Source organism: Giraffa tippelskirchi, chromosome 3, assembly GCF_054371585.1.
Source record: "Giraffa tippelskirchi isolate mGirTip1 chromosome 3, T2T-mGirTip1v1.2.pri, whole genome shotgun sequence".
In the NCBI taxonomy this organism is placed as follows: domain Eukaryota; kingdom Metazoa; phylum Chordata; class Mammalia; order Artiodactyla; family Giraffidae; genus Giraffa; species Giraffa tippelskirchi.
The window spans coordinates 20,920,510-20,988,548 of record NC_137277.1 but is presented as its reverse complement, the minus strand read 5'-3'; the positions used below and the strand labels follow the sequence as shown (position 1 = coordinate 20,988,548).

The window sequence follows — 68,039 nt, the reverse complement described above, 5'->3', positions numbered from 1 at the left end:
ATCTGAGGTGCCTCCTGGCTCTTCGATATCAGATGAGCTGTTGGTGGGCTGTCAGAAGCTTTTCATTATTTTTAAAAGAACGAAAGTCCTTTCAGTCATCAGATGGTTGGCCTCCTTAATGGTATGTCCACACTGAACACATGGCTATTCCTGTAGGTCATCAGAGCGGCAAGAGAGACAAACTTCTGTGACTACAGTGGCACTGACCTGGGCGAAGACTCAACCAGCTTTCCCTATCCAGGGAAGAAACTGGTTCTTGGCAGATGTTATGTGCTTATTGGTTATCGAGAATTTTTATATTTCTTCTTTCTTCAGTTTTTTGCATTTCTGCTCCACTCTAAGGGGCAATAAGACTTCTCTGATAAGTCCATTCATTCAGTGCACGTCTCCTGACACATCTTATGTGCCAGGCTCATACCTGACACACAGTTGGTTAGGCACGATACCATTTCTGTCCATCAAGAAGCACTATAACTTGGGTAGCCATGGGTGTTTTCAATAGTGTCTGAGAAACTCATTAGTATGAGAGTGACTCTGAAAACCTGATCTAGACCAAGAAAAGTGAGCATAAAAAACCAATAACAAAGATTATTGATAATAATAATAGTAATGTTTTTGAATCTCATATAATAGATTCAAATAATCTTCTTGAATTGCATATAAGAACTTGACCATGAAATGCAAGAGTCAAAGTTACTGATGTCTCTCTTCCAGTCTTACTTCCTTGATTCTAAAGTCTGTTATGAAGCACTTATCATGTGTCTTAGGGGATTTATCGATTATATTGTCTATATCCTTCCTACATTATGTGAGGTGGGTATTCTTATCTTAATTTTACAAAAATAAATAAATAAGGCTTTGGGGACCAGAGATGTGAAGTTGTTTTTCTCTGATCAGGCCAATTATAAAGTGTCAAAGCCTCTTCTCAGTATGTTTCTTTCCACTCCAGAGTCTGTTCTTATTCACCTTGATCCCCCACCCTAGGCCCCAATAAGAGAACAACTGTGTCATTGCTAGATGAAGATGGATTAAAAGGCTCAGAAACTGAGCAAGAAGTTGAAACTAAAAGAGAAAACAAGAATCTGATATTCTATATTGTTCTTTTTTGTTCTATATTGTTTCTCCCAGAAAATACAAAAGTTGGGCTACCAAAGCAGTAGGGGTTCTCTGAAAACTATGCAAGAAAATGCCCAGGGGAAAACTTCCATCTCTGAAATAGTTATACATATCAAACATGCCACTAGCTCTTAGTACCAGGGAACCAAAACAGCTGATGGCTAAGGTCTCAAATTTTCTCAAAATTTTTGAAAGTCTATAGGTCCCTAGTGCTGAGAAAGATCTAACATGGGTCCCCGAGGTGGTTGTAACTAGATCTTTGAGAAAATGAGTATCAGGCAGGGCTCTGAGCATTAAACAGGACCTGAACAGACATCTCTATAGGGACCAGATATATAGAGTACAGACTAGATATACAGAGACATCTATAAGGACTAGATAACACACTCTCTCCATATATATATATATATATAGAGAGAGAGAGAGAGAGAATATATATACATGAATATATATTATATATAATATATGAATATATATAACATATGAATATATATATGAATATATATGAATATATATCTGCTTTCCAGGTGCATATATATCTTATATAATATAATATATTATATATTTTATATTATATAATATATTATATCTAATATATAATATACTATATAATATAATACATTATATACAACATATATAATTATATATAATATATTATATATTAAATATATTATATATAACATATATATAATATATATAATATAATATAATATATCTATATATAATATTATATTATATATATTTCTATATAACATAATTATATATATTATATTATATATTATAATATATATTATATATTATATAATATATATTATATTTATATAATTTTTATATATTTATATATAAATTTATAATATTTGTATATTTATAATTTTATAATATTTATAATTATAATATTATAATAATTATAATTTATATATATATTTACATATTTATATATAAATTTATAAATATATATTTATATATTTATATTTATATATGTATATATTTATATAAATATATATATTTATATTTATATATGTATATATTTATATAAATATATATATTTATATTTATATATGTATATATTTATATAAATATATATATTTATATAATATATATAATATAATATATCTATATATTATATTATATATATTAAATATATCTGTATATATTATATATCTATATATTATATTATATATTAAATATTAAATATTAAATATTATATATTATACATAATATTATATATTATGTATAACATATATATAATTATATGTAATATATAATATATAATACAATATAATAAATATAGATATAGATATAGATATATTATATATAATATATATTATATATATTATATAATATATATTGTATATTTATATAATTTATATGTGTTTATATAAAAATTTATAATATTTATATATTTATAATTTTATAATATTTATAATTATAATGTTATAATAATTATAATTTATAATATATATAAATTTATATATAAATATATATATAAATATATATATTTTTATATATATTCATATATATATATTTATATATTATATATAATATATAAAATAGATATAGATATATCTATATATATTATATATATATTATATATATCTGTATCTATTATATATATTTATATATATTATATTATATATTATGTATTATATATTATATTATATATTATATATCTGCTTTCCAGGTGCATATATATATATTATATATAATATATTATATATAATATATAATATATATAACAAATATATAGTTATATATAATATATAATATAATATAATATATAGATATAGATATATATCTATATATTATATATATTTATATGTTATTATATAATTATATATATTATATATTTATAAAATTTAAATATATTTATATATAAATTTATAATATTTATATATTTATAATTTTTAATATTTATAAATTTATAATTTTTAATATTTATAATTATAATTTATAATATTTATTTATATATAAATTTATTTATAAGTATATTTATATATAAATTTATATGTATTTATGTAATATATAATATATATATTACAATAGATATAAATATATATCTATATATATTCTATATTATTATATATTATATATTATATATCTGCTTTCCAGGTGCATATATATATAATATATATTATATTATATTTATATAGAATATATATACAGAATATATATATGAATATATATCTGCTTTCCAGGTGTATGCGTGCATGCTAACTCACTTCAGGCATGTCCAACTCTTTGCACCTCCATGGACTATAGCCTGCCAGTCTCCTCTGCCCATGGGATTCTCCAGGCAAGAACGGGTTGCCATGACCTCTTCCAGGAGATCTTCCCATCCCAGATATAGAACCTGCATCTCTTTCGTCTCTTAGGTCTCCTGCATTGGCAGGCAGGTTCTTTACCACTAGCAAAAGAAACCGCCTACCCATGTAGGAAAATGAAGGTTTGATCCCTGGGTCGGGAAGATCCCCTGGAGTAGGAAATGGCAACCCACTCCAATGTTCTTGCCTGGAAAATTCCATGGACAGAGGAGCCTGGCAGCTTGCAGTCCATGGGGTCACAAAAGAGTCAGACACAACTTACTGACTAAACAACAACAACAAAGTGAATTTAAACCTATCTCCTGTAAGGTTTTTATCAATTAGACTCACAATGTCAGGTATTCACATGTCAGAGCTTCAGACTATTCTGAAATGTGTCTCAGTAGGTGAGAAAGAATTCACTTCTAAAAGTCCTTAACATCTTTTCAAGCAATTTACTAACTAAAGTGACTTGGAAGGAAATTCAGGAAAAAATAAATGAGAATGAAACCTCTTTACTACTTTGAGTTCTATCAAGAAGAAATATAGAATTCAAGAATTCCATCTACATTTCCCAGAAAGGTCAGCTCTGGCCTAAGAGTCACTCAGAGTTCATCAATGAATAGCCCTTTCCAGACACCATAATTAGGAGGCATCACCAGGCCAGGCCATCACATCCTTCAGAGGTCTCTAGATGCAATCTGCATAAGTTACATCTTCAAACACTCCTTTGTTACTCTCCTCTACTTCATCACATAGCAACTCGCTTCCCTATAAACCAGAGATCTAGACTTTTAAAGTCATTTCATTTGACTTGCTAAATAGAAGGTATCTTGACCTTATGCTCTGACAGGGTTCATTCCATTGGCTAAAATGCATAATATCTTTCATCTCAAAGCACACTTATTACTGAATTACATCACTTCTGAAGATTTGTATGTCTGGAGGATGCTCCTCCCTGCTAGAGTTTGATCATGGTCTTAACATGGGTTTCTACTGGATACACTATCTTGTATAATGACACTGATATTTCCTTGTAAAGTTGCTTGGTTCCACTGATCTGCATTTTTCTCAAAGGAAGTGAGTGTGGGTTAGGATCCTAGCTCTCATACCTAAGACTGCCTTCCTTCCCAGTCCTTTAAAAAGTCCCTGTGGCCCTTGGTGATCAAATATGAACCAGGTTCAGTGACAAGAAGTGATGAACACAGAGCATGAAAGAGGAGATTACGGCCCTCCTTCTTTCACCTATGGGCACAAAGTTCTCTGCACTGAGTCTAACTTGAGAAATATTGATATCCAGAGGCAGGAAGTCTACTGCAGACAGAAGTGAGGAGCTGTGTCTTTGGGGTGCTATCTCCAAACACAGTGTTGATACATGTGGATGTATCTGAACCAGTGGGAGAAAAGATGTGGAGTTGCCGGCTAGAACCTAGGAATGTGCCTCACCCATAAACCTACCTTTTCTATGCCTGCCCTTTGCTGCAGGAAGATGGGTGAGGGCATCTAGGGAATTGTTCCCTGAATAGGGACATCACTATCACACATTGTGATGGATGTAAAGATCAAAGACAGCTGTTATATGGAGAGCTTTGCATGCCATGTCTCCTAGGTATTAGGAAATGGTGCCAAAGGTAAATCGTAGGTCAAGAAAGCCATGAAGACTCAAGAGAAGAGGCTGAGCATATCAGTTTATTATTCTAGGTATATGACACTTGAGACTTTGATGATGGAAAAGGCACTTTTTTTTCCAATTAGATAAAACTTTGCCATCTGATGTCTTAGGTCCAAGCCCCATAATCCACAAAGTTTAGTCATTTATCAATGTTGTTTTTCCACCTACCATGAAATAGCCTAGACACTAGGAGTGTATCTACAAAAGACATGGTCCCTTAGTTGAGGGGGAGACATTAGGAGCAGGTCTCCACCCTGGATCCATGGGAGTGATTCCACACTTACTCTGAAGTCTTTAGACATGTCATTGTCTTTTTTCCCATTATTCTGTTGGTGGCTCAAGAGCAGATCAAGATTGAACCTAGCTTTCTTTGCAACTGTCTAGAGAAAATATGCCTGGTTTTTCTTTACTTGTCCACTCATAATATTTCTGGCTCCTGATGTATGAGTTTTCCACATGTTAAGCAATTCTCTGCAACATCAACTAGATGCCCTTATAATTCAATTCAATTCTGATACTATCTACCTGGAGTTAAGTGTCAGATCCTGAAAATTAAGGGCTCAATCCCACAAAACTTCTCCCACTCCAGACACTAATTCCAAGTCCCAGATTGTTACCTATGCTTCTAACCGAACAACTAGAAATCAGAGTTCCCACAGCCTCCTCTGTGTGTTTAATAAATTGCTCACATGGCTCACAGAGCTCAGGGAAACACTTCCCTTTACTAGCTTATTATAAAGGATATGATAAAGGATACAGATGAAAAGGTGCAGAGGGCAAGGTATGTAGGAAGGGGTACAAAGCCTCCATCCCTCTCTGGATCACCAGTCTCCTATCACCTCTGCATGTTCACCAACCTGAAAGTTCTCTAAACTTCACACTCGGGATTTTCATGGAGGGTTCATCATGTAGGCATGATCAATCTTTAACCGTCTCCAGTCCCTCTCCTTTTCCCAGAGCATGAGGATAAAGTGGAAAGTTCCAAGCATTTAATCATGGGTTGGTCCTGCTGATGACTAGCCACCATCCTAAGTTTTGCAGGAACCCAACAAGAGTCACATGATTATAACAAAGAACACTCCTATCACCCAGGAAATTCCAAGAGATTTAGGAGCTCTGCGTCAGTAACCGGAGTCAAAGATCAAATAGTAGAACAAAAGATGCTCCCAATGTTCTTATCACATGGAAAATCACAAGAGCTTTAGGAGCTCTCTGCCAGAAACCAGGGACAGAGATCAACGTATATATTTCCTGTTACTTTGCAGCAACAGAAATAGAAAATACCAAAACCTCCATTTCTGAGCTGCCTGACCTCAACCACATTACCTAACCTTTAAAAACATCCATTTTGTCCTACGTCGTTGTTCAGTCGCTAAGTCGTGTCTGACTCTTTGCAACCCCACGGACTGCAGCACGTCAGGCTTCCCTGTCCTTCACTATCTCCTGGAATTTGCTGAAACTCATGTCCATTGACTTGGTGATGCCATCCAACCACCTCATCCTCTGTCACCCACTTCTTCTCCTGCCCTCAGTCTTTCCCAGCATCAGGGTCTTTTCCAGTGAGTCAGCTCTTTGCATCAGGTGGCCAAAGTATCAGAGTTTCAGCTTCAGCATCAGTCCTTCCAATGAATATTCAGGGTTGATTTCCTTTAAGATTGACTGGTTTTATCTTCTTGCTGTCCAAGGGACTCTCAAGAGTCTTCTCTAGCACCACATTTCGAAAGCATCTATTCTTTGGCACTGAGCCTTCTTGTGGTTCAACTCTCACATCCATACATAACTACTGGAAAAACCATAGCTTTGGCCATATAGACTTTTGTAGGCAAAATAGTGTCTCTGGTTTTTAATATGCTGTCTAGGTTTGTCATAGCTTTTCTTCCAAGAAGCAAGCATCTTTTAATTTTGTAGCTGCACTCACTGTCCGAAGTGATTTTGGAGCCCAAGAAAATAAAAACCTGTCACTGTTTCCACTTTTTCCCCATCTATTTGCCATGAAGTGATGGGACCAGATGCTATGATCTTAGTTTTTTAAATGCTGCATTTTAAGCTAGCTTTTTCACTTTTGTCCTATGAACATTTACAGTAATATTTACACATAGTGCTACTGGTAGGAATAAAGGACACCAAGTGGTAGAACTCTAGCATAATATCTAGCACACAGTAAGCACTTAATAATGTCAGTTCCCTTCCTCTTCAAGATCTCCAATCATCACCATCACCCCCTTTAAAAGTTTCGTGTTTTCAGAAAAATAAAAATAAGAATGGCTTAATATATGAATGAATGTTCACTGATGATTAAGAAATAGAAACTAAAATAGTAAGGTAATACTACTTTCTCCTTATAGGATTAATTTAACTGGATAGTGCACAATATTGGTGAGAGTGTGGGGAAACAGGTTTTTTTTTTTAATTAGTTTATTTATCTATTTTTTAACTTTACAATATTGTATTTGTTTTGCCATACATTGACATGAATCCACCATGGGTGTACATGTGGGGAAACAGGTCTTATGGAATCCTGGAGATGGGGATGTTAACGGGTGCAATCATGAGCTTGCACCTCCGCTCACAGGTGCAGGGACCAGGGCCCACGTGGTGTTGCCTATGAGCCTCTGATTCCACCCTCTGCTCCTCCAGGTGGTCTATCCTCCTTGCCCTGGCCAAGATGATTGGGAAAAGAGCTCCAGAAGGTGGATTGGTAGAGTTGGGGTGTCCTCGATAATCAATGCTCTAGGGAGGGAGGAAACACAGAATTGTGTGTTAGACAAAAAATAGATTTTTGACATAGATCAAAGATTCCGATGGTGGGAAATAGAAAGGTACTGGAAATGGCTTTATTTTGCTTATTATAGATCCATTATTACTAAATAGCCTGAGTCCGAAACACCTAGGGGCAGTGACTATCACAAATGAATGAGCTCGTGGGCTCAACCACACTCCCTGTAAAGCCTTCCTGAGCCTCCCAGGCAGGTAGCAAACACCCTGCTGGCACACTCCTTCCATCCCTGAAAATTATGGGTGTACACCCCCCACTACTGAGTGGGGAACTCCTTGAGGTTAGGTAGTCTATCTTGTTGCATCTCTTCCTTCGTTTCTGTATCCCCAGAACCCAGCACACCCAATGGTTATAGTCTATAGAGAGACTAAGCACTTCATCGATGTGCATTTAAGTAAGTAGAGAATGAGAAACATCCTGTGACCACTCAAAGGTAGTTGTATGTTGAACCAGTGAAGTAAAATCAGAGATTCTTAAACAATGTGGAAAAACATATACACCAACCAGGGGTGCACCAGTAAATTAGCTTTCCAGGAAGGGTAGGAAGCCCCAATTTGTAGCGTATGCCAATTTCTATGCTGTAAATACTTCCATAATAGCCAACGTCAGGTACCATATTATATCCCTGAATGTGGAGCTGGGAAGAATCCATAGGAGTCAACTCCATATACCACTCAATGCCACTTGCCCAACCCAGATTGATGACAATATATTTCTTACATGTTCGCTTGTTTTCTAAACCTACATAGAAGTCAAAGGTAGATCACATTGAATGACACTTTCAACAGATCCGCCTTTAGAAAAACAGAAGGCAGTGTAGCCATGGGGCCGGCCACGACTGCTTCATCATCTCACCACCTACTGACATGCCATGCTTCCCTTAGAGTCCAAGGTCCCAGCTGGGCCTGGAAAGGGTAGAATCCACTGGTTGATTTGCATGTCTCAAGGAACAGCCTTGCTCTGATAGTACCATGTGCTCTATGCAAGGGTCGTCTTCTGCATTTCTCAGATTCTGACACTGACCCATGAAATGTACTAACCCAAATGAGCCTTTGACAAGGATAAGGTAGGGCTGCACCAGCACAGAGAGGTGCGTTTTCATAAGAAAAGCTCCAGAGTTATGTTGGTTTCCACACTGTGCTGAAAAATCCAGGGTCTGGACATTTTCTAACCTAGCTTTGTCAGCCTCCAGGGCAGTGGTTCTCAAAGTCTGGTTCTCTGGCCAGCAGCATTAAGGTCATCCAGGAACTTGTCAGGATACACATTTTCAGATCCAACTCCAGATACACAGAATTCAAAAACTCTGGGGTTGGAGCCAAGCAATTTGTGCTTCAAAAGCCCTCCAGGAGATTCCGAAGGATGCTCAAGTCTGAGAATCACTGCTCTAAGAAGGGGCAACTCTCCTGAATGTGGCAGTTACAAACATTTGGAGCAAATTCTCCCCCCTGAAAACCCCATCAAGAACAACTTCTAACCTTAACTGCGCAGTAGGAGGTTCTAGGAAACATAGAAATTCTGATTCCCAGACCACACCCAGACCAATAACTTCAGAATCCCTGGACATGATAACCAGACATCGGTATTTTTTAAAGCTCTCCAGGTGGTTCCAAAGTGCAGCCAAAGTTGAGAAGCAGTGACTTGGAAGAACAAGAAAAGAGACCATAGAAATGAGATATAATGAAAACCAGCACTTTGGAATCAAGTAGAAGTGTGGGTTCTGGCTTTAAGCCACAGAGCTTTCATTTTCTGTTGTAGGAAATGAAGATTATAAAATCTGTCCTGAGAGTTACTGGGGAAGAATCATATCCCAGAAAGCAGAATTCAGGGGAAGCAGCGAAAATAATGGTATAGTAGAGAGAGCGAATTTCTTATTTACCATAACAGGAAGGCTAGATAGCATCTAAACTTGAAGACTCTAAAGTTAACCATATTCACATATTACTCAGCATTATAGAAATGTATAGACACCAGAAGAAAGAGCTAAAGGCTGAAAACAGTTGCTTCTAGGAAGACAAATTGATGGGAGGGATGAACTGCTGTATTTTGACATATGCATTTTAGCATAATTTGAAGTCTTAAACTATTTGCAATGTATTAATTTGATAAAATAAAAATTAATTATCTTTAAAATAAAAAAACTACTTTTCTTAAAATAGTAGAAAGCCACAAAGAGCTTATCTGCAATTCTGAAATCTAAAAAATTCTGAAGACTGAATGTTTCCTCGTCACTTCCTTGTCTTCATATGGTGTTTATTTAACCCACTTTGTATCACTGGCCACACCCTTCATGGAGGAATTAGTCATGTTTTACAAGGTCTCCCCCGCCCCATCAAAGGTGAGGGAGAAAGAGCTCAGCATGGGAGCACAGACACTGGGACTCTGTGAGGAACTGACTCTCTCATTCCCCGGGGACTGGAGTGTTGAAGCCGATGTGTGGGTGAGTCTGCGACTATAGACCCACACCCTGTGGCACTTGGGGGCCCACATGACACATCCTCACCTACAGAGAAGGGTCATTCCCCGAAACAGAAGAAGCATTTTCTAGACACCCAGAAGTCTTGTTTCTGGAACGGAGCTCCTGGGAGCATCTTGGGCTGGATACTGTTTCCCGCCCGCAGAGGGAAATGGGACCTGGAAGAAGGTAGGTCTTAAGACAAGCTTGTTTTTCTGTAAGGACCAAGTGACTAGGACAAGACAGCAGCGAGCCAGCTTATCTAGACTTGGGATCCATAGATCCTCTTTTTTAATCCTCAGCGTGGACCTGAGTCTCCTCTCAACCACCACCCTCCACCAGCAACGGGGAATCTGGGTCCTTTGTCGAAGTCCTGGATGGGATGCTTAGTGACAGTCCCCCAGGCAGGCACGGCCAAATCACTTGGCCACTTCTCCCCACAGAGGAAAGTCTCCTTCGAGGGCTGACAGGGCGGGATTAGGGTTTTTTTCTCACTAAATATGAGGCATCTCTGTACAGGATCTGCTCCCAGCAAGGTCACTCACTAGCCAGATGGCCCAAAACTAGTCAGTTAGCTCTCTCTGGTCCCTGGTTTCTCATCTGAAAAGACAAGTTCTGGAACAGACCATGGACTTGAATTCCTGAGCACAAACCAAGGAAGAATTACACTGTATGTTTTGCAATCCAAGACTATGTACATATTCATAGAGATTCAATTTCCCATAAAAATGCTTCTTTTCTAATTTCTATGGTTTCATTTCAACCTGTGTGTACGTGTGTGTATATCTCAAGCTGATTAAAAACAAGTAAAATGACTTCATAGACCGTCAGTGACTCACAGCCATCATTAAAAAAACACTGGACCAGTGCCCACTGTAACTCAGGGAAACAACCCAACAACGGTAGATTCAGATTCAACATGCAACCTCACTAAATTATTCATTTTATTTATTAGCTAGGACCCAGAAGAGAGAGACGCAGTTCCCCATGTGCTGCAGAGAGAAAGTGGCCCCACTAAGAAAACTTGAAAATCAAGCCAAGCCACAGAGAATCCCCCCTGCCCCCTATCAGAGATGAGCCACTTGTGAAATCAACTTCAGTTGCTTCCCACCCTGCTCTCATCTGCAGTGACAGGAGATGACAGGAGAATCCCCACCAACCCCTGGGTGATCGTTAGAAGGACCAAGCAGGACTGGCCATAAACCATAGGCTCTGGGAAGATTCCTACTAGGTTCATTACTCTCTCATATAGGCCCCATGCGATGCTGGAGGCTGGGGATCTCCCTGGATCTTAGCCTCTCTGGGGCAGGCACCTGCCCCAGCCTCCCTGCAGTAAAGACAGCTTTTCATAGAGCCTGAAGAGCAGGGGTTCCTGCTGCACTAGAAGCCATGGTCCTAGAAAGCCCAGCTGCGGGTTAGTGACCAGGGCCAAGCAGGGCCAAGCAGACAGCTAATTTCTGCTGTCTAGCAAAGAGACCCAGTTATACATATGCATTATTTTTAATATTCTTTCTATTATGGTTTATCATAGGATGTTTTATTTTAATTCTACAGGAATTTTTTTAATATTTATTTATTTGGCTGTGTGGGGTCTTAGTTGCAGCACGCAGGATCCTCTTTGCATCATGCAGGATCTTTCATTGCAGCACACAGACTCTCCAGCTGTGGTGCCCAGGTGTAGTTGTTATGATGCACAGGCTTAGTTGCTCTTTGGCACGTGGGATCTAAGTTCCCCGATCAGGAATCGAACCTGCGTCCCCTGCATTGCAAGGCAGATTCTTAACCACTGGACCACCAGGGAAGGCCATATCATAGGATATTAAATATAGTTCTCTATGCTATACAGTAGGACCTTGTTGTTTATCCACTCTTTCTATAAAAGCAAAGCAGATTTTCTTTAAGCAACATTTACCGAGCACTTACCATGTGCCAGGCATCATGATAGGCATTTTCACATGCATTCTATCCCAACAACTCTGAGAAGGAGGTAGAATTATCCCCATTACCACATGGGAGAAGGAGACAGGGATGCACAGAGGTTAGGCTATCTGCCAAAATCACACAGCACATTAGTAATAGAATTCGAACTCTAGCCCAGGTTTTCTAAAGCCAGAGTCACTGATTGTTTCCATTATGGCAAGATGCTAGTTTGTGTGTCTGTCTGGCTACTTATTGATGGCTAAAGAAGAGGACTATTTGGAAATACACTTATCTCAACCAATTGTTCGAGACAATAGACATCAAATGATCTTAGGAACTTTCTGTTTTGCCAAACTGAGATCACTGCATTCATAGGCTAAAATTTATGAAACCCAAAAAGAGAAATGTTTTATTGTGAATGATTCTTCCAATTCTCACCTGGCATATCCTGTTTTGATCATATTGTGAAAGCTTTCTTAACAAAGTAGAGAGGGTACCATTAAGCATAATTCAGTCCACAAACCACCCGGCCTCTTCATCACTGTGTCTGACTCCTGGGCCTTTCTCTCTGCAAATATCACTTTCTGGCCAAGCTTCTTGAATGGCTCCTTTGCCCCAGTGGGCCCCCACTCTCACCCCATAAGGAGGCCTTGTTCTAGGACCATGAGTGGTAGCAGATGTGAGGCCCAGTCTCTTTAATATTCTCAGGTAAAGTTGCATCTTTGAAACGCAGGTCCTTTCTTTCCTAATCCCCACTCAGGGAGTATCCTGCTACCCGTGGGAGTTTCTCCCAAACATCAATTATGCCAGAGGCTTTATTACTTTGCTGTGGCCCTGCCAAGGTTTTCCTATAAACCTGAGTTAATTAAATCCAGAGGCTTTGATATGAGTTCCTCTGAGAATCCCCACATGTGAAGCACTGGGTCCAGTCTCCAGGAGGTCCTGGTGCTGGCAGGCAAAAAGCCTTTCCAGAGTTTATGTCTGAGGCTTCCTCATCCATCAGACAAGAGAGATGGGTTGGGTGGAAGGATCACTTGTGGTGTTTCTAACTTGGAAATTCAAAGTGTTAGTTGGTCAGTCATGTATTTGTGACTCCATAGACTGTAGCCTCTGTCCACAGGATTCTCCAGGCAAAAATACTGGAGTGGGCTGCCATGCCCTTCGCCAGGGAATCTTCCCAACCCAGTGATCAAACCCAGGTCTCCCACACTACGGGTAGATTTTTTTACCATCTGAGCCACCAGGCAAGCCCATTGGAAAAACCATCCAAACATGAAAGATGGTGGCCATCTGTGACCAGCAGGGGGTAGCACTCCCGGCCCTCGGCTGTGGGGCTTGGTTTCGTATTAAAAAGCTTGAATGAGCATTTGAGTGGTCAGACAGGTCTTGGCAAGTCAGAGTGACACACAAGTGTGGAAACAATGACCAGGTTGGATTAGACAACATGTGATGGGGAACAAGGAACCTACAGAGGCCCCCAAAATGTCTAGGAGCCTGGACTTCTGGTCCTCAACTCCCTGTGTGATTTGCTGCAACACTGGCTACAGCCTAAGGTCCAGGCACCTACTGAGTCAAATGTTAAAAGGATGAGGAGAGACAGAAAACAACAAAAGTCTGTAAAGCAATTATCCTTCAATAAAAAAATAAATTAATTAAAAAAAAGAATTTTATTTAATTAATTTATTTATTTAAATAAATTAATTTGAAAAAAGGATGAGGAGATTCTGGGTTTGGTGGTTTCTTTGTTTGTTTTTAATTTTTGGCTGCTCTTCACAGCTTGCAGAATCTTAATTCCCCTACCAGAGATCAAACCCATGCCCTCGTAAGTGAAAGCGTGGAGTCCTAACCGCTGGACAGCAAGAGAATTCTCAGGTAGTTGCTAGCTCTTTTTGAAAGGAGAACTATATTCCCAGGAAAGAGTTTCAGCATCTCAGGGGGAAAAGATGTCTCCATTCTTAGAGATGTGAAAGCAGGAGAAAGAGGAAAATATTTATTAACCTGAAAAAATAATAAAACTTAGCACTTGGAGAAAGCATACAGAGCTCAGAGAGACCTGCTAGGCTTGGGGGCAAAACCCTTGGCTCCAGTTTCCACCTGTTGGTTGTGTATCTGTGAGCACATCTTTCCATTCCCCTAGGCCTTAGACTCCCTGTCTGTACATAGGAGAGATTGCACCAGGTCATCTGTAAGGCTCTTTGTGATTCTGACCGTTCAGGACTGTAGCATCCAGTAGAACTTTCTACAATAGTGGAAATAGTATATTTTCTGCACTATGTGGTACCACCAGCCACATATAGGTATTGGGCACTTGAAATATGGCTAGTACAACTAAGGAATTGAATTTTTCCATTTCATTAAAACTTAAATAGCCACATGGAGGTAGTGGCTACAGTATTGGACAGCAAAGGCCCAGGATTCTAGAACTGAATGAAGATTTGGTTCTGTTCAGTCTGTTGTGTTTATCAAGCTAAGCACATTCTAGACAAATTTTGCACAGCAATAGAAAGTAAAAGGGCCTCCCAGGTGATGGCAGTGGTAAAGAACCCACTTGCCAAGGCAGGAGATGTAAGAGATGCGGGTTCAATCCCTGGGTCCGGAAGAGCCCCTGGAGGAGGGCATGGCAACCCACTCCAGTATTCTTGCCTGGAGAATCCCATGAACAGAGGAGACTGGTGGGCTATAGTTCATGGGGTAGCAAAGAGTTGGACATTACTGAAACGATTTATCATGCCACACGGAAAGTTAGAAGGAAGTCTTGTTTGCACTCAGTTATTGGAGCATCCAATAAGGTAGAAGCCCCTCTTCCTTGGCATTGCAGCTCATTGCAGCTCACCAGTAACCACAGCTGGCTATGCAGTGTGTTTGTGTCTCCTGCCAGGCTCATGACCCAGTCTGCCAGACATGCATGTAGGATCATGTCCAGAGAGTCCCAGGCAGCTTCAGGATCCAATCCACTTTTCATCACTTCTTGGCAAGTCTCGAGGGCAGATCCTTAATAGAAATATCACCTCAGCTCATTAAAGAAGGACTATGTATTTGGAGGATGAGGTTCAGAAAGGTATTCAAGATTCCAGCTCTCTCCTCTTCATCTGCCATGGCCAATCTGTTGCCTACTTGGCTCCTTCACCGAGTTGCTCAGATTGACCCTTCGTTTTTCCATTCCCACTCTCATTTCCTTAGTCAAGACCCTGTTGGTTTCTTCCACTCACTTTCTTCCTGCCTCTCAGCCACCTTCTTTATACTCCTTGGTGGAACTTTCTAAAATACCACTCCAGTCACATCATCCTGGGGCTCAAATCCTGCAGCCCTCCCACTGCCTTCAGAATACAGTCTGGGCTCTTCATAGGATACATGAGGCCTCCCGAGGGCTGATGCCTTCCTACCATTTGAACTTTATTCCCACCAGTCTTTCCCATGAGCCTGCTGCTTCAGTCAACAGGTCCATTCCAAGCCTTCTGGGTCTGATTTCTGTTTTCCTACGGACCCCAAATACCTATTCCTGTCATTTGCTCTGTAGACATCCTAGTCAACTTTCTAGGCCCATCTCAAACATCACAGGCTACATGAAGCCCTTCTGCTCTCCCTCAAGCTAGTACTTCTCCCAATCTTTGTCTTTCTAGGTAGGAATTTGGAGGTGTAGCAGAGTGGCTAGAATAAGGCTGTAGTGGAGCTAGGTTCAAATCTTTGTTCTTGCCTATAACCTTGAGCAACTGACTAAACCATTCTCTGGGCCTCGGTTTCCCATCTGTAAAATGAACATGATGCCTGATGCCTACTTTACAGAGTGTTTGTAAAAACTGCATAAATCAATTTACTTAAGGTGCTCAACACAATACCAGGTGCATTGTGTGTGCATGCATGTATGTCTGCATGCTCAGTCACGTCCAACTCTTTGTGGCCCCACAGACTAACCAGCCAGGCTGCTCTGTCCATGGGATTTTTCAGGCAAGAGCACTAGAATGGGTTGCCATTTCCTACTCCAGGGGATCTTCTTAACTCAGGGATCAAACCCACATCTCCTGCAACTCCTGCATTGGCAGATGAATTCTTTACCACTGGCGGGAGGAGAAGGGGACAACATAGGATGAGATGGTTGGATGGCATCACCGATTCAATGGACATGAGTTTGAGTAAGCTTCTGGAGTCGGTGATGGACAGGGAGGACTAGCGTGCTGCAGTCCATGGGGTCGCAAAGAGTCAGACACGACTGAGTCACTGAACTGAACTGAACTGAGCCACCAGCGAAGCCCACCAAGGGCAATATAAGTGTTCAATAAGTGGTAGTAATAGTTATTATTATTATTTTATTATTGGCTCATTGTGGAAGGAGTGTGGCCTTACACACACTGGTAAGCTCTCTCTCTAATTATAAGTGTCTGGACTGTGAAAATTGCTTTGCTTGCATTTTTTTGTATCCCCTGCACTGTGTTTGTGATTATGGGGACAGAGAATATGAATTGCTTGAGCATCTCTGGGACCTGAAAGTCTATATTTGAGTCCTGGGTTCACCACTTACAAGCTGTGTGAGCTTGGGCAAGTTTCTTAATCTCTCTGGCCTCAATAATGGTACATTTTTCACAGACTGTTTCAAGGGTTAAATGAAGCATTAACAAGGTTCTGGCGGACTACCACGGCGGGTTTGTCAGCCCTTAATATGGAACCTGCATGAAAGTTTTTTGAATGAATGAATGATCCCATTGTACCAGGTATAATGAGGCTTGGAGGTGGGGTTATCACAGTATGATACTCAATTAACAGTAGTCTGGCATAAGATTCTGGCATCATCACCTCCCCCTCTCTTTATTCTTTTATTACTTGGCTCTGGATGGATGGCCTGGTTTTAACTGGTTTGTGACATGCAGGTCTTTTTAGTAAATGCCACTCAAGTCTCTGTAGAAGCAGAAAGGGCATAAAAATAAAATAAAATTTGACCACATTCTTCTGGAGCCCAACTGAGCAGAATTGACTGGTGGATACAGCAACATACATGACAAGGAGAGGGAGACAGGTGTGCAGGACACTGGATGAGGCTTTATTCGCTAGTTAACTAAGAACAGTGCTCCAAAGTGTAGCACGGACCACCAGAAACACCCACAAAGAGAACCATTAACCCATAGAAATAAGAGCCGCCATTTCTAAGAGGCGAGAGCTAGGGCGCCCCCTGCAGTATCAGAGCGCAGTTGCTGACTGCTCACTTGCTGGTACGGCTAGTGGCCTTCGTTGCCACAGGGGCTGGCCCTGCTCTTTCGGTGGCTGCTGAACTGCAGTCAGGCGCAGCCTCAGGAAGCACCAGCCACCGAATTCGCATCCCTCAGGATCCAGGGTCGCTGAGGGATTTCAGTGGCAGCCCTGGTGGCAGGGCACACATGGCACACAGTGCGGGGCACGCAGAGGGTCCGGGGCACACTGGGAGAGGGAGCACAAGGGGGCTGGGAGGGAGTGGAGCGTGGGTTATACGGCAACCTGTGGAAGAAAGGCATGTGGGAAGGTTTAGAAAGAAGCCCAGCTCGGCAGCAAGTCCTGTCAATTCTGCATCCCCCACCCCCACCTCACCCAGCCCCAACCTTTGTGCTTCCCAACCGCTCCCAGTGGCATCTCCACTGTTTTCCCCATCATAACTTCATTGTTTTCACCTATGTGAGCCCAACGGCTTCTTAACTGGTCTCCCTAACCCCACTCTTACTCCTTCCTAACTAGCCAAGCACCCTCAGTTTCTTAACCAGAGTGATCTTCTAGAACGCCCCTCCTCTGACCAAGGAGGTGAGGGGAGGCAGAGGATGAGATGGTTAGATAGCATCACTGACTTAGTGGACATGAGTTTGAGCAAACTCTGATGAAAGAGTGAAGCACAAGGAAACCTGGCATGCTTCATTTCAAGGGGTATCAATCAGGTCTTAGCAGCTGCACAACAATCTCTGCCCAAAACCTCAGTGGCTCCCTCTTGTCCCGGGAAGAAGAGTCGCTTTCTTCAACTCAACTGCCACAGCCTCCCTGAAGCCTCTCCTGATCTCTGTCAGATCCCCCCAGGGCACCATGTCCCTCCTTCCAGAGTTTTCTGTCATTGTTCTACTCTGGTCTGTCTCCCCACTAGCCAGAGAGATCAGCAGTCCCTATGCCCACCCTGCATTCATGGCCTAGAGCTGGCACTTGATAAGAATGTTTTGAATAAGATGAATTCATCAGTTGTTAGAGAAGGAATACAGAAGGATGATCTCAGCGACTGACAGGTGTGTGTTCAAAACCAGCAACAACACACTGGACGTAGGATGGAGGCGAAATAGCCCAGAGACTGGATAGGCAGCCCAATGACCAGATCCAGCGTGAAGTGTGTTCCATTTGGCCAGCACTGGATTTTTTTTTTAATTTGTTGAAAATATTTAAAAATCATGAGAACTTAACATTTAAAAGAAAACCAGCTTCCCTTGAATAATGGGAAGATCCAACAATACTGAATCTTCATCTTACGTTGTAGAAATGGCCCTGAGGGGGCAGCACCATCCTCATCCTCATTGGATAGAGCTCCCTGGTTCTCCACCAACCCTTAGTGACCCACATCACTACAGCATGTACTTGGAAAAGATTTAACTCTGCAACTCTTTGCTCTAGAGGACAGGATTATAAATAATAGAAAAGCAGGGCTGAATGTCTACCTACAGTCGTCAGCCCACCTGGTATCCAAGGCCCAGAGATACCCTGCATCCAGACAGCCACTAACCCTGCCAGTTCTACCTGTACCACGGCTGGGAGTGGATGGCCTCCACTGCCTGGATTCAGACCCTCCCCATTGTTTGTTACCTAGACCATACCCAGGACTTCCTGAATGGCTCCCCTGCCTGCCCCTCCTTCTCTCCACTCAGTCCTTTCTGCTGCCATTTTCTTGAAAAGTAGCATTGAGCTCTCACTGGCTTGGTCATTTTCTGAGCATTCACTACACCAGGTACCAGGTACAGGTACAGGGAATGAAAATATCTTCTCTTGGGCTTCCCTGCTGATTCAGTAGTAAAGAATCCACTGCCAATGCAGGAGTCATGGGTTCCATCTCTGACTGTGGAAGATCCCACATGCTGCAGGGCAGCCAAGCCTGTGAGCCACAACTACTGAGCCTGTGCTCTAGAGTCTGGGAGCCACAACAAGAGAAGCCACTGCAATGAGAAGCCATGCACACTGCAACTAGGGAGTCATCCCCGCTCGCCACAGAGAAAAGCCTCCACAGCAACAAAGACCCAGCACAGTCAAAAATAAATAAATAAAAATAAGCATTAAAAAACTATGTAAATTTTTTTTTTTCTCTTGTCTTTGAGTTCAAGGGAGTTGGCCAGTTAAGCAAATTTTATCATTTCCTCCTCAAAAAAGTAAGGCCTCCCAACTGTCTATTAAATAAAATCCTCCCTCCCCAGCATGGCCCTTAGTGGTTCTCCATTGAATGAGGCCCAATTGACCTTTCCTGTCCTCCCTCCCACCACAGCTTATCACATGAAGTTACATCATCCTCCCAGTGTCAAAGACATCCCCCCCACACACCCGTATGATCTCCAGTGGCCTGTCTGTCTCCCTGGAGATGGAAATGACCTGAGAATAGATGCTCTGTCATCATCCATCTCCGTTCCCTGTGCCACTGGGCACATGTGGACACTTGAAAGGAGTTGGTCAGCTTGGAGCAGAATGGTCCCAAAGGGCCAGGGGTGGGATGGCACCATGAATAGCTGCCTGACGTCTTCGGATCATGCCAGCTGCCTAATCACTTCTTAATCATGGCTCTATCTTATGGGCAATTACTTCCTATAACCTCTCCCAAACCTCACATATGCCACGTACTTGCAGTCCTCGCTCTCCAGAAGTCCCCGGTACGTGTTGATCTCCACCTCCAGCCGGGCCCTCACGTCCAGCAGCACCCGGTACTCCTGGTTCTGCCGCTCCAGGTCACAGCGGATCTCAGCCAGTTGGGACTCTACATTGGTGACCAGGCCCTGCATCTGGGCCAGCTGGGAGCCATAGCGGGCCTCTGTCTCTGTCAGGGTGTTCTCCAGGGAGTCTCTCTAAGGCAAAGGGAAAGACAAAATAACTAATAAGAATGGGCCTATTTTCCATGGCCTGGCTCAGAAAGAACCAAGAAGCAGTCACTATGGAAGACAGTACAGAAGTTTCTCCAAAAACTAAAAAGAGAGCTACCATATGACCCAGCAGTTTCACTCCTGGGTATATATCTGAAGAAACCAAAAACACTAATTCAGAAAGATACATGGACCCCAGTGTTTACAGCAGCATTACATACAATAGCCAAGACATAGAAGTAACCCAAGTGTCCGCTGACAGATGAATGGATAGAGAAGATGTGGCCCATATACACAATGGAATACTACTCACTCATAAAAAAATAATAAAATAATGCCATCTGCAGCACCATAGATGGACTTGAAGAGCATTAGGCTAAGTCATATGTCAGATACTGTGTGATGTCACTTATGCATGCATGCGAAGTCACTTCACTCTTGTCCAACCCCTTGTGATCCCATGGACTGTAGCCCTGAAGGCTCCTCTGTCCATGGGATTCTCCAGGCAAGAATACTGAAGTGGGTTGCCATGCCTTCCTCTAGGGGATCTTCCCAACCCAGGGATCCAAACCACATCTCTTATGTCTCCTGCATTGGCGGGTAGGTTCTTTACCACTAGTGCCACCTGGAAAGCCCATGATATCACTTATATGTGGAATCTGAAAAATACAATAAGCTAGTGAATAAAACAAAAATGAAGAGGAATCACAGATACAGACAGCAAACTAGTGGTTACTAGTGGGGAGAGGAAAAAAGTGAGGGGCAATACAAGGGTAGGAGAAAACAGGATTATTATAGGATTATATGAAATCATGTGTGTGAAACTATTGAAAAGCACTATAGAATTTAAAGAAATTTCCATTCAATTAAAAAAAAAAGAGCCAGGGAGAACCTGGGCAGGGAGGTTCTGCAGAACTGGGGAAACCGAAACCCGAAAAAGTCAAGTGACTTGTTCAAGGTTAAACAGCTGGTGACAGACTAGGATTTGAACCTACGTTCATGTGACCCTAAATTCCATGTTCCTTCTTCAACCTTAGGCTCCAGGCCTTAGATCTGAGGTTCACCAGGCTCCTCCCTGATAAGCATCACTGATATCAGTGGTCTTCAACCCTGGCTGCACATTAGAGTCACATGGGAGCCTCTAAAAAGCACCCAGGCTCAGGCCCCACCTCCAGAGACTCTGATTAAATTCATCTGGGGAGGAATTTGGGCAGGGAGCACTGGGGAGGAACTTGGGCAGGGAGCACTTTTAAAGCTCTACAGGTGAGGGTGAAAAGCATGGGTTTGGAAGGACAGGCTAAGCAGAGATCAAGCCTTCTTGGGGAGAGTAGTTGACAGTGGTCACCTAGCCCACATCAGATTTGAACCATGGCCCATTTATCTCTGAGCTGGGTCTTGGGAGAAACATTCCTCCAGGAGAGGTCAGCTGGGCAAGCAGCAGTGGTGGCTGAATCTGGACCTCCTCCCCATCCTCCCCTCCTCCTTCCTGGAAGCCTGCACCCACTCTCCATGCTGCCTGGCATCCAGAGCTGGGGGAGAGGAGCCCATCATCACACTCACCAGGCTGTGCTGGGTCTGCAGCTCGATCTCCAGTGTGTTGACCGTTCGTCTCAGATCAATGATATCAGACTGGTAGCTCTGGAGCTGCTCAGAGCTCGTGACCACCTGCTGGTTAAGCTCTTCCATCTGCAATGGAGGAGACAGGAGAAGGCTGGGAGTGCCTCTCGGGCACCCTGGGGAGGCCAGCCCCCCCTGCGAGAGACCCACCTGCCTGGTGAACCATTCCTCCACATCCCTGCGATTGGTCTCCACCAGAGCCTCATACCGACACCGCATCTCTTCCAGAACCGTGTTCAAGTCCACTGGGGACACAGCATCAACCTCAATGTTAAGGCGGTCCCCAAGCTGGCATCGGAGAGCACCGACTTCCTGAAAAGATGCAAGAGCACCAGGCAAATGTGAAGTCACGTGATCCTGGCTCACCTACCCAGGGAGATGTGAGAAGATGAAGCAGAGGATGCTAAAGATCTCCATGTCAGAGGGGCCCTGTGAGGCCTGCAGCCACTCTGCAGCATCCCAAGGGTCCTTCAGCTCCACCTGGACGCCCCTGTGATGGGAGAGGCTTCCTGTTGCTTTGGCAGAAGCTGAGAGCAGCATCAGGATTTGCTTGATCCATTTGGACTAAAATGGGACAGCTGTGCCCTGTCTCCCCTGTCACCATCCCAGCCTGCATTTGTCTGGGAAGGAGAGCAGCAGGAGCCTGGCTTTACTTGGTTCAAGGCTCCAGTTACAGCAGGCGCCTCCCAGGCTTGGCAGCCAAGGAGAGAAAGTTGTCGCTGAGGCTGCCAAGACTCGATGATAGCTCCTCATTAGCGGCCTCTTGGGGCAGCTCCCAGTTCTCTGATTTAGATGGGGTGAGTCAGGTGCCTTCAGGCATTCGGTGAGTATGTGGTAACTGATGGTTACTTTTCACTTCAGCCTAGGAAACCCACCCAGGATTCAGAGACACTTGTGCTTTCAAATCCCAAGTCAAGAGGTCGAGTGTCAACCCAGGGAATGAAGGAAGAAACACCAGAGCTCAGGTGAGCTTCGCAGCACACAGTTGCCCAGGGCAGAGAGGTTTCACACCAAGGACCTACAGTAGATGAGAAAAAGTCAGAAAGCAAGGGTCGACCGATGCCTTTTGGATGAAGTATATTATGTACAAACAGATGAAAGGAAGAAGAACAAGGATGGGGAGAGAAAACTGAAGAAAACCGCTGCAGTTCGCCTCTCCCTTAGAAGAGGTGGGGGCCGCCTCATAGTCCAGCCTAGCAGAGATGGACAGCCATTTCGTGTCAGTTCTGGAAAATAACTCCCCATCATCCCTACTGGGCCACTGTACTTCCGGTATGCGGTTCTCGTGAGAAAACAAGCCACCACAAGCACTTGGCAATCACACAAGTCCAAGAAATGCAGAAGGGAAGGTTGTTAGCATTTCTGAGCACCAACTAAGGGACAGGCGTTTGAGAACCTTGTGCATGCGTTCGAAGTCACTTCAATCATGTTCGACTCTTTGCAACGCTATGAACTGGAGTCCACCAGGCTTCTCTGTCCATGGAACTCTCCAGGCAAGAATACCGAAGTGGTTTGCCAAGTACTCCTCCAGGGGATCTTCCCGACCCAGAAATCAAACCTGCGTCCCCTGGGTCCCCTGCATTGGCAGGCTGGTTCTTTACCACTAGCGCCACCTGGGAAGCCCTTAAGACCCGTAACCTCACGGAATTCTCACAGCAGCCTTGTTGATAGATTCAGCCCCATTTTACAGATGAGGACGCTCAGAAAGTTTTAATAAATTGGGCAAAGTCACAGATACAATCTGTGGCCGGCCTGGGAATTTCAACCCATGTCTAGCCAAACCCAAACCCCACGTTCTCCCCTCTGGGCTCCCCAGGGCCACCTCGGTTGGACTTCAGTCCTCACCTCCTCATGGTTCTTCTTGAGACACATCAGCTCCTCCTTCAGGGACTCCACCTGCATCTCCAGGTCAGCCTTGCACAGGGTCAGCTCGTCCAGGATCCGGCGCAGGCCGTTGGTGTCAGCCTCCACCAGCTGCCGCAAGCCCAGCTCTGTCTCGTACCTGTGTAAGAACACGGTCAGCCACTGAGGGCTGAAACTGAATACCGGACCCAGGGACGACCTGGAGCCGCTGGCACTTTTCCAATTGTCTATGAAAATAACAGAATGCTGTCCCCAAGCACATGCCAGGAGAGAGGGCTCTCCCCCCACACCCCACCCCGCCCCATCCCCTGGGCCAAACTCACTTGCTCCTAAAGTCATCCGCAGCCAGCTTGGTGTTGTCAATTTGCACAAGTACCCTGGCGTTCTCTGCCTTTGAGTACAGAATCTGGGGCCACAGCACACAGAGGGGATCGGTCCAGGACAAGAAGAAGCAAAAAGAACCCAAGTGAGTCCTGCAGCCACCCCTGCCAAAACCCCTGGAACTCTGGGGGATAGTCATCGAATCTAAATGCCTTGTTTTGGAGGCAATGAGCAACATGGAAGGATAGACTTTATTAGACATGACATTAGAAGGGTCCTTAACAAGCCTTCACGTTTAGTGAAAACTCACCACGTATCAAGGGCTATGCTAAGCACTTTACCTGTATTTGCCCATAGAATCCTCCAGACATAAGGACCCTTATTATTCCCATTTTCCAGATGAGGAACCCGAGGCCCAGGGAAGGGACCTCCTAGAGTCAGGTAACGAATCAATGACAGAACTGAGACTAGATCCCAAGCCTCTTTCCACACGAAGGACTTTGGCTGAGCACTCGAATTATGAGAAAATGCTGCGCCCTAGGGAATTTTCTTTTCCCTGAACATAGCTAAAGAAATGAATGAGATTCAAATCTGGATCTCAGCTCTTCAGGTCGCCCTCCCAGGGAGTCTGTTCACCACTTGCCCTTACCTTCTGCTGGAGCTCCTCAATGATCTTGAAATACCTCAGGTAGTTAGGACCCACAGTGGGCTCTTGAAAGTCAAAGGCCTCTTGGAGTCGTCTCTCCAGCTCCACATTCTCCTGCTCCAGCTGCCTCACCCTCTCCAGGTAGGCAGCCAGGCGGTTGTTCAGGAACTGTAGGGTCTCTTTCTCGTTGCTATTGAAGACACTTTCATAGTACAAACTGCAGGAACCCATGGAGCTGAAGATGCTGTTGGTTGGGTTGTAGGTGGTGGACACAGAGAGAGAAGGTACACACGTCCCAGACTGGCAGATGTATCCCAGACACTGCTCTGGCCGGCAGCTCATGCAGCTGGAGCCGACAAATGAGGACCAGGGCCAGCCCTTGATGGGGGCTGGGGAGCAGTCAGATGGTGTGTCGGAAAGGCTACAGCTACCTGAATTGCAATGTGGTCTGCCAACTGCATTCTGCTCAAGCCCTTTTATATTCATGGAGTGAGGGGCCTTTTGCTACCAAATCATTGTGGATGGGTGTTGATGTTTAGACTCAATCCCAGAGGAAGCTGCTAATTAATTTGTAATTTGGTTTCCAATAAGGAGTTCCTTTCCTCATAAAAGAGGCCAAGCTTGTCATTTGGCTAACGCGGGACTCTGGTCTTCTGTCATTGATCAGGGGAGAGAGCTCCAGGATACATCTTCAAAGGACCAACTCCAGGCCCAGGCCCTCATTTCCAGGGCAGGGCTGCCGGGCCTGACCCTGGGCTGCCAATGACCTTGTCCCCTGCGCCCCTACCTTCTCCAGCCCAGAGACAGGCCACAGTTCTGGGGCAGAGGCACTTGCTTTTAATGAGAGCATCCTTTGTGGGAAGAGGAAGCTTGGCTCCATAAGGAGGAAATGTGTGGGTGAAAGAAGCTGCATGGATCCTGGCAGTGGTATAAATCCAGGGAGGAAGGAAAAACAGCCTCTGAGTCTCATTCATGAGCATCATCTTCCTCCCAGGGGAAGAAAAAAATTAGAGGAGAGAACAAACTCAGCACAGGGACATCATTTCAGCTGGACACTACTGAGGCAGAAAGAGGTGAGAACCGTACTGTTGGGAAAGGAGGTCAATGTCATGCGTACTTCTGTGAGCAGAAGCTCAATTTAGACCATCTCTGGATCCTCCCCTTCATTTCTCACTTCTCCACATACAGAGAGTTCGATTACTGTTTGTTGAAGAGGTTGAAACAGGTTCTGTTCTCACTTTCTGCAAAAGCTGGGCAGGTTGAGGGTAGGAGGGGGGTTACTTTGGAACCTCAGAGACCAGAGGCAGAATCAGCTTTCTCAAGAAGTGACACTCCACTAGGATGAGTGAAGCCCGGAGAACAGAAGCAGGTGTCTCTGATTCTAGAAGTCCTGGAGCACTTCCCAAGAAAGCAACCTAAGGAAAGACCAGTGGTTTTTAGGCCACAGTGAAAAACTTGTGGGCTCACACACTTTGTGTTTAACATGTGTGTGTTATATAGTCACTTTTTATTCATGCACTTTCTCAGTATAATACTGAAGTATAAGTATTTGTCTTATTTTTCATGTATTTCTAGAAGAGTTGGTGAAGGGGCAGGGAAGGGAAAATGCCACCCAGCCCTATTCCCTGAAATGTGTGGCTTAAGAAAAGTCAAGATAGAGACCTAACTTGCTGTGTGACCTTGGGAAAGTCACTCTAACTCTCTGGGCTTCGGTTCCCTTCAGCAAATTGAAAGGGTTAGATTAAATCATCCCTCAGTTTGATTTTTTTGCAGCAACCAGAAACTCTAGTTCAAGAAGACAAAAGGAAGGGTGATATAAATACCAACTACATGGAATGAGACACATCAGACCAGCCTTCAAAATCATCACCAGTGCTTCTGTAATGTGTGCAAGTACCAGGTACTGTGCTGGGTGTTTGGCATTAAGTTGTCCATTTAATCCTCATCCCCAGGACTTCCGTGGTGGTCCACTGGTTAATAGTTCACCTTCCAATGCAGAGACACATCCCTGGTCAATTCTGGTTCAATCCCTGGTCAGGGAGCTAAAATCTCACATGCCTTGCAGCCAAAAAACCAAAAACTGTAAATATAGCTTTTAAAAAATGCTAACATAAAACAGAAGCAATATTGTAATAAATTCAATAAAGACTTTAAAAATGGTCCACATCAAAAAAATCTTTTAAAAAGTCCTCATTCCCAAAATATAAGATATAGTTATACCCTGAAGATATTGCAGGTTTAGTTTCAGACCACAGCAAACAAGTAAATATCGCAATAAAGCAAGTCACATGAATTTTTAGGTTTTCTGCTATTGTTTAGCCACCAAGTTGTGTCCAACTCAACCAGGCTTTCTTGTCCATGGGATTTCCCAGGAAAGAATACTGGAATGGATTGCCATTTGTTTCTCCATGGGAATCTTCCCAACCCAGGGGTTGAACCCCATCTCTTGCATTGCAGGTGGATTCTTTATCACTGAGCTACCAGGGAAGCTCAGGCCGATTCTTAACTGTTGAGCTACCAGGGAAGCCCTTAGGTTTTCTAGTGCATAGAAAAGTTACATTTATACCATACTGTAGTCTATTAAGTATTCAATAGCATTATGTCTTTTTACAATTGAACATACCTTAATTAAGAAAGACTTTCTTGTTGAAAAATGCTATCATCTGAGACTCCAAAGAGTCATAATGATAACATCAAAAATCACTGATCACAGATCACCATCATAAATATAATAATCCTGAAAACGTTTGTGAGAATTACCAAACTGTGACACAGAAATGTGCAGTGAGCAGACGCTATTAGAAAAACGGCACTGATAGACTAGCCAGATGCAGGGTTGCCACAAACCTTCAATTTGTTATTAAAATAAAACAACAACAGTGTCTGTGAAGCACAGTGAAGCCAAACACAAGAAAATGAGGTCAGGGACTTCCCTTCGGTCCAGTGGTTAAGACTTTGCTTCCAATGCATGGGGTGCAGGCTCAATCCCTGGTCAGGGAGCTGAGATCCCGCATGCCTCAAGGCTAAAAAATCAAAACATAAAATAGAAGCAATGTTGTAACAAATTCAATAAAGACTTTAAAAATGGTCCACATCAAAAAATCTTTTTTAAAAAAAAGAGAGAGAGAAAAAAGAAAGAAAATGAGGTCCACCTGTATTCATTATTGTAATAATGTGAAATGGTGGTTCTCAAAGGGTGACCTCCGGACTAGCAGCATCAGCATCACTCAGGAACAGGTTAATGACACAGTTTCTCAGGTCCATTCCAGACCAGCTGAATCAGAAATTCTGAGATTGGGATCCAGTCATCCATGTTTAACAATCCTCCAGGTGGTTTTGAGAACCACTGAGTGATAGGAACATAAATATCCCTAACTTTTTTAAGTATAATTTGCATTTTATTGTTTTTTCAGAGAACAGTATTTCTTCAGTCTTTAAAGGCTTAGCTTAGCTCCTCAGGTCTAAATGGGAGTGGAGGTGTTTGGTCCTTCCAGCTTTCGCAAGAAATGATTCCTGACTACCTTGGTGTGAATGGTGCAACTCACAAGGTAATAATTACACATCCAGCTTGGGAAGCGCATAGGTGTCGAAAATGCTCACTTCAGAAATGTCCCTGTTGGTACTATGTTTGGGGCTTCCCAGATGGTGCTAAAGAACCCACCTGCCAATGCAGAAGACATAAGAGATGTGGGCTCGATCCCTGGGTCGGGAAGATCCCCTGGAGGAGAACATGGCAACCCACTCCAGTATTCTTGCCTAGAAAATCCCATGGACAGAGAAGCCTGGCGGGCACAGCCCATTGGGTCACAGAGTCAGACACGACTGAAGCAACTTAGCACATACATACAGTGAACTCTACTGGGTACTCAGGATCTCAGGATCACCTCAGTCAGCATCTTTCATCAAACTGTTCTTCACTTCTGGCCCTGTGACAACTGATGTCTCTTGACATCACTGAAGTTCCTTAGTGGTGCTCTTTGCATCTTATGAAGAGCATGTGGCTATCTGGGGACAACTTTTCTTCCTCTCTGTCTCAAAGAGTTTAGCCTTCATGCTTCTCCATTTCCGACTGGGAATGGCAGAGCTTGCAATTTGCCTGGTCTGTTGAAGAAAGACATTCTGGGCACAAATGAGTCTTTGGTCCAAGAGACTGGGAGCTCCCACTTCCATGTGGAAATGCCTTGGGACCCAAAGGTACCATGTACCATCAGACGTCAAGAGAACTTGAGAACGAAATGAGTCTCTTAGGAACAAGACTCTCTGAACTGTGGGAGGAAGTCACAATGGCAGGCTCACTCCCCCGTCTCCTGCTTTGGATGAGCTGTGGGGTTTGGTTTGGTTTGGGGTTTATTTACTTATTTGGCTATACTGGATGTTAGTTGTGGCACTCAGGATCTCCGATCTTCGTTGTGGCATGTGGGATCTAGATCCCTGACCAGGGATCAAACCCAGACTCCTTGCACTGGAAGCACAGAGTCTTAGCTGCTGCGCCACCAGGGAAGTACCTAGGCTGTGGGGTTTTGAGAGAGGTTGCTAAACTGGAAGGGTTGTGTGAGGGATTGAAGATAACACATTTCTAAAAGCATGGGACTTTAATGGAGTCCCCTGGGTGTGAGATTCCATACTGTTGCTCTTATAAGAACCACAGGCATGAGGCTAATGAAGTGGCCTAAAATGCTTCACATTATACTGATCTCAGTGTTAACCATCTTCCCCTGGAACCCCAAGTCGACCATGTATACTAAGGAGGTAGGAGGGGCTTGTAACACATGTCACCACAGTAGAACCTTGGAAAGACAATGTTAGTAGCTCAGTCGTGCCCGATTCTTTGGGATCCCATGGACTGCAGCCCACCAGGCTCCTCTATCCATGGGATTTTCCAGGCAAGAATACTGGAGTGGTTTGCCATTTCCTTCTCCAGGGGATCTTCCTGACCCAGGGATTGAACCCAGGTCTCCTGCACTGCTGGCAGACTCTTTTCCGACTAAGCTACCAGAGAAGCCCTTGGAGAAGGGTCTTAAACAGGAAAGCTGAGCTAAACATCCCACTGTAGACCCCTAACCACTCCCAAAGAGGGACATAGGGACCCTGTCATCCCCAGGGTCGTACATGGCCAACCTCCCCCATTCATCTGACTAAGAGTCACCCCTCTTCACCCAAACCAACAATATGAGAACAGAGCTGGTTAGGCATTGAGAACCAGAGAAAATATGCTTTATTGTTCCTACAATAAAAGCCCTTTGCTGCATTTCAGACATCACTGAAACAGCAGCGTCCAGTAGGAAAACCTGACCCAGGAGGCAGCCTGAGAACAGAGGCTCTGGCCCCCATCGAAATAATGAGGAGCTGAGGCCTTCGAGGTCTTATTGCCTCTAAGGCCTCCAAAGTTAGTAGCAGGCTTTGAGAAAGATAAAGTGTGTAATTGTCTGGGCCTGGGCTAGGCACAAAGTTACAGGGGATTGGGCTTTAGGGTTACCGTTGAATTGAGGCCAAGTCCAAGCCCTGGATACAATGGCCTTGGCTTTCTGGACTAGTCACTCTCAGAACCGGCTTCCTGGGCAGGGCACACAGATGGGGCGGGGGCTACAAGTGGTACGGGCTGTGCCAGGCCCGCAGGAGGCCGCAGGAAGACAGGGGATGCAAGACTTAGAGGGCGAGTGGTCCGGGGCGCACGGGTTACAGGGGAGCCTAGGAGAAAAAAAGAAAATCAGATCACTATGATTTCCCAATTGCTGTTTTTCAACAACCCAGAGCACCTTAAAAATCCCTCAAGTCCTAGGGCTCAGGGATTTTGCACATGAGCTATTTGTTCTCCTTGGCTGGGCCCTGCAATTAACCTTTCTCTGCTCCTGACTCTGATGTTCTGTCTTGAACTTGCGTTCAATCACAGTTGTCAAAGAAAGAAGCAATTATAATGCATCATGTAGTTCAGCTATGAAAAATACAATGATGTCATAATGATGAAAACTCTAAATATTGATTTAATGAAAATGAAATACATAAGAATAATAAATTACATTCAAGAATTAATTTAACAATTTTTTTCAAGATAATGAATGAAGAAGAAAAATAGTCTAATCCTGCCCCCTCGTTTTACCAATGAGGAAACAGAGGCCCAGAGAGTAAATGAAATTGCCAGGCTCACATGATAACTATATAACAAGACCTAAACCAAAACCCAGGGCCACTGAATTCAAATACCAGGCTCTTCCCAGGCCACCACGCTGTCTCTCCAGGCTTCATAGATGAGAGAGCATGCAGGGTACTCACTTGCAGTCCTCGCTGTCCAGCAGCCCCCGATACGTGTTGATCTCACACTCCAGCCGGGCCCGGACATCCAGCAGCACCTGGTATTCCTGGTTCTGCCGCTCCAGGTCACAGCGGATCTCCGCCAGCTGCGACTCCACGTTGCCGATCAGGCCCTGCATCTGGGCCAGCTGGGAGCTGTAGCGGGCCTCTGTCTCCGCCAGGGTGGATTCCAAAGCATCTCTCTGTGAGGGCAAGGATTGTGTAGCAAGGAAGAATCACTTCAAGCCTGGATGAGCCACAATCAGATATCTCATCTGAGATGAGTCAATTAGCTCTTTAGCTTCCTGATCTAGAGAGAAGCTCCCCTGTTAATGATATCTGAGTCACTGATAATTACTCAGAATGAATCTGTTCTCACAAATACAGGAGATGCTGCCAGTACAGGCCGGGCGCTACTAGTTACCTGTCTTTTACCCCTGGGACCTTGGTGAATAGGAGTTGGGCCCTCCTTCCTCTTCTCTGCACAGAAAATCCCTGACATTCAATAACTTGACCCTCTGGAACCTGCCCACATGGTCAGAGCATGGAGGCTGGAGTGGGCGGGCCCCTGCACTGCTAGGCTTGGTCCAGCCACGGCCCCGAGCCAGCCTCGGGCTCACCATGCTGTGCTGGGCCTGCAGCTCAATCTCCAGGGCATTGACCGTACGTCTCAGCTCAATGATCTCCGCCTGGTAGGACTGCAGCTGCTCCGAGCTGGACACCACCTGCTGGTTCAGTTCCTCAGTCTGAAACACACACACATGGGACCCAGTCAGAAATACCAGGGACTCAGCTTCAGAAGTCAACAGAAGCCACTTAGAATCATGAGCCAAGAAGGACTGTCCAGATCACTCAGTCCACCCCATTCATCTCACCCTTGAGATCACTGTCGCCTTCCGGACAGCAATGTGCCCAAGGTGCACAGTGAGGTTGAAACAGGGCTGGGACTCAAACTCAGGTTTTTGATTCAGAGCCTCAAGGTCACTTCTGTGACCTACGATGTGTCTCTATTGCATTGACGGTTTCCAGGTACCCACCTGGGTGTTAAACCAGTCCTCGGCCTCCCGGCGGTTATTTTCCACCAGGGTCTCATACTGGCACCTCATCTCATTCAGAACACGGTTCAGGTCAACGGGTGGGGCAGCATCCACCTCGACATTGAGTCGATCACCAAGCTGGCAGCGCAGTGAGTTCACTTCCTGTGGCACAGCTCAGGGTCAGCACTAACTTTCCCAGATGCCTCCCCCATGCCTACCTGCTCCCCATGTTCACTTGCTCCCTGTGCTCACCTACCCTCCAACCTCACCTTCTCTCCCAGTTTCACCTGTTCCTCATGCTCACCTGCCCCCCATGCTCTTCTATTCTCCATGCTTACTTGTCCCCCAGCCTCACCTTCTCCCCCAGCTTCACCTGTTCCCCATGCCTACCCCTGGCTCCCCTTGCTCACCTGCCCCCATGCTCACCTCCTCATGGTTCTTCTTGAGGCAGAGCAGCTCCTCCTTCAGGGACTCCACCTGGGCCTCCAGGTCGGCCTTGCACAAGGTCAGATCATCCAGGATCCTACGCAGGCCGTTCATGTCTGACTCCACCAGCTGCCGCATGGATACTTCGGTCTCATACCTGGTAGGCACATAGCAGGGCACCTGAAGCGGTTTTTTCCTTCTGTATCTATGTCAGATCCCACCCTGGACTGGCCTGGTGCTGTGTGTCCTGCCTTATGTCTCAGTGATTCGGGGTAACCCAAAACCTGAGTCTGGACACCAACCATGTCCAGCTGTACCAGCCCCAACCAAAGAGCAAATGGGACAACTCACTTGGTCCTGAAGTCATCTGCAGCCAGCTTGGCATTGTCAATCTGCACCACCAGCCTGGCGTTCTCAGACTTGGTGCACAGGGTCTGGGGAAATAAAGAAGTGACTTCAGGGAAAGAAAAGGCATTCTGCTGGCAGGAGCTCCCCATTCTGCTGCCCAGCTCAGCTGGCATGGGCTGCCTTTGGAGGGAGAGGGTCACCCATCCCTGGGCTCTTGGCAGCTGAGGCTCCATGAAGCTTATGGGCATGCTTCAGGGATCAGAGCAGGAAACCTTAAGGTCCATAGCAATGCAGAGCATCTCAGACCTGTAACCTGGGTTAGAAACAGGGAAATGTTGCAGGGAAGACCTGACATGGCGGCTTCTTCCTGTCTTCCTGTCACCCAGGACTGGAGGGGGCTCTCAGCAGGTCATTAGCAAGAACACACTCTATGATTCCCCGGACACAAATGCTCCCTTCCAGGAGTTGGCTAGGACTTTCTGGGGATGCAGGCTGAGCAAGAAGGAAACTTCTGACAGGCTCTCCCAGAGTTAGTTATAGGAAACCTGGTCTGCACCAAACACTTCAAACCCAATCCCCTCCCCTTAGAAAAGAAAGAAAAAAATAAATTCAAACCCAGAGAGGTGGCTTGTGGTATTACATTAAAGGTCTCACAACCAGTTAGTTTGTAGAGTTTGTACTCAAGCTCTGACTCCACTAACCGCCCCCTGGATCAGTCAGTTAACCAGCCTGAGCCTCAGTGTTCTCATCTGTAAAATGGCCGAATGATACCTCCTTGGGAGGAGCAAAGGAGGCCGCAGACGTGACCAAGCTTTGTAACCTCTGAAGTGCCCCATGGGAACAGAGTTACCAGGCTAGTGCTGGTGGCCCAGGCTCCGTCTCAGACCCACTCACCTTCTTCTGGAGCTCCTCAATGGTCTGGAAATAGGACTGGTAGTCGGGGCACAGGTAGGGCACCTGCTGCTCACACCACTCGCGGATGCGGCTCTCCAGCTCCGCGTTCTCCCGCTCCAGCTGCCGCACCTTCTCCAGGTAGCTGGCCAGCCGGTCGTTCAGAAACTGCATGGTCTCCTTCTCATTGCCGGTAAGAATGCCCTCGCCGAACCAGCCCCCAGCCATGCTGTAGCTGGTGGCAAAGCCTCCAGAGGGGAGGCAGAGAGTAGGGAGGCAGCTGGCGGCCCTGCAGCTGCTCTTCCCCAGCCCGACTGAACAGGCAGAGAAACTCCGGGGCCCTCTGGAGAAGCCGGGGAGCTTGCAAGAGCTGCTGGAGAACATTGTGGACACCCGAGCCGAACCCCCACCGGCCCCTCCCGGGACCTTGAGAGACCCCGACGAGAAGCTGGCCTTGAGGCATTTGGAAGCCATGATTTGGACAGCACACGTGATGGAGCTTCGAGCCCAGAAACCCTCCAATACAGAGAAGCAGCTCCTTATCCCTGGGTTTATATCTCCACCCCAGTGGGCGTTGTTCTTTACAAAGTGTTTTCTCCTTGTTAAAGTTAATACCACTTTCCATCAGAACCCCTCATTAACCTCATGTTTAGCTTCCCGTGAACATTTCCCACCCTTGTAAAAGAAAAAGAGCCCCGTTGGACCAGGGGCTACGTCAAGACTCATCTCCAGCTCCCCATGTCCCCCGGAGGACCAAGTCTTCATCTGTTCTTCAAAGGAGCCTGTCATCAGTGTCCAGAGGTGTGGGAGTCCAGCCGCCACCTCAACTTTCTCCAGCAGCGTCTCTTTTGATGAGCCCTAGGGCACAGAGGAGGCCTCGGGCTGGTTCCTGGGAGACAGATGAGCAAGCCTGATGGTTGCAGAAAGATGGGGACCTAGCGCCTAGGAAGACACAGAAGGCTCTAGAATGGGCTGGGAAATATGGCTCTGGTGACCAACTCTCCCAGTTTCTCCAGGATTGTTCTGGTTTCTGTGATAAAGTCCCATGTCCCAGGAACTCCTTAACCCTGGACAAAATGGGACAATTGGTCACCCCAGATACAGCAGAGCCTCGAGAGACACATCCCTGCTCCCTTTCTTGTCAGGAAATCTCCTCCGGTTGTGTAGCCTCAGCGCTAGCCAAAACCACTAAAGGTTGACTAACTGAGCACCTGTCCACGGTGACACCTCCTACGTGTAGAAAGGTATGCCTTTCCAGGCCCTGGGTGAATAATGGAGAAGGCTTTTCTTCTGGCTGCCCGGGGAAAGGGGAGTGGTCTTGTTCACAGCCTTCTCAGAAGCACACAGAGATTGACTATTGGTTTTATCTCTGCTATAGTTGTCTGCTTCCCTCATAGCTCAGTTGAGTATCCCTGGTGGCTCAGCTGGTAAAGAGTCTGCCCGCAATGCGGGAGACCTGGCTTCGATCCCTGGGTTGGGAAGATCCCCTGAAGAAGAGAAAGGCTACCCACTCCAGTATTCTGGCCTGGAGAATTCCATGGACTCTATAGTCCATGGGGTCGCAAAGAGTCGGACACGACTGAACGACTTTCACTTCACTTCATTTCATAGTTGTCTGGACTGATGCTGAGAGCTTGACAAGAGTGGGTTACTTTTCAGCAGATCCAATCTGCCAAGCAAGAGAGACCCATAAGAGGGACCAGAAACTGAGTCAGTTTGGGAGTATCAGGAGGAGCTCTGTAGGACTTGCCCTCTGGATTGCCCTGTAGTCTTGGTTCCTGCTCACTCTTCTTGTTATTGTTTAGTCGCTCAGTTGTGTTCAACTCTTTTGCAACTGCACAGGCTGTAGCCAACCAGGCTCCTCTGTCCATGGGGATTTCCCAGGCAAGAACACTGCAATGGATTGCCATTACCCTCTCCAGGGGATCTTCATGACCCAGGGATCAAACCTGCATCTCCTGTATTGCCAGGTGAATTCTTTACCACTGAGCCACCTGGAAAGCCCACTCATTCTTCTAAGGACGTATAATTCTTTCCATCAGGAGAGCGACCATCAGCCAAGCACTGTGTTAGTCCTCACATTGCCTTGTGAGCCCCGGTGTATCACCTCCATCTCAAAGCTGTGAAAACCAAGGCCCAGAGTTAATTAGAGCTCACCGGAGGGCCTCCAGCTACAAAGCCAAGCTTCCAATCCGAGCCTGGCTGAGCCCTCTCGACTACACTGCCCGCCTGCACCTCTGCTCCAGAACCAGCTGTTGGACATGGTCAGCCTCATGCAGAATGGAAAGGACAGAATGGAGGGGGCTCCACATAGGGATGGTCAGCAGCCTCTGTCGTCCCAGGAGAAGCTGTACAGCATTGAGGTTACGTGTAAATCCTGTAGGTTCAGATCCCAGCCCCACCACGTCCCCAACCATTTGCCTTCACTTCTCTCCACCTCTCCCTATTTCCTTCTCTGTGAAATGGGAGGAGGATAATATACCCACTTCCTAGGGCTGCTATCAGGACTACGTGAGTTTAAAGAACTAGAACAGTCCCTGAGCATGGTAGGTTCTCAGAGACAGCAGCTGCTATGACTGCCAGTCCCCACGTGGGTGTATTGTCCTCAGACCGGTGATGCTAAGCTCATGTCATGGGGGAGTATGAACAGGTTCTGAGGACACAGGCCACCATCCCATGGGCTAGGTGTGTGTGTTTGGAGCCCTCAGGTGTAGAGCTGCCGTGAGTCACTGTGCCCTTCCCACACCCAGGGGCCTGGTGTGACCAGCACCCGCCCAGCACAACCCCAGGATCCCATTGGCTGCTTCAGCCTCTCCTGCCTGGAAATCCATGCTCCAGTGCAAAGGACACAGCTGAGCTAGAAGCCTGGCTGTATCTCCTTGGGTGTTTGCCTCTCCCACCCATGGGGGTACAGGGCTCCACCCAAGCCCTCCTAAGCCCCAACCTCCTGAGGACATGCTCTGGCTCAGCAAGGGCCACTCTGGAGCCACAGGACCTAAAGAAGCTACAGCCGCCAAGGCCTGGGAAGCCTCAGGCTGTTTACACAGCTTGGGGGCCACATGGCTTCCCAGGCAGGGCCCCACAGCTGTGCTGCCTGGAAGGGGTTCCTTTGCCCAGCCAGCCCTGTTATTAACAAGGCTAAAGGTACTAGCCATTGTTCACCAAACTCTCATTGCTCAGCCTTTACACAGCCTCATGAGATGGCATCACCAATATTCCCCTTTAACAGTTGAGTAAACTGAGGCTTGGAATGTTCCAGGAGTCAATCTGAGGTCATACAGCTGGTGAGCAGCTGAGAACTAGTATTCGTACAGGCATTCCAGGTGAATCTTTCCTTTAAGCCCCCCACACACCCTGCAACACAGGCGTGGGTAGTAGGACACTGACTTCCAGGGCAAGGGTTGCTTGCCAACATTCATACAGTCTTCCCAGGAAGACTGAAGCCAAAGCTTTCCGTCTCCAGACCGAGGCCCACCACATTGTCATTGGGGACCCAGCCCCAGCCTGACCTTCCCCCTAGAGCTCACCCCTTACCCCAGCCCTGCAGTGCCTCCCAGCTCTGATCACCCAAGGCAGTGACCAGTGGTTGACCCACTGGCCCTCCATTCACTTGTTATTGTTCAGTTGCTAAGTCATGTCCAACTCTTTGTGACCGCATGGACTGCAGCACACCAGGCTTCTCTATCTTTCACTCTCTCTTGGAGCTTGTTCAAACTCATGTCAATTGAGTCACTGATGACATCCAGCCATCTCATCCTCTGTTGCCCCCTTTTCCTCTTGCCCTCACTCTTTCCCAGTATCAGAGTCCTTTCCAATGAGTCGGCTCTTCGCATCAGGTGGCCAAAGTATTGGAGCTTCAGTTTCAGAATCAGTCCTTCCAATGAATGTTGAGGGTTGATATCCTTTAGGATTAACTGGTTTGATCTTCTTGCTGTCCAAGGGATTCTCAAGAGTCTGCTCAATACCACTTTTCAAAGTATGAATTCTTCGGCTCTCAGCCATCTTTATGGTCCAGCTCGCACATCAGTACATGACTACTGGAAAACCATAGCTTTAACTATGCAGACCTTTGTTGGCAAAGTGATGTCTCTACTTTTTAATACACTGTCTAGGTATGTCATTGCTTTTCTTCCAAGAAGCAAGCGTCTTTTAATTTTGTGAATTCAGTCACTGTCCAAAATGATTTTGGAGCCCAAGAAAATAAATTCTGTCACTGTTTCCACTTTCACTGATATCTTCTAATTGTTTCATGTTCCAGTCCTTTCTGCCCAGGGAGACTGTAAGTGCTTGGAGGCCAAGGCTGACCTCGTACTTCTCATGAAACCTCCACAGTGTCAAGCACTGGGCTTCCAGATGTTTCAGAGCAAATGGATGGATGGGTGCTTTTCATATGGTGAACTGTGCTAAGTAAGGAAGCAAAGAAAGGATGTTTTCTCTTTTTGAGAGGAAGAGGAGAGAAAGGGAGAGAAAGAAGAGGGAAGAAGAGAAAAAGTGAGTAGAGAGCAGGGAGTGAAAGATACTTCCAGAGTCAGCCTTACTATCCCTACTCTGACAGATCGGGAAACTGAGGCTCAGGATGGTGAGATAATCAGGCATTCCTGTGGAGGTACAGCACCTGCCCAGAGTGACCAGCCCTTCGGCAAAGAGCAAAGTGTTCTCTCGGCCAAAAGCCAGAGAGAGGCAGGCCCATAAGCCAACCCGACCCCAAAGGTGTGGCTAAGAATTCTCGATAGGTGTTTTTAGACAATTTTATAAAACATATCAGTAATATTTTTATAAGGAAAAGTGTTTTTACACCGTTCACCCAGCAACCCCCTTCTCTTTCATCTTATTGTGTGATGCCTTGAGCTGCAGCATTTTTGTTTTGTTTTGATTTGTTTGGAGGATAGTCCCTTTACTATGTTGGGTTAATTTCTGCTCTACAGCAAAGTGAATCAACCACACACACACGTATATCCCCTCTTCCTTGGATTTCTTTTCCAAGTGGTGGTTTAGACGCTAAGTCATGTCCAGCTCTTGTGACCCCATGGACTGTAGCCTGCCAGGCTTCTCTGTCCATTGGATTCTCCAGGCAAGAATACTGGAGTGGTTGCCATTTTAGGTCACCATAGAATAGAGTTCACAGCGCTATGCAGTCAGTTCTCATCAGTTATCTATTATACATAGAGTGGTGTATATATGTCAATCCCAGCCTCCCAACCCATCCTATCTCCCCTTCCTCCTTTGACATCCATATGCTTGTCATCTATGTCCATGACTCTGTTTCCGCTTTGTAGATAAGTTTATCTGTACCATTTTTCTAGATTTCACATATATGGATGAGTATATGATATTTATATTTCTCTTTCTGACTTACTTGACTCTGTATAACTGTCTCTCGGTCCATCTACATCTCTGCAAATGGCACAATTTCATTCCTTTTTATGGCTGAGTAGTATTCCATTGTATATATGTACCACATCTTCTTTATTGATTACTCTGTCAATGTATATGTAGGTTTCTTACATGCCCTGGCTGTTGAAATAGTGCTGCGGTGAATGTTGGGCTGCATGTTCTTTTGAGCAGCCATATTTTTAAAGCTATGAAATTATTCTGATCTATTTCCATTTTTCTTAGATTCTTTTTAATACAAAATAATTACTTGGAACCTCATTAGCAAGAACTAATGTTCTTTAGCAAGTATCCTAATAACTTTCTCTACAGGACTTTTGCACCCTGCTCCATTGGGGTCCGTGCTGTCCCCAACACATACCATGAAGACACTAGGCCATGTCCTCAAATACCCTTTTCCCTCCTTCCTGCTACTGCTGCCCATCCTTCAAGGTTTCCTATCAATTCTGAATCTCTTCTGAAGCCTTCCCTGGACTCTCCAGCTCTTAATGATCTCCTGGCTCCTAAGAACCTGAAAACCAGCCCCTCACCCACACCTGCCATCCCTGAAGCTGTGTGGCAGCGCATGGGTGGTATCTTCATAGCAGGAACATCAGTAACTAGCAAACGGTGCCCGTTAACCACTGTTTGGTCCAGCTGCTTCCCCTACCCCTGCCTGCCTAACATAAACTCCTATAGTAGCATCTTCCATGCACAGGGTGCTCAGTACTTATCTGTTGATTGATTAATAGATCTGAGTACATGTGAATGAGAAAGCCAGCCAGATGTCATAGCTAGAAAGTGCAAACAGGATCAGATGACTTGAAATGAAGTTTTATGTTCACTCTGGGGAAATTTGGTCAAATGTAAGACTTTCTATCATCTCTCTGTTGATGGAAAACACTTGAAAATGGGTCCTGAGTCTGCCACTTGCTTCCACTCCAAACAGCGTTGAACTTTAGTGTGAACGGCTGGAGAGGTACACTGGACTCAGTAATGGGTGTGTATGTGAGGTTGAGAGCAGGGGTTCCTTAACCAACAGAGATGCTCTGAACAATTTGATAAAATGTTAGACAAAGCTACATAAGTAAAGCACCCCTGACACGCAGGCCATCTGAAAGCATGTGATGAGGCTGTGAAAATACTCTACAAACTGTTGAGTTTGCATAAACAGGACACACACTGTGTGGTTCGAGGAGTTGACAACACGATTATTCATCAGGTCACAAGCCTACAAAGTCTGTCTACCGCTTCCACGCTGGAGCCAGGGAGCTGGAGCTGTGGCAAGAATGGAGGTTCAGCCCACTCCCGACTCCTGGCTATTTCTATGGAGCAGCACACGAGGTTGTGGTGCGCTCGCTGAGCATGCCCGGCTACCCACCTCTCATCGCCTGAGCCCTGGGCAGAGTAGGGGTCTGAAGCTGAGCCCACTGGGTTCACTGTCCAGCTCTGAGGGTGCTGCTGGCCAGCAGTGTTGGCCCCGCCAGTGTCCCACCGTGTAACCAAGCAAAGAGCCTGAGCCCACACCATAGGGTTTCCCAGTCCCCACTCTCAGCCTGGGGACTCTTCATTTAACACTAGTTCTTGTAGCCACCACTTCCCAGGTGTTGTGCACACACTGGAGTCTCCCACAGCTCCTTTTCAAAAAGATGCTGGACCAGAGAGGTCACGTGACATGGCTAGGGCTCACAGCCAGCCTCAGTGCCAGCTGCTTCAGTTCACCCGAGAACGTCTTCACCTAAGGTCCAGGAGATATTTGAAGCACTTGTGGCTTGTGCAGCAGGTCAAAGATGGATGTTTAGCAACTAATACTTGGTGACATGGGCTTCCCTGGTGGCTCAGATGGTAAGTGAAGTGAAGTGAAGTCGCTCAGTCGTGTCCGACTCTTTGCGACCCCATGGACTGTAGCCCACCAGGCTCCCTAAAATGAAGGAAACCTGAGTTTGATCCTGGGTTAGGAAGATCCCCTAGAGGAGCACATGGCAACCCACTCCAGTATTCTTGCCTGGAGAATCCCCATGGACAGAGGAGATTGGTGGGCTACAGTCCACGGGGTTACAAAGAGTTGGACACAACTAAGAGACCTGGTGACATAGAGGAGGGCCAGTTCTTTCCCATGGATCTTGGGCTCAAGTAAGAGCCCAGAAGTAGAGAAGAGAGGGAAGGGGGTCAGGTGGGGGGTGAGGAAGGGAGGAGACAGAGACAGAGAACCAGTGGGCTGGGAGGAGCACCTGATTAGAGTCAGAATAGCTAAGTGATGGCCTGGTCCCTGGCACTCACTGCTGTGTGACCTTGGGCAAGTCACTGCCTTCTCTGGGCTTATATTCTCAACTGAAGAATGAGTCACAGGGACAAAGGAGGCATGGGGCTCTCAGACTGCTCCAGGTTCTACTTCTCTAATCAGAGGGGCATCCAGAGCCTGGCACTATTAGACCTGTTGACCCATACGAGCCTGGTTCAGCCAGTGGAATCCAGGGCACTTTGAACTCTGCTCCACAGTGAAGTCTGGCTCTCCTCTCCCCTGCTCCGTGTCTGACTGCCCCCCTTCCCCACTCCACTTCAGCCCTGTATCCAGTGTTAGGGACTTGGACTCTCCCAGCCCTCTCACCTGCATCTCCCAGCTCACCCGACTCCCCTCTGTCACTGGCTGCCCAGGCTGTCTGCTTGAAGTTTGCCTCTCTGGGTGGTACCCCCTCTCCTAGACTATCTCCAGTGTCAGGCCTGGAGGTGGCCAGCAAGGTGACAGCAGGAGGTGGACAAGGGAGGATAAGCTGAAGGGCAGGGTAGTGAGGAGGATAGCTGGGGGCCTTGGCCTCTTCTGGGGTCACCCTGGGTGGTCCTCATGGGCAGGGCCAAGCCTATAGGTTACAGCCAGCAGCCATCTGGATTGGGTCAGTGTCTGTTCTCGGGGACCAAGCCCCTAGGTATCCCTGTTATGAAATATTTTGAATCACCCTGTCACTTCCTACCACTCAGAGCCAGAAGAGGCAGACCCAAAACCAAAAGCCACACGTTTGCAACAAGCCTCAATCAAACACCCCACTAACTAACCACAGAGAATAGACAGAGGCGAGATTTCTATGCCAAGAGAACACACTTTATTGGGTAAATTTCCAGGGAAGCTTAGTTTTACACGGCGTAAAAGCAGTCAAAGCCAGAAACACAATCTAAGAAGTTTTTTGGTAGAAAAATCTGCTGAGCGGGGAGTCCCTCTAGGGAAGGAGAGGCGGGGGTCATTTAGAGCTGGGACCCACAGGGGTGTCCTCCTTCCTGTGGGCCAGGGCCTGCCCAGTTACAGTGGCTGCACATGCTCCCTGGAAGAAATGATTTTCCCATCTCTGATCTCCTCCGTGATGGTGCGGATCTGGGTGCTGAGCTGGGGGGCCGGGGCGCAGGGCCCGCTTGAGACGTAAGGAACTCTAACAGCAGGCTTGCATTCCGTGGCACAAGGATGGGCGGGCAGCCTGAGGAAATGAGATCATGTCAGGGCGTGTTTGGCACTGGCTGTTGGACTGACCGGCATGTCAAACATACATGAGGGTCAAGTGAGACGGGTGGGAGACAACGACAAATGGCTCAGACGGTGCCTCTCTGAAATCCCTTGAGGGCTGCATAGATGAAGATCAGAAACTCCCAGCCAAAAACAATGGATGGAGAAGTACGGTGAGTGGGGCCAGCTTGTCCGCCTGCAAATGCTTAAAGCCCAGGGCTGGAAGGAATGTCTCTCCAGAGGCTGTGATCAAGCCACCCCCCACCCTTCATCTGCACAATAACCACTTCAGGACTGATGCCCTCACTGTGGTACTGAGCGTTGGGTCCAGGTGTGCCTTTTCCCCAAGCCTGGACCCCCGGGACCCACGGCCACTCACTTGCAGTCTTCTCCCTCGAGCAGGCGGCGGTAGGTGGCAATCTCTGACTCCAGCCGGGCCTTGACATCCAGGAGGATCTGGTACTCCTGGTTCTGCCGCTCCAGGTCGCAGCGGATCTCGGCCAGCTGAGCCTCCACATTGCTGATCAGGCCCTGCATCTGGGCCAGCTGGGAGCTGTAGCGGCCCTCAGTCTCTGCCAGGGTGGATTCTAGGGAATTCCGCTGCCAAGGGAAAGAGGAAGCACTGCCAATAGGAGGGAATTCCCCCCCAGAGACCCACATCCCTGGGTATCTCCTTACCACTTGTGATCACTGCCCATGATAACCGAGGCTGGTGGATCGGGGTACCTGCCACGAGCATGGCCAGCCCCTCAGGCAGGCGCCACTCACCATGCTGTGCTGGGCCTGCAGCTCAATCTCCAGGGCATTGACATTGCGTCTCAGCTCAATGATCTCTGTCTGGCAGCACTGCAGCTGCTCCGAACTGGACACCACCTGCTGGTTCAACTCCTCAGTCTGAAAAGCGTGAGAGGACCCAGAACATGGTCAGAGCAAGTGAAGCCACTGTCAAGGGTGACCCCACCCCCCAAGCTTGTCCAGGGCTGGCCCAGCCCCACCTGGGTATTGAACCAGGCCTCCACGTCTCTGCGGTTATTCTCCACTAAGGTCTCATACTGGCATCTCATCTCGTCCAGGATCTTGTTGAGGTCCACCGGGGGAGCAGCATCTACCTCCACATTCAGCCGGTCTCCAAGCTGGCATCGGAGTGTATTGACTTCCTGCAGAGAGCAGGCAAGATGGCATAAGGTTGTGACAAGGATGTTGGATGCAAATTTGACTGATCTGGGTAAAAACCCTCCTCCTTCAGTTGTCAGCTGTGTGACATTAAACAGGATGCTTAACTTCTCTGGGCTTCAGCCTCCTTATGCACCCTGACCTGCCTCCTTGGAGAATTTGGAAGATGATGCAAATACCAGATAAGTAGAATCATTATCAGGCACTACCCTCCAAATGGAGATTTAGTATCATGCCCAGGAGTGTGGGATCCATGTGACCTTAGACAAGTGACTTAACCTTTCTGTGCCTCAGTTTCCTCATCTGTAAAATGGAGCTTGTAATAGTATATACCTCCTGGGATTATTGTGAGGATGACATGAAACAAGAATGAAATACAAAGTACTTTGTAGAGTTCTCAGCACACAGTGGGCCATCAGTAAATGTCATCTGGGGTTACTGTGGAGGTGGTTGTCACCATTTTTACACACAAGGGTCAGCAGTGGCTCCCTGCTGGGTGGGAATCATCAGGAGGGTATGTGGGACCAGCCTCACCTCCTCGTGGTTCTTCTTGAGACACATCAGCTCCTCCTTCAGAGACTCCACCTGCATCTCCAGGTCAGCCTTGCACAGGGTCAGCTCGTCCAGGATCCGGCGCAGGCCATTGGTGTCGGCCTCCACCAGCTGCCGCATGCCCAGCTCCGTCTCGTACCTGCATGCACAGAGCCCTGCTGAGTCTACGGCAAAGCAGCCACTCACAGGCAGGGCCTGCCGCCTTGTGGTCCAGCTGCAGTGGCTGATTTTGGGTCAGCATCACTGTGTTTCTCTCCCTTGACCCGGAAAGGATCTAGGACTGATGCCACACTTCCCACTTACAGTTGCATCTGGCCTCACTCTCACTTTACTAGCTCCCAGAGGCCTTGGACAGAGGCAAGGGAGCAGCACAGAACTACCTCCCCAGATCAGCCCACTCACTTGGTCCGGAAGTCGTCGGCAGCCAGCTTGGCGTTGTCAATTTGCAGGACCAGCCTGGCGTTGTCAGCCTTGGTCAGCAAGATCTGGGGAACCAGGGCCATCCTGTGAGCTGGGGAAGGCCCAGCAGTGTGGGGGCAGGTGGGAGGGGACAACCCAGATTTCAGAGGCCATACTTCTAAGTACCTTTGGCATTTCCAGCCCTGAGCTCTGAGCCTAGATAGAGAGGGAGCGTCACTCCCGGAAAGTCATTAGAAAAGACCCTGATGCTGGGAAAGATTGAGGGCAGGAGGAGAAGGGGACGACAGAGGATGAGATGGTTGGATATGGGTGGATAGCATCACCAACTCAATGGACAGGAGTTTGAGCAAACTCCAGGAGACAGTGAAGGCCAGGGAAGCCTGGTGTGCTATAGTCCATGGGGTTGCAAAGAGTTGGACATGACTTAACAAATGACCAGCAACAACAGTCCCAGGAGGGACATCACAGTGGCCATCAGCCCTGACACCTGCAGCCCCGAAGGCACAGTGGGTCACACCCTGGTGAGCAGAGAGAACCAGGCCAACCTGGATTCAGATTCCACATCCAACACCAACAGGCTATGGGATCTTGAGAAAGGGGCCGAAACTCCCTCAAATTCAACTTCCACATTTGTTAGATGGAACCAGTAATGTCCATCTCTCCAAGATGAGGAATACACAAACAAAAGGAAGGGAAGACATTAGGCACAGAGCTTGTGTCCAGTAAGGGCTTAGTGTGTGTGATTGCTCTTCCTATAGCTGAGACTGGCTGGAAAGGAGGGGAGTTTACAAGCAGAGAGAGGTCTGGGTCCCCCAAGAAACCAAAACCCTAGAGAGAAAAGCTGGCCCTAATAGGAGAGAGAATCCTCTGAGAGCTACAGCCTCATCTGCAGTGGGATGAGACAGACCCCTCTCAGGGTTTGGGCAGCTGGGCTGGAGTGAGGCCAGGCCCCAGTTACCTTCTGCTGGAGCTCCTCAATGGTCTTGAAGTAGGACTGGTAGTCGGGGCAGATGTACGGGATCTGAGACTCGTACCATTCCCGGATGCGGCTCTCCAGCTCTGCGTTCTCCCTCTCCAGCTGCCGTACCTTCTCCAGGTAGTTAGCCAGGCGATCGTTCAGGAACTGCATGGTCTCCTTCTCGTTGCCATTGAAGGAGCCCTCGCAGAACCAGCCCCCGGTCCCGGCAAAGCCAGAGGAATGGAACCCAGAGGACAGGAAGGAACCAGGCAAGCAGCTCCCAAGGCTGGAGAGGCCCAGCCTGACGGAGGAGGCTGACCCCGAAACACCAGCAAGGCTGGGCACCCTGCAGGAGCCCACGGAGCGGACACAGGACACCCGAGAGATGCCGCTGGTTGTGCCGCAGTGGCCCCTGATGGACCCAGAGGAGAAGATCGGGGAGCAGAGCTGGGAGGCCATGATGCTAGCAGAGGAGGTTGCAGCTTAGCGAGGAGCTCAGGTTCTGGCTCTCATGGCCTCTCTGAGGCATTTATATACACTCTCCACGGGGTGTTGCCATCTTACACTTGGGAAATCCCATTCCTATTCCAGGAAAATCTCATTAGAATGTGATTTTTTGCTACCCATCCAAAATCCCTTGCCTTGTAAAAATAAAAAATAAGGTGGAATTTCATTTGCTAAGTCAGGACTCTCAGCTGTTGTCATTTCCTGGTAGAATATGAAATTTATTGCCTCTTCAAAGTCCTTGCACCAGAACCCATAAATTGGGAGTGGCCTCACGAATGACATTTGGTACCTGCCCTCTCTGTGAGCCTTCTTCCAGGTGCTCTTGTCACCTTTGACCACTACGCCTACCCCTCATAGCTGCTCACCTCTGGGATGCTAAGAAGGGAGCAAAGGGAACTAAAATTCACACAACACCTATCATGTGCCAGGCTCATAGTTATTTCATGGACACCTCACAATGGTCCTGGGAGATGGCCAGTATCATCTCCGTTTTACCAGTGTGGAAACCAAGCCTCAGAATTGTTGAAAGAAAAGAAGGAAGAAAGAAAAAAGATAAGAAAGAGAAAGCTTGCTTGAGATGAACAGGCAGTGAGTACAGAGAATCTGAAACCAGGGCTCTGGGACCCAGAATCCCACACTTGTCCTATTGCTTCCCCAGCACAACCAAGGTCAAGTGCACGCACCCAGAATTTGGGGACGGAAGACCTAGGTTCAAACTCCAGCTCTGCTGTTGATCTGTCCTGTGATGTTGAGCACATCACTCCATCCTGGGCATCCTCAGTGTCCTCACGGGCCTGCTTCATGCAGATACGAGGAGGGTTGAAACCGGGGCAGAAGTAAAAGTGGTTTGAAACACCCCAGGTGCTGTAGAAATGTTGTTCGGGCTAAGAGGACAGTCTTTGATGATGGTTTGTGGCTGTGGCTGGCAAAGGTTGTGGCTGTGAGCCCTCAGGTGGAGCTGCTTTGAGGGGCAGTTTCCTTTGTGGCTCCTAGTTCCCTGAACCTAAGAGGGTAGAATAATCAGGACCCTGGGCAGTCCCCTTGCCCCAGCTCCACCCCCACCCCTGCCCTTAGTTCAGTTCAATCGCTCAGTTGTATCCAGCTCTTTGCAACCCCATGGGCTGCAGCACGCCAGGCTTCCCTGTCCATCACCAACTTCTGGAGCTTGCTCAAACTCATGTCCATCAAGTCAGTAATGCCATCCAATCATCTCATCCTCTGTCGTCCCCTTCTCCCCCCTCCTTCAATCTTTCCCAGCATCAGGGTCTTTTCCAACGGGTTACTTCTTTGCATCAGGTGGCCAAAGTATTGGAGCTTCAGCTTCAGCATCAGTCCTTCCAAGAAATATCCAGGACTATTTCCTTTAGGATTGACTGGCTTGATCTCCTTGCAGTCCAAGAGACTCTCAAGAGCCTTCTCCAACACCACAGTTCCAAAGCATCAGTTCTTTGGCGCTCAGCTTTCTTTATGGTCCAACTCTCACATCCATACATGACTACTGGAAAAACCACAGCTTTGACTAGATGGGCCTTTGTTGGCAAAGTAATGTCTCTGGTTTTTAATATGCTGTCTAGGTTTGTCGTAGCTTTTCTTCCAAGGAGCAAGCAAGTGATTTTGGAGCCCCCCAAAATAAAGTCTCTCACTGTTTCCATTGTTTTCCTATCTATTTGCCATGAAGTGATGGGACCGGATGCCATGATCTTAGTTTTCTGAATCTTGAGTTTTAAGCCTTACTGGTGCCTAAACAGGGTACAGAAATGGTCCATGCAGACCTTTCAGACAGAGAAAGAATAAGAGGATCAGATGAGACACTACAGAGAGTTAAGCAACCCGGGAGGAGAGCCTGAGAATAAAGGAAAAAAGGTAAACTCAGTCTTCCACCCTCAACATGGGTTTCCTCAAGGCTTGAGCAACCTGTTCACTCTTTGCCCACATAGACACATACAGCAAGGCTGGCGTTTATAGAAGCATTTATGTGCATCTGAAGTTGTAATTTACCAACCTCTTAAAACACTTTATAAGCTTCTCTCTGAAATTACTCAGGAGGGTTTACTGTGGTGCACATTCTTGCCTGGTCCAGTGGATACCTAGATGGGATGCCCGAGAGCCACCTGATGGGCTCCCGGGGGTACACTTGCTATGCGGCCCCTCCTGGGAGAGACAGCAGGGGCAGCAGGCCTCCAGAGCTCAACTGCCCAGCAATGGTGCTTTTGGGCTGCCCACCTTTCCTGCAGGGCCCAGGATGGGGCTGTCTCGGGGCTTCTCAAGCTCAGCACTGTGGACGTCGTAGACTACATAATTCCTAGGGTGGGGGCCTCCTGGGCAACATACAGTGTTAGCAGCATCCCTGGGCAGATGCCAGTAGCAACCCCTCTCCCAGTCGTGACAATCGAAAACTCTCCCGACACTGCCCAATATCTCCTGATGGAAAAATTGCTCCCAGTTGACACCCACTGGACTATTAGGACAGGGACTGAGGCCGTGACCAGATCTCCTGTCAGCTCCTCCTTTGTCTTCTAGGATGACAAGTGCAGAGTCTGGCTGTCACCATAGGGCCCATTCAGGCAGGTTCTTGATGCACGCATGACCCAACTCACCTCGTTTGTGACACAGTACGCTCGTCCAGAAGGCAGCTGTTTGCCTGCCCCGACCTAGTTCATCTCTGACTGGGGTCTCTGGCTGCTGGACATCTGAAGTTAATGTTCTCATGTGCTTTTTTTAATCCCTCCACCGTGCAATCCATATCTGATGCTGATTCTAGGTTTTTCTCAGGACAACTGAATGAGCAGGTTTCTGGTGTTCTGTGTCCCCATCACTCAGCACACACATCCAGAGGCCCACTGTGGGCCAGAGTCCAGGCAGGTGTCTCCAGGGCTGCGAAGGGTGGCATGGACCTCTCCTGGGTGACAAGCTCCCCAGAGAAAGTCTTTTGGAAGCCCTTGGTCCCCTGCCTTTCTCCATGGTGTAGGCAGCAAGGACACCTCTCAGAAGGAAGTGTGGAAGGGGTCTCATGGGAGGAACTCCTCTGCTCTCTTTCATCTCAGAAGTCTGGGCCATCACGGGATGGACTGAGGTCCCACTGAGGAAAAAAAATGTTCTTCCTGTATCAGAGGAGAGAACTCACAGGTCTGTTCATCTCCCGAAGACACCTCAGCTCACCCCTTCCCATGGTGGCCCAGACCTGGAGAAAATCCAGCTGCACAACATTAAGTACATCAGAGGTGCCCATGTACCAGGTGTTATTTCAAAATAAGGTTCTATTCTGGGACTATCCTTTCCAGCCTGAATCAATAATACACTGGGCTAATTAAATAGAATGAAATAATGCCATTTGCAGCAGCATGGATGGACCTAGAGATTGTCATACTGAGCAAAGTAAGTCAGACAGAGAAGGAGAAATAGCGTATAACACCCTCTATATGTGGAATCTAAAAAGAAATGATACAAATGAACTTACTTACAAAACAGAAACAGACTCACAGACTTAGAGAAGGAACTTACGGTTGCTGGTGGGGGGGAAGGATAGTTAGGGAGTTTGGGATGGACATGTACACATTGCTATATTTAAAATGGATAACGGACAAGGACCTACTGTATAGCACATGGAACTCTGCTCAATGTCATGTGGCAGCCTGGATGGGAATTTAGGGGAGAATGGATACATGTGTATTTATGGCTGAGTCCCTTTGCTGTTTACCTGAAACTATCACAACATTATTAATCAGTCATACTCCAATACAAAATAAAAAAGATTTCTAAAAATATACTGAGCTAAGTGTCAGGAGGCCTGGACTCCAGATTGAGCTCTGCTTAAAACTCTCTGGGCTCCAGAGCCCCAGTCTGAACAGGAAGAGCCTGGACAACATGAACTCAAGACCCTCCCCTCTCAGACAGTGCAGGCTTTGAGGAGTGTTTCCCATGGAGCCAGCTAAGTGTCATCTGGACGTGTCTGTGACTCATTTCACCAGCCACTCTCCCCTCTCTGTCACTGACCACATAACAAAGACAAGTTACAGAGGTTCAGCCCATGACACAATTGGGTTTTCTCTTCTTTGCAAGCCTGCACGGACCTCAGTATCACTTTGCCTCCAGGTCTTCTCTATGGCTCTGAACATAACTGATGCCATCTTAGGCCCTTACAGTTCCTCCTGTCCTTCTGCTGACCCTACCCAGGACTATACTGGACATTAAATCACTTCTCTGTGGTCAAGGACTTTGTAGCTAATAGCTACTACATAATAATCATTTGAACCAGATGACCTCAGTGATGAAAACCTTCACTGACATATTCCCAGCGCCCATGAGACGTTACCCATTCATACATCTTGACTTAGGGATGCCCATCCTGTCTCTGAGCACCTCCCCGCATGCCCTAAGTAAACTATAAAATTGTCCAGTGGCCCCTCGGTGCTATGGAATATAGCTGCAAATGCTTCCAGATGGCTGTCAGCCCCATCCCACGCTGTGAGTAAGTTACCCTGTTATAAACTGATCCATTGATTACATGGAGCTGCCTGCCTCATTTTTTGGTCTCAAGATGCCTTCTTAGTTTGGTAGGAACTTTTCCTTCCTGCCGTTCTTCATCACCCTGAAACACCTGCAAACCAGGAGAGCACAATGGCGTGGCTTTCTCCCAGCCTCCCTTCGTAGGCAGAGGCAACACAAACTCACCTCCCAAGATGGTAGGCAGGAGGGCCCGTTCAGAGGTGCAGTGACACCAGGACGTTTGTCAGGCGTCCCAGCATGTCCAGGCTGAAATGACATCGCTGGCTAACAAAGCCAACTGAGACTTGGCTTTGCAGAAGAAGGGCTTAGACAGAGTCGAGCTGGACAGCAGAGGCCCTGGGCCTGGGCTCAGCCAGACCGTGGTTCAAGATCCTTAATTCCTTTGAGCCTCCATTTTCCTAAAAGGTGAATGAAGCTCATGATGCCGTATTCACAGGACTGTGATAACTAAATTGAAACATGCTTGATAAACAGGAATTCACTTCACAGATTTTAAGAGGTCAAAACTCTTCTTATATCCCATGTAGTCTGAGCCCTAGATGAATGCTGTTTCCAGGGCACAAACCACTCACCCTGGTTTCATAGAATACTGATTCAGAGCCCTAGCCCAGCTGTGCAAGGAAAGACAGCTGCCTAAAGAGGTTAGGGCTGGGGGAATTCCCTGGCGGTCCAGTGGTTAGGACTCCACGCTTCCACTGCAAGGGGCAGGATTTCAGTCCCTGATGAGGGAAATACGGATCCCCCACAGTGCATCCAAAACAAAAACAAGAGAGAGAGACTGTGGCTGGGACTTGGTCCAGAGCTACAGGAGCCTTATACTGTGTCCAGGACTCTGGCCTCTGACCTCTACTCTGTGTGCTGTGTTTAGTTGCTCAGTCACGTCCGACTCTTTGTGACCCCATGGGCTGTATGTAGTCCACCAGGCTTCTCTGTCCATAGGGATTCTCCAGGCAAGAATACTGGAGTGGGTTGCCATGCCCTCCTCCTGGGATCTTCTTCCCAATCCAGGGATCGAACCCAGGTCTCCCTCATTGCAGGAGGATTGTTTACCATCTGAGCCACCAGGGAAGCCCAAGAATACTGGAGTGGTAGCCTATCCCTTCTCCAGGGGAATCTTCCCAACCCAGGGACTCAAACCAGGGTCTCCTGCATTGCAGGCAGATTCTATACCAGCTGAGCTACCAGGGAACCTCTACTCTAGAAACTCCTAAAAGCCCCCTGACCCACTACTGCAGGCACAAATGCCAGCTTGGGGGCTACAGAACTGACAGGATGCTCCCTGACCACCATCACCCTAGTTTGGGGGGCAAGAGGAAAAGGGAGGATGCTGCTGTGGGGACAGAAAACTCCTCCACTTTCCCCAAGCCCACCTTGGACAGCACCAAGTTCAAAATCAATGGTTGAGTTGTGGCTCCTTTGGTGAGAAGAGATCTCCACCCTCAAATGAGCCTCCATTTGAAAGCTAAGGTTCTCTGTGGGCAGAGACCCAAGAAATCAAGCCTGAGTCTCCTCTACCCAGCTCTGACCTGTCCCTTTGATGGAGAAGGCACCAGGCACCACCTGTCACGGTGTGCCCAAGGATCCCTGCCCCTCTGAGCTGGTGTCAGAAGTGCCAGCACCCACAGTGCTCCAGTGGCAATGGAAGCAGAACAGTGGACCACATGGACAGCCAGCTCACTGGGCAGCAAGGGGGAATGAGACCTTTCAAAAAGCCCAATGACTGTCTTTCTTAGAGTGTCCTGGTGGCCTAGGCTTCATCTTCCTGGTTTCCTCCTGCTCCCTATCCCATCTTTGGCATCCACACACGCAAGTCCTACAAATTTCCCACCAGAAGAGGCATCTAAAAAAGGCTGACCCGGTCCGTGTGTTAACCTCTTTAGACTCCTACACGGAACCAACCCAGAAACAGGGACACCCCCACTGATCTCATCCCCCTCAACATGAGTGCTTTTTCCTTGGAACAAAGAATTTGTTCCAGTGACCAAGTACTCAGAATTCCCGGCTCCTCCCTGAAAATCAGGGTGACTATATATTCCGTGTCAAGTAACACATCAAAAGCTCCTGCCAAATCTGCTGCCAGCTGATGTTAGATTCTAGTACAGACAGGCAGGGACAGGTCCACAAAGCTGGAGAAAGCATTATGAGAGAGGGGGGGAACCTTCAATTATGACATTTTGAGCCACCAATTTAATTTGTCCAAAGAATCAGAGAAAGTCTCGCCTCTTTGGTTTTGATGGTGGAAGACTCAGGGCAGTTAGCAAGCCTGCTGAGGGTAGGGTTGCTAGATTCAGCAAAATAAAAATACATGCAACTTTTAAGACATGCTTGTACTAAAACATTATTCATGGGTATTTACAATTCCAGTTTAACTAGGCGTCCTGCATTTCCTCTGGTAATCCTCCATAAGGACACATCACTGGTGGAGAACTTTGGCACAATAAGACACAGCTGTTCCTTCCCTCCTCCCCCTGTGACTTGTCACCATGACTGGCTGGTCTCAGGAACAGGCATATCCAGCTTCCCCTGGAAAATCGTGACTTTCTCTCCTTTATACCCCCGTCTCAGTGGCTGCCATTTTTGCCTTCACCAGCCCAGTGAGCAGGACTCAGAAGAGGAGAGCTAAGGTGTCTTTTCTCCCTCACGGCCACCTCAGTGACATTCCACCTGATGGTAACTGCCTTCAGCCAGCTGACTCAGGCCTTCCTCGGCAAGATTTGGCAAGTCCCTCTCTGCTCAGTCCCTCTCTAAGGTCAGTTCCTGCTCCCCCGGCCTGTGCCCCAAACTTGTACATACCCCCTGCTATCTCCAGGCCTCACCAGACTCGGTGCACACTATCAGTGACCATGGAGTTCATCCCCACTCCCTGGCCGCCCCTCTCCAGGGCCCAGAGCCCATGCTAGGGGCCTCAGGAGAGCAGGTGAGGTGACTCTTGGTTCCTCCCCAGACTTAGGGCTCTGCCAGGCTCCTGAGCACCCAACTTCCCAACGTGCTGTTCTGTGGATGATTCTGAATCCCCACTGGGCCAGAACCTGATCCTGTTACCAGGCCCAGAATCACCCTGGAACAACCCCAGACACCCTCATCTAATACTCAGGGTCTTCTGTGGACCCTTAAGGCTGCCCCCCAAAACAAAGGGACAGCAGACACCCAAGGGGGTCTCAAGGCTGCAGTTCTGCCCTCAGACACACCCTGCTACCCAACTGCCCCCCTGAAGGCTGGAGACTGGACAGGGTCTCATGCTGAAACTCACATCTCCCCCAAAATACAAAAGTACTTTCTCTTGCCCTGGAATATGGTTTTGACAATTGTCTAGGAATCTGCTCCAAACTGCTCTTGCCCTGTGGGAGGCCCAGAGAGCCGCCCTGACCCCGATCTTAAGTCATACCTCTCCAGTTCTCACACACCAAGCTCTGCCTTCCGCATCCTAGGCCACTTCCATCTTGCCCACAGGCCAGCTCTTCCCACATGGCTGCACTGGCTGACCGCACCTGTCTGGAAGAGTCCAGAGCCTCTCACTCAAATCCACTCAGTCCCTGACTCCCCCCACCCAGCTTTTATGGAGAATTCCAGAGCTGTCACTGCTCTCCCTGAAGTCCTCAAAGAATCTGTGGTTTGTGGGAGACACACAGCCAGACCCAATGGGAGAGATGCTGGTACCAAAGTCTCTCGCGTCCCCTTGATTCAGATACCACTTAACTGGACCACAAAGCGAATTCCTCAAACACCCTGTTTGATTGGATTCCAGCGTCTGCATTTACAGGGGCTGATGTGCAGTCAGCCTCACTCTCTTCCTGCTAACAGCGTGTCTACAAAACAGACTGTGGGCTCCAGGCAGTAATTAACCAAGCTTTAAACTGGGTGTTCTACTTTCAAACTCATCTGAGATCCTCAGATGAAAGAAGCCATAGAGTTATTATGGTTGTTTATAAAAATGGGCCAAAAGAGTGAATATCAGCTCTTTGCCAACTCCCCTGAACACTCCCCCCACCAACAGGTGCCCACCCACCTGATCCTTCCCAAGCTCTGCAGGAGGATGTAAAGTCTGACGTGTGCTCAGCAATTTGAGAGCCCCTCCCCCCAGACATGGAGAAGGCAATGGCACCCCACTCCAGTACTCTTGCCTGGAAAATCCCACGGACAGAGGAGCCTGGTAGGCTACAGTCCATGGGGTCGCTAAGAGTCGGACACGACTGAGTGACTTCACTTTCACTTTTCCCTTTCCGGCACTGGAGAAGGAAATGGCAACCCACTCCTGTATTCTTGCCTGGAGAATCCCAGGGACGGCGGAGCCTGGTGGGCTGCCGTCTATGGGGTCGCACAGAGTCGGATACGACTGAAGCGACTTAGCAGCAGCAGCAGCCCCCCAGACAAGCTGCTCAGAGTGATGCATCCTGCATACCCTTCTCCACTCCAGCCCTCAACAGCCCCAGGAACACTTTCCAGCAGGGGGCAGGTCCCAGCCATCCCGAGATGCACTGACCCAGGCCAGGGGGAAAGAAGGGACCAGTCATTGACGTGAGGAAGCTGGGACAGTGTGTCATCACACTCCATGGACCACAGCCCTCCCATGACATCTCTTCTCCCACTTCCCTCAAGTGAGACTCCCCTTGCTAGGAAGCCCCGGACACTCTCATCTCATATTAAGGGTCTTCTGTGGAGCCTCAAGTCTACCCTCCCAAACAGAGGGACAACAGTCACCCAAGGGTCTTGGGGCTACGGCTCTGCCCTCAGCCATGCCCCGCCGGCCAACTGCTCCACGAAGGGTAGAGAATGGTTAGGGTCTCATGCTGGGACCAGGTCAAGTGCCCTGATCCTCCACTCTGTGTCCCAGCCGGTGGCCAAAGTGGCATGACCAGCTTTCTGGAGTGAGCCTGCCCCCTGCAGGGCCCAGGCAGGATGCACACCCCCATTAGGGAGTGTGAGGTATTAGGGAGGGCAGAAGTGCACTGGTCCCTCCACCCAGGGCAGAGCCTTCGGGAGAGGGAGGCAGCTCTCGCTGGGGATGTGACTGTACAGCCCAGAGTCATGCAGCAATTAGCCACCTTTGTGCATCACCGCTGTGGGGAGGTGCATCCTTTCTGAGCTCTGAGGCACTGGGACACCACGGGCACATTCCATGGGACATCTTTGACCCCTAAGTGTTAGGGCTTAGGTGAGAATCTGGCTTCTGCCCCAGATTCCAGACCTGAGCACTTGACTTTAACAAAGGGCCAGCCATGGTCTCAGAAAGCATGTTGGAACATGGATCCCAGATAGCCTGCTGAGTAGGTCTCTTAACCAGTCTGAGCCTCAGTCTTCAGATGTGTAAAATGGGTACAATTGGGCCAACTCAGGTGTTTGTACAGCGAAGGCAATGGCAACCCACTCCACTGTTCTTGCCTGGAGAATCCCAGGGATGGTGGAGCCTAGTGGGCTGCCATCTATGGGGTCGCACAGAGTCAGACACGACTGAAGCGACTTAGCAGCAGCAGCAGCAGCAGCAGGTGCTTGTAAAGATAAAACAAAATAAAGATTTAAAAGAAGTCTTAGACAAATGCTGGACACATTATTACTTTCTCCTTTATTAGCATCCTCTCTGTTTTGGCATCTTTTGTATTAACTGTGTTTACTGCCAATCACTGACATAGAGGTTAGTCAGGCTCCATGGATAGGGCTGTTCCTCGTGGCCACAGCTCTGGGAAGCAGGAGTGTGAGCCTGGGGGAGTGATGGGGCAGGTGGGCACCTGGCCAATCCCTGGAAGGGGCAGTATCAACCAAGCAGGCCTGATAAAGCTGACCTCCCTTGAGTGGTCACCCCATGCAGATGACTGAGGGGAGGAAATGAGTCCTGGATACAAAGAGGAGATTGCCCTCTCTTCCCCCAAGCCTCTCCCACATCTCAGGGGTAAAGAATCTGCCTGTCAGTGCAGGTAGATGTAAGAGACTCAGGTTCGATCCTTGGGCCGGGAAGATCCCCTAGAGGAAGGCATGGCAACCCTCTCCACTATTCTTGCCTGGAGAATCCCCATGGACAGAGGAGCCTGGCAGGCTACAGTCATTAGGGTCACACAGAGTCAGACACGACTGAAGGGACTTAGCACGCTTACACCCCTAAGCCTCTCCCACATCTCAGGCCAGAGCCCTGGGGTGACCATCCCTGGGGGCAACCATTCCTGTCCAGCTCAGGAAGGCTCTCAAGTCAGCTTTGAAGTAACACCCCTCCCCCTCCCTTCGAGCCCCCTCCCCCGGCCTCCCTCTCAGCTTCCTCAGGATTTCTGATTGGCCACAGAGGTCCTTGGATGGAGCCCAGCTTCTCAGTCTCCTCCCTGGGGTCTGGATGAAAGGGTCAGGCCAGAGCCCCTACCAGGCCCAGCGTCCAGCTCATTTCACTGTTTCACGTGGACAACTAATCCCACACCCCACCAGACCACCCAGCACTGGCTCAGAAAAGGAGGAGGCTGCCCCCATACATCCTTGGTCAGGGTCTCGGGGAGAGGGGCTGCTCCAAGCTCAGCAAAGCTGGGATATGGGCCCCAGGGGCCCCTGCACCAGTGATGGGGCTCAACTCTGAGTGTCTCCTCTGGTCCAGGCCCCTTCCTCATGCCTGCAGGACAGAGTGCTTGCCTACCTCTTTCATCACCCAGAGCCTGTCTTCATTCAGCTCTCATTTCTCCACCCAACACATTTACTGAGCTCCTATAACATCCTAGTCAGGAGGAGAAGGAGGAGGATGAAACCATCCCTGCCCTGAAGGGAAGAGGATGACAAAGCTTAATTTATTGAGCACTTACTACTTGCCAGGACTGTTCTAAGCATTTGATTTTCATAACTTCCGAGGAAGGTGGTACTGAGCAGGTAGGAAAGTGAGCCCACAGGGGTAAGTGACTTGGCCAGGGTTACAGATGGAGCCGGCGACAGTCAGGACACCTGCCAGGGTATCGTGGCTCCAGAGCCTGTGGACTTCACGGCCTGCTCTCCTACAATGACCGCGATGGCCATCAGTCCAGGGAGCCTTGGGGATAGACCCGGGAGGCTGGCAGTGGTGAGGAAAGAGCAGAGATCTGTGGCAGAAGCTAACCCTGAACTAAGCTTTGAAGATGGAAATAATTTATTGCTGCGGGCGTCACCTCCTACCGCCTGTCAGTCTGTGAACTCCCTAAAGACGGAGGCTGCCTTTTTGTGCCTCTTTCTCTCTGCTGGATCCAGTATAGCATCTGGTACACGTTGCACCTCATAAACAGCTGCTGATGAAATAGATTAACCAAAAAAAGTAGCCGAGTTTTGGGAATGGAGGTCATGTCGTCTTCTTCTTTGATGTCTGAGCTCCTAGGACAGCTCTGGGCGTGTGGACGAGAACAGAGCCGCACCTCATCCCACAGGGAGGGTGGGATCTGGGATGAGTGGACGGCCACAGCTTTCCCCTGGCTTAGCGAGCTGGGCGGGTCACCTCTGCGCGACCACTGTGGACTAAGCCAACTGCCCAGAGCACAGACAGGCTTGGGGAGAAGGAGGAGGAAGAAGCTGATGAATGAAAGCCGTGACTATAGGGGGAGGGGAAGCAGAGGGAGAAAATGAAGAGGGAGCAGGGAAAGGGCAGTTTGCAAGAGTGCCAAGCACCGCCACCTTCTGGCCTACAGCCTCACGACAAAACTCATACGGCATCTAAGAGGCATTCCCCCAGTTCATTCACTGGTCTCTCCCTTCAGTAAGCATTGGCCAAGCCCCAGCAGTTGGCTGGACACAGCCCTGCCCCCTCAACACATGTGGTCAACGGCCAACACTGGGGTGGAGGGGGGCGCAAATGTGCAAACACCTGAGTACACCCCACTCTCTCCCCACACCGCAGGGGAGGGGGTGGCCATCTCAGTCGGAATGTTGAATAAAAACCCTGGTAAGTCACTTCAGTCTTATCTGACTCTTTGCAACCCTGTGGACTGTAGCCCACCAGGCTCCTCTGTCCATGGGATTTCCCACTCCAGTGGGTTACCATGCTCTTCTCCAGGGGATCTTCCTGATCCCAGGATGGAACCCATGTCTCTTATGCCTCCTGCACTGGCAAGGGGGTTCTTTACCACTAGGGCTACCTGGTCTCCAATAATAGAGAACAGAGGTGGAAGATCAGATTAGACCGAGATCCCTCACTGAACAAGGGCCCGAGGGATCCAGCCACATGGCTGGGTCATTGAGAGCAGTTTGGAGTGGCAGGACCTCCAGGTGGACAAGGGGGAGGCTAGTGTGGATTTCAAGGTCAGAGAGAGGCCGGAAGAGGCCAGAGCCAGGTGATCTCTTGGCTGGGCTTTCCTCAGTGGCCCATCGGGAGCTCTTGCAGCATCTCTAAGCCAGGAAGACTTTTCATTTCCAGCAATCGCCCTAGCCAGTGTGTGGGGCATGGATGAAGGGGGAGCTCAAACCAGAGGCAGGGAGGACATAGCAACCTGCCCAGCAAGTTAAGACCAGACAGGTGATGAGGACATTGCAACTAAAACAAGGATAGACTTGTGAAGGAGGTGAAGGAAAGAGGGAGCCAAGAGGACTCCCAGGCCCATGGTTTGGGTCTCCGGGTCCTCTGGTATGGAGGAGCAGGAAGGCCCAGAGTCAGGAGAAGGAGGAGTGTTCCTTCATTGAGTGCATCCAAGAAAGCAATAGCCGACTCATTTGGGCATGTGAGACAGGAACAGAGGAGAGGGGCCTCTCTGGAGCATCATCAGGACACACTGTGACTGCGGACATGTTCCAGATGCCCCAAGGGGCAGAGGGGTGAAGAAGAAAAAGAGAAAAGCGCCTACATCAGAATCCAGGGGACCAGTCCCAGTAAGGAGTCAGTGGAGCCAGTGGAGGCTGCTTGTCTGAGCTGGGACATCCAGGGAAGCAGGGGGAGGAGGGTCAGTATCAGCAAGGACTGCGGTCCCTCCTTGAGTCATGCATCGGGTCACTGAGTGACTTGGAATGGCAGGAATTTGGGGCAAGCCAAGGGGTGGGGAGACTGCAGGCCTGGGTGCCCATCATCTCAAAGGAAGCTCTCTCTATGGGAAGCAGGGAGGCAGTGGTTGGAGCTGGAGTGCTTGTCGTCACGGCCTCCTCCTCCCTACACTAGCCCTTCACTAGCCCCTTGCACCCTGCCCCAAACCCTGCATACTTCTTTCCCGCATCACCCCATCACCTGACTGTACTAGAACCCCTGTCACTTCCTTATTACCGGATGTCCTATAGGGTATTGAACTGGCCCGAGTGCCCCTGCAGGTCCACGTTTACAGGGTGCCATCATCCGTGAACCACCTGCCTCCCTGTGTTTGTCAGTATCACACCTGTGGCTGATGATCATCCTGGGTGCCTCGTGTCCTTCCCAGCTCAGAGCTCTCTGGGCTGAGCCTCCTCAGGGTGGGCCACTCAGCCAGACCACACCCACCCCCCGCCCCCACCGTCCCCAGTCAGGGCCTTGGCAGGCGCCAGCCCCAGAAACCAGGCCAGAATCAAAAATACGTTTGCAAGAAGGCGGGAAATTTTATTGAATTAGCTTGTCTTTTCAGTGGAGAAGCTGAGGAATCAGAGAGGAGCCAGGTCAGGGAGAAGAGGAAGCAGACCTGGGGGGCGGGGGCAGGGCAGGGAGTGGCCGCCCTCGGGAGAGGGGCAGTGGCTGGGCCAGCGCGGAGTGGCTGAGGCCCCTTGCAGTCCCTCCCTCACTCCTGCAGGGAGCCATCAGCTCTCTCCTCCTCTGGGTGCTGAAGACAGAGGGAGGGACCGCCTGGAAGATTTAAGGCCTACTGGTTTCTAGAACCCGGCGAGTGGAGCTGCTGCTAGAGGTTCCTGGAAAAGGAAGGAGGTAAAAGACCTTCAGGCTGGAGGAGACCCACCTCAGGCCAGCCTCGACGCCCCCTAGGAGGGCCCCAAACCCCGAGTAGGTCAGATCAGCGGGGTAGGTGATGGGGACTCTATGTTACTGTCTGAGGGACTCTCTCCTCAACAGCCCCATGCGCCTGTGGGCATGTGACCACTGCTGCTCCAGCCCCATCCCCCTCCCTACACGGGGGAGCCCAGTCCTGCCTCCCGCCCCACCCCCCACCCCAGGCCAACGAATAGGAGCCTGATTGCCTCTCCCACTGGGTTATTTTCTTACCTCCTGTGGGGAAAGCGACCAACCTGGGAGAGAGGAGAGAGGCAGCCATGAACAGAAGGTGACCGAGAGCGGCCACTTACCTGTCCTCAGCTGAAGCCACTCAGGAGCCCTTGGAGCCCCTGAGTTGGGCTCTTTTCCCAGCTGTGCCCCCAGCCCATAGGGCAGCAGGATCAGGTAAACCCAGACCTGTCCTGTCTGTCTGTATGTCTGTCTGTGAAGCCTCAGGAGGAGATGTTATTGAGCATTTGTTGGAAGTTTTATCCTCCTTTTGTTTCTTTGGACCCTCTGCCCTTCCCTTGAGCCTACAAGGATGGCCTGGCCCCTGCAAATAGTCTGAAGGCAGTTCGATCTCTAGCTTAACAGCTTCGTTGGGCTGTCCTGAATCCAAGCTCATACTTTTCCAGCATGAGATATTTTCTCCATGGTCCCTAGCCCTGCCAAGTCTAATCCAGAGGCCCAGATGAGAAAGTTAAAGGAAATTCCCCCACAGTCTGATGCCAGAGGACAAGGAAAAAGCTCTGGTCCTGGATCTTGGTCAAAGCTGTTAAAGTGCAGACAGGTGACCTCCCCTCCCGGACATGATCTCTAAGACCCTGCCTGCTCTGAAAGCACAGAGTCCCACAGTCCCTTTCCTGTGGGACCTACTTGGCATCCTGGCCCTCTAGCAGGCTGCGGTAGGTGGCAATCTCCTGCTCTAGTCGTGTCTTGATGTCCAGCAGCATCTTGTACTCCTGGTTCTGGCACTCCATCTCACTGCGGAGCTCGCTCAGCTGGGCCTCAATGCTGCTGATGAGGCCTTGGATCTGCTGCAGCTGCAGGGCGTAGCGGCACTCCGTCTCTGCCAGCGTGCTCTCCAGCCCGGCTTTCTGGTGGGACAGCAGAGGAGAAGGTCTAAGGGATGCCAGGCCTGGGGGAGGGGCATCGAGGTGGCAGTCACAGGGCAGGGGGCAGCTGGTGTACCATGCTCAGCTGGGACTGCAGCTCGATCTCCAGGCCCTGGAGTGTGCGCCTGAGCTCAGTGATCTCTGTCTTGCTGGTCTGGATCATGGCCGTGCTGGAAGATACCTCCTTGTTCAACTCGGCACTCTGGAATTCAAGCAGGACAGAGGTAACAGAGGAGCCCAGCTGGATGGCCCAGGCACCCTCTGGCTCGGCCGGGTGAGAAGGCCAAGTACCTTGCTGTGGAACCATTCCTCCGCATCCCGGCGGTTCTTCTCCGCCATGGCCTCGTACTGCTCCCTCATCTCTGCCAGCACGCGGGTCAGGTCAATGCCCGGGGTGGCATCCATCTCCACGTTGACCTGGCCGACCATCTGGTTGCTGAACTCCTTCATCTCCTGTGGGGATGGGGAAGGAAGATGCGTGAAACTCCTGAGCCTGCCTCTCCTCGGCTCTGAATGCTACCAGAATGTTCCAGAAAGTGCTTTGAGGTTCCACTGGGGAGGGCTGAGTCTGACCTCAGCAAAGGGCTCCCCGTTATTACTGGAGGTGATTCAGCCATAGCAGGCCCAGCTCCCCCCGCTCACCTCCTCGTGGTTCTTCTTCAGGTAGGTCAGCTCTTCATTCAGGCTCTCAATCTGCATCTCCAAGTCGGTCTTGGTCAGGGTCAGCTCGTCCAGCACCCTGCGCAGGCCGTTGATGTCGGCCTCCACACTCTGGCGCAGGGTCAGCTCGTTCTCATACCTAATATTTTTTTAAATGAAAAACAGCACAGAAATGGTATTAGGAATTGAAGGTTTTGAGCAGAAGCCACACATTGTCCTTGCTTGGCTCTGCGATAAACCTTTCTCTACTCATATTAAAAAAAAAAAAAAAGAAAGAAAGAAACAAAGAAACAGAGAGAGAGAGAGAAAGGGAAAGAAATGAAATTGAAACACCCCTACCCTCCTCTGAACTCTGTTCCTTCCCCAAGACCTTCACTCCTGGGATGCTAGGATTACATTGATCAGAGGAACATTTGTCTAAAACAAGAACTGCTGAGAAAGCGGGAGGAGGGAAGTAAAACCCACTTGAGCCTGAAGTCATCGGCAGCCAGCCGGGCATTGTCAATCTCCAGGATGACCCGGTTGTTGTCAATGGTGGCCGCCAAGATCTGCAAAATACAGAAGGTGACCACTGGAGGGTCCACGAGCTCACGGAGGAGGACTGAGAAAACATGGGCTGGACAGGTGGCCGTCCAGCTCTGCCTGCTCCCTGCCCCTGCGAGCTGGGACAAGGCACTTCTCTTTGGGCCTTGGATCCTCTCTGTAAAGTGAGGGATGCGATAGGTCCCCCTAGTTTGTTCTGTCACTCCTGCGTTCTGTGTCTGGTCACAGCGATCTGTATGTGCATTGCAGGGGAGCCACCCCACCAAGGATGTCTGTGGTTAGTCATGTCTCCACAGCCTCACACTAGCAATCTGATAAGGTCACTGTCTTGAGCGCCTTCCTTCTCCTTAAGATCAGGAGAGGGGACTTCCCTGGTGGTCCAGTGGTTAGGACTCCGAGCTCCCAGGGGGAGTTGGGTTCAATCCCTGGTCGGGGAATTGGATCCCATAGTCACAATTTTAAAATCCCCTGTGCTGCAACTGGGACCTGCATAGCCTAATTAGTTAACTAATTTTAAAAGATCAGGAAAGAATCAGCCTCGCTCTCTACAGTTCATAACTTCACTGGAGCCGGCCTCCGCACTGAGCAGAGTGGAATTTCAATAAATATCCCCATCCATTTGAATTTCCTGTCTCAACTTTTGTGTTCCAAAGCACTTAAAATCCACCCCACATAGCTGGGACCCAGCCCAGGCAGGTGGATTTCTGTTCCAACAAGCTGGCCTCACAGAGTGAGAGAATCTCAGCTTAGCACTGCCTGCTTCTCCCCCACCTGGCTGAGGCCAGTTGAGAACACCAGGTTAAAGGGGGCCCCTACAAAACAAACCAGTGTTCCCAGACCAATGAATGAACATGTATTCCTTTCTCTGTTGATTTTAGCCATTCTTAGTGGCTTTTAAAGCTGTCACGGTTTCCCAATAACCCAGTGGGTTAGGATTATAGAGATCAAGTCACTAACAACATAACTGTTTGGAAAGCAGTAAAAAAAAAAATGTTGGCATGAGTAAGAGCAATAAAAATGAATAATGAGAGAAAACCCATAGCATGAGAAAGACCAACCGGAGTAGAGACGCTTGATAGGCAGTAAAAGCCTAGATTTTCACCCAAAGGAAGGGTAAGAACTCCATCCACACTGCATCTGCTGGTCCCTGGGGACCCTGCATTTCCTGGCCATCGAGTCTCTGCCCTGCTCGCAGGAGAACCCTCCTCAACCTGCAAACGCTCACCTTGTCCCGGAGTTCACTGATGGTCTTGAAGTAGGGACTGTAGTCACGCTCCGGGCTGGTCGGGGCCTGCTTCAGGTGCCAGTCACGGATCTTCACCTCCAGGTCGGCATTGGCCTCCTCCAGGGCACGCACCTTCTCCAGGTAGGAGGCCAGGCGGTCATTGAGATTCTGCATGGTGATCTTCTCATTGCCAGAGAGAAGGCCGCCATCTCCACCGCCGAAGTCACCGAAGCCTCCCCCAAAACCCCCACCAAAGCCACCTCCGAAGCCACCTCCGAAGCCACCTCCGAAGCTGCCTCCGAAGCCACCCCCGTAGCCACTACCAGCCCCTCCACCGAAGCCGCAGCTCACACCACCCCCAAAGCCTCCAGCGGATCCCCCAGAGACAAACCGGGTTGAGCAGGTAGAGATACTGCGACCTCCTCCGAGCTGGCAAGAGCCACCCCCGAAGCCACCTCCGTAGCTGGCGGAGGAACTCTGCAGGCGACAGCTCATGGTGAGACTGAGATGGGCAGAGAGCAGGTGCAGCAGGAGCTTGGCTTGGTCTGGCCGAGGACTGTGGCTCTCCTCCGGAGTAGGTGCCTTTTATACACCTTCCAAGGGGTTGGACAGTGGCCCTATCTTCTCTCCTCCCTTCCCCACCCTCTGACTGGTGCCAACTGCATGTATGTTTCCCACAAGCTCAGTTACCTCCGTTCTCCAGGGTGGGTTGTGCCTCTGGGGGAAGGGGCCTTTTTTTTTTTTTTTTAATCCTTAACAAAAGGGATGATTCAGAGGGAACAGTGTTCTCCTTGAGACTACCCTTTGACAACTGAATTCTGTCTCACCTCTCTACTTAGGGAACTCACTCCCATTGGCCCCACCCAATGTTAGAACGGGGACTGAGCTGCACCTGCCTGCCAGGGAGCCTCTGCAGAGGGAAGGAGGCTGCAAAGTGGCCCTCTGCCTCCCTTCCTCCTATTTCTAAAAAGTCCGACTGAGATGCTCTGTGTGCTTCTCGGCACTTCACCTACTCCAGTGCTCCCAGCAACAATGATAAACTTTGTTTGGTCCTGTAGAATCAACGACCTTGAAGGTATTTACGCTGAGAAAAAAAGTGGCTCCAAGACCATCAGATAAAGTCACGGTGGCAAGGGACCTTAGGGACCATCTGACACAGCTGGGGAAAGGGAGGCGGACCCACATGTGGAAAGAGCTAACACTCTCAGATCCCTCATCATATGCAGGCACTGGGCTAAGAATTTTATAGTGACTGACTTGTTTAAGGGGCTTCCCTGATGGCTCAGTGGTAAAGGATCCATTCTCCTGCCAATGCAGGAGACGCAGGTTCAATCCCTGGGTAGGGAAGATCCCCTGGAGAAGGAGATGGCAACCCACTCCAGTATTCTTGCCTGGGAAATCCCATGGACAGAGGAACCTCCTGGGATACAGTTCATGGGTTCTCAAAGAATCAGACATGACTTAGCAACTAAGCATGCACACCTTGTTTAATCTTTGCAGTGGCCCAGGAAGGTTGACCCAACTATCATCCCCATTTTACAGAGAAGGAAACTAAGCCTTAAGGGCAGAGCCGGAATTGAAACCCAAGTCTGGATCTGTCTGACACTAGGCTCATTCTTTTTTTTTCTTTTTTTTAAAATTAATTTATTTATTTTAATTGGAGGTTAATTACTTTACAATATTGTAGTGGTTTTGCCATACATTGACCTGAAACATTCTTTAAGCATATTTAGGCATATTTTTTCCTACAGCAAAATAAACAAATTATAAGCATCTGGCTTAATGTGGGATCTAGTTGTGGGGATCTTAATGTGGGATTTCCACCTATGAAACTTTAAGCCACCACTCAGAACATTTCCAACTCCCTATAAATATCACTGTACCTTTTCCTGGTCAATTGCCCCCCATATCCCCTATCCCCCTAACATAACAATAATTCCAACTCTGTCACCATAGATCAATTTAGAGGTTCTCAGCCAGGGGCTATTTTGCTTCCCAAGGGACATTTCATAGTGTCTGGAGACATTTTGTTCATCGCACCAGAGGGATGCTACTGGTATCTGGAAGATAGAGACCAGAGATACAGCTGAATACCCTACAGTGCACAGGACAGCCCCTGCCACCAAGAATCCTCCAGCCCAGAAGGTCAGTTGTGTCCAGTGAGAAGCCCTAGGTCAGCCTGACCCATGGATTTAATGATTTCATTACATCAGCAGCCTCAGAGGCACAGCCACTTCCAAAAAGGAAGTCTTGTCATACTGAGCTCTTTCTATCCCACAGCCACGTGATGCCTGATCAGCCTGTGCATGTTTGACCAAGAGGCCACATAGAGGATATGACCTAGGACCTGGGGCCAGGGTCCCTGCTGAGAAGCCTGAGATGTGACTGAGACTCAGGGTCCAATTAGGAAGCCCACCAGAGAAGGCCTCACCTTCATGCCTAGTCACTCAGTTGTGTCCGACTCTTTGCTACTGCATGGACTGCAGCCCAACAGGCTCTTCTGTCCACGGGATTCTCCAGGCAAGAATACTGGAGTAGGATGCCATTTCCTTCTCAAGCCAAAAGTAAAGGGCCTTGAGCTGGCAGAAGCCCTGAATAGAAAGAGAGGTTCCAGGGCTGAGAATGGCGGACCCAGGACTCAGGCTTCCAGGCTCCACTTACCAAGGAAGCCTTGGTTGCCGTGAATGGCCTCCTGGGAGCTACCCTCTGCCTACAGCAGCCTGAGGGGCTTGGTGGGATAGGCCAGGGGCTGGGGTGGGGTGGCACAGACTTAAGGTTGTCCTGGAAACCCTTTTGGTGATTCTGCAATACCAGAAAGGAAGGTTCTGAGTCAGGGCTTTCTTGGCCTTTGTTTTCTTCAGGTGGGGAAGTGGGCCTGCATCTCCCTTTGCAGGTGTCAGCATCAGGGAGAGAGCCAGGGTGGGCCGCGGTGCTCCAAAACCTGGTGAGACCAGGGATTTAGCCTTACCCCTGACCCTGCCCAGCTCTCCTGCCCCAAACTGATGGCTCAGCTCTCTTGCTGAAAAGGTGTGATTCAGCCCAAAGCGGGAGCCCTCTCTCTCTCAGTGTGGATCAAAACTGACAAAAAAGTGATTAATGGAACCTGCCAGGCCTGGAATGACGATCCTCCCGGGGCTGAAGAGCAGGTTCAGCCAACGCCTCTCAGAGGAACAATAATCACAGGTCCTCTGGAGGCCCACGGTGGCCAGGACATGCCTCTCTCACAGGGTCAAGGCACAGCCCTCCCCACCCCTCCCGAGGCGGGTATGCGATGCCTTGACACAGGAATGCCTTCCTCTGACCACGAAGTGAACCCCAGGACCCACAGAGCCGGGGACACCTGCCAGCCCTCCTAGAGGGACCTGGGCAGAGAGCCATATGGGGGACCCTGTTTCTCCTCTCTCAGCCCTGGGTCAGATGGGGCAGGACCCAGTGATGGGGCTGAGGCCCTGCTCACGAGTCTAAAGCTCCCTTCTTTGCTTTCTGGCAAAACTACAGATTTAGTCCCCTCCTCTATAACGTTTCCAGGGACGGGGAGGGAAAGCCCCATGTATGAGTAACCCTGCAGAAGAGGTTTGTCTTGACAGGTTGTCACTGAGTCTGCACAACAGCGGATGAGGGGTTTTATTTGGCCCCATTTTATAAATGAAGCAGCTGAGGGAGACTAAGTCACTAGTCCAAGGTCGCCATGAAGTCACAATTTAAACTGGCATCTGGCTCTCGCTACCCCACCGGTTGGTGTCTCCGAGCCCTGCTGCAGACTCAGTGTCTGATCTCTGAGTATCCCATTCTGTATGTGTTAAAAAAATAATAAAATAACACTAGCTAACATTTTGAACACTCTGTGAAACACTTTACATGCATGACTTTATTTGGTCCTTTTAACAACTCTACTATTTTTATCATATCCTTTTTGCAGATGAGGAAATGAAGG

At 48.3% G+C, this 68,039-nt stretch overlaps 4 protein-coding genes across 9 annotated transcripts; all 4 read right to left on the bottom strand.

The window, feature by feature from the left end:
- Nucleotides 1-17,573: 17,573 nt before the first annotated feature.
- On the bottom strand, nucleotides 17,574-25,076 carry KRT32 (keratin 32). The gene is given in 8 exon segments (XM_081575812.1): nucleotides 17,574-17,614; nucleotides 17,617-17,699; nucleotides 20,052-20,272; nucleotides 21,848-21,973; nucleotides 22,055-22,216; nucleotides 23,750-23,906; nucleotides 24,091-24,173; nucleotides 24,738-25,076. Coding segments are annotated over 8 exon segments (1,212 nt in total).
- Nucleotides 25,077-29,922: 4,846 nt separating this feature from the next.
- KRT35 (keratin 35) lies at nucleotides 29,923-34,666 on the bottom strand. Its single transcript, XM_081585334.1, has 7 exons — nucleotides 33,728-34,666; nucleotides 32,837-32,919; nucleotides 32,486-32,642; nucleotides 32,060-32,221; nucleotides 31,643-31,768; nucleotides 31,005-31,225; nucleotides 29,923-30,422 (listed from the first exon to the last, which is right to left on the bottom strand). The coding sequence occupies exons 1-7, from the start codon at nucleotides 34,196-34,198 to the stop codon at nucleotides 30,275-30,277; spliced, it is 1,368 nt and encodes a 455-aa protein (XP_081441460.1). The 5' UTR covers nucleotides 34,199-34,666; the 3' UTR covers nucleotides 29,923-30,274.
- Nucleotides 34,667-42,169: 7,503 nt separating this feature from the next.
- Nucleotides 42,170-50,305, bottom strand: KRT36 (keratin 36). Of its 6 annotated transcripts, none has more exons than XM_081577700.1 (8): nucleotides 50,265-50,305; nucleotides 45,688-46,269; nucleotides 44,712-44,794; nucleotides 44,292-44,448; nucleotides 43,580-43,741; nucleotides 43,353-43,478; nucleotides 42,964-43,184; nucleotides 42,170-42,558 (listed from the first exon to the last, which is right to left on the bottom strand). In XM_081577700.1, the coding sequence occupies exons 2-8, from the start codon at nucleotides 46,144-46,146 to the stop codon at nucleotides 42,387-42,389; spliced, it is 1,380 nt and encodes a 459-aa protein (XP_081433826.1). In that variant the 5' UTR covers nucleotides 46,147-46,269; nucleotides 50,265-50,305; the 3' UTR covers nucleotides 42,170-42,386. The 6 variants fall into 6 exon arrangements, with proteins under 6 accessions (XP_081433826.1, XP_081433823.1, XP_081433824.1 ...); XM_081577697.1 differs by lacking the exon at nucleotides 50,265-50,305 and adding an exon at nucleotides 48,792-50,102; XM_081577698.1 differs by lacking the exon at nucleotides 50,265-50,305 and adding an exon at nucleotides 48,418-48,720.
- Nucleotides 50,306-60,156: 9,851 nt separating this feature from the next.
- On the bottom strand, nucleotides 60,157-64,640 carry LOC145541374 (keratin, type I cytoskeletal 13-like). The gene is made up of 8 exons (XM_081577709.1): nucleotides 64,106-64,640; nucleotides 62,803-62,885; nucleotides 62,320-62,476; nucleotides 61,969-62,130; nucleotides 61,754-61,879; nucleotides 61,439-61,659; nucleotides 60,794-60,816; nucleotides 60,157-60,483 (listed from the first exon to the last, which is right to left on the bottom strand). Exons 1-8 carry the CDS (start codon nucleotides 64,598-64,600, stop codon nucleotides 60,431-60,433), a joined length of 1,320 nt encoding a protein of 439 aa, XP_081433835.1. The 5' UTR covers nucleotides 64,601-64,640; the 3' UTR covers nucleotides 60,157-60,430.
- Between the last annotated feature and the right edge of the window lie 3,399 nt (nucleotides 64,641-68,039).

Excerpts from the sequence above, each read along its gene's own strand:
- KRT35 (XM_081585334.1), bottom strand. The coding sequence starts at position 34,198 with ATGGCTTCCAAATGCCTCAAGGCCAGCTTCTCGTCGGGGTCTCTCAAG. Across the intron at positions 31,769-32,059 it reads AGGACTGGTTTAACACCCAG|ACTGAGGAACTGAACCAGCA; the intron begins GTGGGTACCTGG and ends TGTGTGTTTCAG. Across the intron at positions 30,423-31,004 it reads CTGGACAGCGAGGACTGCAA|GCTCCCCTGTAACCCGTGCG; the intron begins GTGAGTACCCTG and ends TTTTTCTCCTAG.
- KRT36 (XM_081577700.1), bottom strand. The coding sequence starts at position 46,146 with ATGGCCTCCCAGCTCTGCTCCCCGATCTTCTCCTCTGGGTCCATCAGG. Across the intron at positions 43,742-44,291 it reads TCAAGAAGAACCACGAGGAG|GAAGTCAATACACTCCGATG; the intron begins GTGAGGCTGGTC and ends TGCTCTCTGCAG. Across the intron at positions 43,479-43,579 it reads AGGCCTGGTTCAATACCCAG|ACTGAGGAGTTGAACCAGCA; the intron begins GTGGGGCTGGGC and ends CACGCTTTTCAG.
- LOC145541374 (XM_081577709.1), bottom strand. The coding sequence starts at position 64,600 with ATGAGCTGTCGCCTGCAGAGTTCCTCCGCCAGCTACGGAGGTGGCTTC. Across the intron at positions 62,477-62,802 it reads GCCGATGACTTCAGGCTCAA|GTATGAGAACGAGCTGACCC; the intron begins GTGGGTTTTACT and ends AAAAAATATTAG. Across the intron at positions 62,131-62,319 it reads TGAAGAAGAACCACGAGGAG|GAGATGAAGGAGTTCAGCAA; the intron begins GTGAGCGGGGGG and ends CCATCCCCACAG.